The sequence below is a fragment of the Bufo bufo genome, chromosome 6 (genome assembly GCF_905171765.1).
Source record: "Bufo bufo chromosome 6, aBufBuf1.1, whole genome shotgun sequence".
Lineage (NCBI taxonomy): Eukaryota > Metazoa > Chordata > Amphibia > Anura > Bufonidae > Bufo > Bufo bufo.
The window spans coordinates 136,642,575-136,714,663 of record NC_053394.1 but is presented as its reverse complement, the minus strand read 5'-3'; positions in this window follow the sequence as shown (position 1 = coordinate 136,714,663).

Here is a 72,089-nt window from a genome sequence, read left to right as displayed (position 1 = left end):
TCCTATATGATATATTTAACTGACATTTTTTATCGTAACAACCAACGATTTATACAGGAAAATCATGACGATTAACAAGGTTGCCCAAACTTTCGCATCCCACTGTACATTTTGTAAATCTAGCTAAACATTTTAGACACTTTCCTGTAACTTTTCCCCTACCTATTGGTTGGCTTACTTTGGAATTTAGGTCCACACCCACTTTTTCCAAAACACACCTGCTTGTCTAGTGAGACGCAATAATGTCCCTCATACGACTGCTTATTAATGATGAACGATATTTCGCGAATATTCGATTGAATATTCGTCTTATATTCGTCGAAATCGAATATTCGTCATTATTCTATTTATCGCGAATAATATGCGATTTAATTATTTGCGTATTGCGATTCTTTTTTTTTAACTGTATAAGGCAACTTTCCTATTGGTTGGCTTTGGCTATTGGCTAATATGTGTATTTTGCGAATATTCGCTATATTGCTATATATTCTTGTTTTAGAATATGACGAATATTCTAAAAGACAAAGTTATAGCAATATAGCGAATATTCGTAAAATGCACATATAGACTGCAATTTAGCTAATATAGTGCTATAATCTTTTTTTTATAGTCTAATTTTTTTTGTCTTTTCTGAACCAGATTTGGAAAAAATGGACACTATTAAAAAGAAATACTATAGCACTATATTAGCTAAATTGAAGTCTATACGTGTATTTTACCAATATTCGCTATATTGCTATAACTTCTTTTTTTAGAATATGACTTCGTTTTTTAAAATATGACGAATATGACGAATATTCTAAAAAAATAAGTTATAGCAATATAGCGAATGTATTCGTTATTTAGAATATTCGTCTTTTTTTTTTCAATCTGTGGGTTAGAATATACCATCGGATCTGAGTTTTCACTATTTCAGGGAAAACTCAGATCCGATGGTATTTTCTAACCCACAGGCGTTCCCATGGTGACTGGGACGCTTGTCGGTGTAAGATACACCCTTTACATACTGTGGTTCTATTCTGTTATTAGCAAAACACCCATTTTGGGCAAAAATCTTTAATTGCGGCCTAGTCTACATCTGTACGTGTGAGATACACACTTTAAATACTGTGGTTCTATTCTGTTATTTGAAAAACAACCATTTTGGGCAAAGATCTTTAATTGCGGCCTAGTCTACATCTGTACGTGTGAGATACACGCTTTAGATACTGTGGTTCTATTCTGCTATTAATAAAACACCCACTTTTGGGCAAGATCCTAAATTTGAGAAATATGAGGAGAGTGTCAAATAAGGGACGTGGCCCAGGTCGTGGTGCTGCTGGTGGAGCTCCTGTTGCAGGGAGAGGACGCTGCCTCTCTATGCGCATCACTTCCTGTCAGCTGACCAGTGTGAAATTATCGCAGGTCCTGCAAGGTGAGAGCTGAAGGAGAAACCAAACATCGGGCTGTGTACTGCGCTTGGAGACAGGGCCGGGAGGTCAATGGTGTATGCTGGGGGGAGCGCTGCCTTTTCGCCAGGGGGTGGCGCTTTCTCCCGGTATGGAGACCCGGGCTACGGCCATCTGGCGCACTTTACCAGACAGCCAGGATGGAGATGTGAGGAGGGAGAGCGGTGGAGACCCGAAGCAAGAAACTCCGGGAGTATGGGAGGTGGAGGTGGAAGTAGAAGAATTGGAAAAGCCGCGTGTGCATTCAAGTGGACTGTCGCAGCCGGGAAGTAAGCGGCACGGAGTGCAAGCATGGCAGTCAAGTGCTCCAGCAAGGAGCAGTGTGGAGAAGCAGGGCCTCGGTGGCGGGAGTCTCAGGAAGATAAGCAGCCTGGACTCCTCGCTACACCGGGCTGGTTTGCGTTTGGGGAAGGCATGATTAAGGTATTGGTTGATACTCCGGGTCTTCACCAACACTTAGCCCCACCATTCCTATACCCGTCTACCCACCATTATCCCCCCGAAATAACCACACCACTCATCAAATGGATTTAATTGGCCACAGCAGTTATTTATTATTAATATAAATACATAACATATATATAACATAACCACAGACGAAGGAGGTCCTGGAAGCCCCAAATTGTCCACTTACAAACCACACGGCAAATCCACCTTGCCTCCAGCCGCAGTATACAAGCTCGGAGACACCCGGTGGTGGACGCCTCGCCAAACCGAACAGGTAAGCCCCACCATGAGAGTCCAGCCCCCACCATAAGGGGCCCTCTCAACCTCAAATCCCGATCCGTAGTCCCAGCTTCCAGTACCTCCTACCGCCTCGACTGCCATGACATACTTTTTTCCCCACCACAACAAACAACCCACATAACCGCCTCTTATTGCCTTATATCCACTCCAATTAATATCCCCGTTATCCAACCAACACGCCTCTTTCCATCCACGAACCTGGCTCGCTCACCTCCTTATCTCACCTCCTCACTACTTCCAAATATATGGGAGGGTGGGTGGGAGTTTTCTTTTTCCACAAAATGGCACCCCTCACCTCAGTACACCCCCATAAATAGCCCCCCAAACTCCTCCCACTATAGCAACGCCCCCCACCCCACCATTCAATTCAAATAACTTAACCCCTTAACCCACCAGACCCTACAACCAAACCTAATCATGCTGGCCTACCCTTAGCTGCGCCCTAGTCCGGCCAAACTTGATTAAGGTATTGGTTGATACTCCGGGTCTTCACCAACACTTAGCCCCACCATTCCTATACCCGTCTACCCACCATTATCTCCCCGAAATAACCACACCACTCATCAAATGGATTTAATTGGCCACAGCAGCCATTTATTATTAATATAAATACATAACATATATATAACATAACCACAGACGAAGGAGGTCCTGGAAGCCCCAAATTGTCCACTTACAAACCACACGGCAAATCCACCTTGCCTCCAGCCGCAGTATACAAGCTCGGAGACACCCGGTGGTGGACGCCTCGCCAAACCGAACAGGTAAGCCCCACCATGAGAGTCCAGCCCCCACCATAAGGGGCCCTCTCAACCTCAAATCCCGATCCGTAGTCCCAGCTTCCAGTACCTCCTACCGCCAACAACGCGCAACTTGACCCCCCGCACCCCTCAAGCTTGTGCATTCCGCCACACCCCCAACGCTCTCTCAATGCCATCCTGCAACCCTAGTGACCACAAATCAATGCCCACCGCATTTAAATGCACTCCATCCCTTCTCCAGAACTCCCCCACACCATCTTCCAACTCCCTATGCCTCACAGCCACTGCACCATGCTTCGCCACAAACTTCCCTATCGCTCTATTCACTTTAATCCTCGCCTTATTTATCCTCTCGACCGACCGTGCATCCCGCCATCTCTTACGAGGCACAATGTCAGACCATACAACCACTATCCCTGGAAATAACGACCAAATCCTCAACAAATCAAATTTTACATCCCGAATCAAGTTACGCACCGGCGTAACCCCCAAATCATTCCCCCCACAATGCACAACCAAGACATCTGGAACACGATCCAAACGCGCAAATTTATGCACCTCCCGTAACACCCCCCCCCATAACATGCCCCTAAACCCCAACCACCTCACTACCGCAACCTCCTCCGACAACCCCAACTGCCGACCCTGCTTCCTGACGTCCGCCCTAAGCGCTCCCCACCAAACAAAGGAGTGGCCCAGGATCCAGACGAGAGCCGTCGAGTAACCTGAAACAACAAAAAACACATTAAGCATCAAAAACCCCACCAACCCCACTCAAATCAAACTATCCAGCCTGACATACAACCTGAACCTAACCGATTCCCATCTCCCCAATCTCATAATCTGCTCGTCACTCAACCCCAGCCTAGCTGCCTCAGTAGCAGCCCCAATCCTAAATGAATGACCAGAATACCTTGCAGACTCCAAACCCAAAGCTGACAGACACTTTTTTAACACTGCCACAAATTGGTACCTCGACAAAAACGAGCCATCCTCATGCCTGAGCAACGGTCCCACCACAAAGTCTGCATACCTTCTAAAATCCCACAGGGTGGAGACCGGACACAACCCGCACCCAGGAACCGTAAATAAAGTAATCCTACAACCCCTGCCTTCCAAATCCGTCTTGGACCCCCGCAACCTGATCCAGACCCTGTCACCACTCAACTCTACGTCCTCCGCAGACAAACCCCCCGAACACCTCACACTCCTGCCTACCAATTCGCCCACCCTAAACGCACCAAAAAATGCGAACGAGAAGGCCAACTTAAACAAACGCCGTTCCCATGCCGAAGAACACACAACCTCCACCTGCCTCCCAATGCCCAGCAATAACTCGAACGATATTGGCTTCCTGCCGTCCTGGTACCGCCTACCCCGCCTCCAACCCCTCAAAACCCGCTTAACCAAAAAAGTCTTAGTCACATCCGCTAAACCTCGGAACTGGAACCCAAAAGCCAAACCTGCCATACACCTGTTAACCTGCGCAACCGACCACCCTTCCTCCTTCATCTGCCCCAAAAATAACAACAAAGGAACTTCACCCGCGTCGACTCCCAACCTCAAACCTGCACACCAACGCTCCCAACCAGCCCAAGCCCTCCCATAAGCCGCCCATGTTCCATCACTAAGAGATGCCCTAAACAGTCCCGCTACAGTACCTCCAAGATCTCCCACATTGACGCCGGACAAACCAAACCTTCCCGATCCGCCTCCGGTGCCAACTGCCGAAACCGCTCCCACTGCAAACGAGAAAGAGCATCAGCAATGGAATTAGACACCCCCGGGACATGACACGCAACCACCCAAACATTCCTAGACAAACATTGTAACACCATGTGCTGCAACAAACGCACTACAGGAGGGGATGAGGCGGTCAGGGAATTGATCGCCTGCACCACCCCCAAATTGTCACAATGAAAACGAATTTTCTTATCCCGAAAAACCTCACCCCACAACACCACTGCTAACACTATCGGGAAAAGCTCCAATAACGCCAAAATTCCGCACCCAGCCCCTGCTTATCCATGACTCAGGCCACCTACCCGCACACCAACTCCCCTGACAATACACCCCGAAACCCACCCCCCCAGCGGCATCCGAAAAAAGCTCAAAATCAAACGTATCAATCACCTCCTGCATGACTAGCGTCCTCCCATTAAAATGCTGCAAAAACCCATCCCACACCTCTAAATCCGTCTTCAGCTCTCTCCCTAACCTAATAAAATGATGCGGTGCCGTCACCCCCGCCGTCGCCGCTGCCAACCGTCTACAAAATATTCTGCCCATCGGCATAATGCGACAGGCAAAATTCAACTTCCCCAACAGCGATTGAAGGTCCCTCAACCTTATCTTCTTAGCCCTCCCCGCCCTAGCCACCGTCTCCCGCAAATCCTGAACTTTTTCCACAGGGAGTCTACACTCCATCCTAACCATATCGATGATGATCCCCAAAAAACTCAGTTCGGTCGTCGGACCAACCGTCTTCTCCTCCGCTAACGGAACCCCAAACGATGCAAAAACTGCCTGCAACGAACCTAACAACAACGCACACACCCGTGAGTTCGCCGGACCCAAACATAAAAAATCATCCAAATAGTGAATGATGGACGAACAACCCGCCACGTCCATCACTACCCATTCCAAAAATGAGCTAAACCTCTCAAAAAACGCGCAAGAAACCGAACACCCCATAGGTAAACACCGGTCCACGAAAAACTTCCCTTCCCAACAGCATCCCAACAAATGCAAGCTATCTGGATTAACAGGCATCAGGCGAAACGCAGCCTCAATGTCCGTTTTTGCCAATAGCGTCCCGGGCCCCAACTTCCTCACCCAACCCACAGCCGCATCAAATGACGTATATACCACCGAACAAATATCGGGGTCAATACCATCATTGACCGACGCCCCTTTCGGAAAGGAAAGATGGTGTATCAACCGAAATTTATTCGGCTCTTTTTTAGGCACCACCCCCAAGGGCGAAATTCTCAAATTCGCCCACGGGGGTGTATCAAACGGCCCATCCATCCTCCCCACCCGAACCTCACCTGCCAATTTCTCCGCCACCACCCGACTGTGCTCCAATGCCGATCGCAAATTCCTACCCCCCCCAAACCGCCGGCATAGGATCTGACGGAATCACAAACCCAACAGTAAAACCCTCCTTCAACCATTCCGCCACCTCCCTATAAGGATATCTATCTAGGAACGGGCCCATCTTTTCCACCCGCACCGTCGTCCGACCCTTTTCCAGCCCCATCTGCACCCCCCCTGTGCTTTGACCCCTTAAAACATCTGTTCGCCCCGTGATTCCCCCCGCAACTGGCACATTCATGTTTGAATCTGCACTTCGCGCCAAACTTACATCCCCCCTCATTAAACAAAAAACACTGTCCCTTTGCGGATGCGGACGCCAAGGTAAACTGCCCAGCTCCCCCTGCCTCACTCCGAAAGGGCTGCCCCTGTCTCCCTGGCGCCGTCACCCTCATCCATAAACCTATATCCTTATGGTCCCACCGCATATTAGGGCGGACCGCTTTTCTCTGCCTAAACTGTTCATCATACCTTAACCAACCAACACCCCCGTACACACGGTAAGCTTCCCCTATCGCATCCATGTAACAGAATAACGGCGAGCAACACTCCGGATTCTTCTCCCCTATAACACTCGCCAAGATTGCAAACGCCTGCAACCAATTCCCGAACGTACGCGGTATCAATCTGTACCGCCGTTTTTCATCCTCATCTTTCCTCTTCTCATCCTTCCTCTCCCTATCCAGATTAAAACGCTCCAGCGGGAGAAGCGAAAAAATCTCCACGTATTCACCTTTCCAAATCCTATCCCGCACCTCCTGCCTCAAGTGCGCCCCCAACGGCCCTTCAAAACAAACGTATACCTCCCCTTGAGCCCAGTGGCGGATTACAATAGGGACGTTCGGGTCGGCAGCCCCGGGCCCAGCACCGCTGGGGGGCCCAGCGCCGACCCGAACGCCCACATACTGCCGGCCGTGCCGACAGCGAGGAGGCTCCTTGGCTGGTGTAGTATTTTACACAGAGTGACTGACAGAGAGAGGAGCCCGGCCCCGCCCCCAACAGCAGGCTCCAGCACAGACATTGCCCGGAGCCTGACTCCTCCCACACATGTGACTGATCACATGATCATGACATCACGGAAGGTCCTTAAGCCTGCTTGTGCAGAGCTGTCATCCGGCTGTTCAGGGGCCAGGGCTGTGTGTCAGGTAGGAGGCTGAATACAGAGAGGCTGGTGATTTTCAATATCAATAGGAGAGGGATTGTTTCAGCAGTAAAGAAAGACTTTGCATACAAAGACAGTTATGTTCGTGGTTTAGGACACATGAGGGGACATTAATAAAGTAATGCTGTGAGTCTGTGACACATAGGGCCATGAGAGGGGCCAGCAAAACATGCTATATGTGTGTCATTCAGACATATAGCATCTTATGCAGGCCCCCCTCATGGCCCTATGTGTCATAGCACACATCCTCTATAACAGTGCATCATCCATAGGTCCCCCATAACAGTGCCATCCACAGATCCCCCATAACAGTGCCATCCACAGATCCCCCATAACAGTGCCATCCACAGATCCCCCATAACAGTGTCATCCACAGATCCCCTCCATAACAGTGCCATCCACAGATCCCCTCCATAACAGTGCCACCCACAGATCCTCCATAACAGTGTCATCCACAGATCCCCTCCATAACAGTGTCATCCACAGATCCCCTCCATAACAGTGTCATCCACAGATCCCCTCCATAACAGTGTCATCCACAGATCCCCTCGATAACAGTGTCATCCACAGATCCCCCATAACAGCGCCATCCACAGATCCCCCATAACACTGCAAATAGACCTCTACCACAATTCCCTTAAAATATCGCATCGCATATCGTTATCGCATCCTGTTTGGGAAAAGCTGGTCTGCTGTGATAATATAAACAATGGGGGTTCTACAAAAGAGCTATTGTGGGGCAAAATTCATATTCGTGTTTACACACGTGTTTTAAAATGAATGCTTTCGCCTTTTATAAACAAGTAAATAACGACGCAATGCTGTGGAGCTGGTATGCAACTTTTTCCAGGGCTGGTTTTTATCCCCAGTCCGGCCCTGCGCATAGCTCCCTGTCCCGTCGCCTATCACCGCCATAGGCTTCAGGCCTAGTAGGCCTGAGGCCTATGCGGTAGTGAAATCCCGGCGCAGGCGTGCGTGATGACGTCATCACGCGCCTGTGCCGGGACACAGCACATTGACATGTGCCTGCCTCATCCCGCCTTCGTCTGCGATCAAGTGCCTGGCCCTGGACGGTAAGTATTTAGCTTTTCATTTTGTTTTCCAATTTTAATTTTTTTATTTCATGTGCCTACTTTGGGAGACATGTGGGGGACGAGACACAGAGGAGGACATATTAGGGAAGGGACCTCGAGTACATGGGAGGGGGAATGTGGGGCTGTGTGGGGCTACATTTTTATGGGAGGGACTACTATGTGGGGGCAAATTATTATGGGAGCCGGACTACTATGTGGGGGCAAATTACTATATGGGGCAGTGTGGGGGCAAATTACTATGTGGGGGCAGTGTGGGGGCAAATTACTATGTGGGGGCAGTGTGGGGGCAAATTATTATGGGAGGGACTACTATGTGGGGGCAAATTACTATATGGGGGCAGTGTGGTGGAAACTATTGTGTGGGGTAATTACTATGTGGGGGCAGTGTGGGGCCAAATTATTATGGGAGGGACTACTATGTGGGGGAAACTATTGTGTGGGGACAGTGTGGGGGAAATTGCTATGTGGGGGGCAGTGTGGGGAAATTGCTATGTGGGGACAAATTACTATGTAGGGGAAACTATTGTGTGGGGGCAGTGTGGGGTAATTTCTATGTGGGGGCAGTGTAGTGGAAATTACTATGTGGGGGCAAATTACTATGTAGGTGTAAATTACTATGTGGGGGCAGTGTGGGGGGAAACTATTGTGTGGGGGTAATTTCTATGTGGGGGCAGTGTGGTGGAAATTACTATGTGGGGGCAGTGTGGGTGCAAATTACTATGTGGGGGCAAATTACTATGTGGGGGAAATTACTATGTAGGGGCAGTGTGGGGCAAATTACTGTGTGGGGGCAGTTTGGGGGAAATTACTGTGTGGGGGCAAATTACAATGGGGTAATTACTATGTGGGGGCAGTGTGGTGGAAATTACTATATGGGGGTGTTGCTATTGGGGAGGCACTGTAGGGACAATTCTATTATTTCTGGGGACACTATACAGGGATTATTACCTGGAGCACAATATAGGGTGTTATTATTACTGGGGGTCTCTAGGGGACATTATAATTGCTGTGGACACTATAGGAACATTTGGGGTAATCTATCAAACTGGTGTAAAGCAGAACTGGCTTAGTTGCCCATAGCAACCAATCAGATTCCACCTTTCATATTTGACAGCTCTTTTGGAAATCCAGTTCTACTTTACACCAGTTTGATAAATGACTCCAATTATGTCTATTAGGGTCACTATTTTTTCAGCAGTATAGTACCTTGGACATTGGGGGGCACAACGGGCACAGTATTGGGAGTGGCAGCAGGATGACACTGTGGGGACACCAGGATGAGGAGGAATTGAGAAATCTAACGTGTCTGTGTTACAAACTGTAGAGACGAGATGCGGCTGAAAGAATTTGCCATGGCGGTCTGGGTCAAATGGAGGAGAAGAGGAAAGAGAAGGTCTACATGACAGGAGATGTCACTGGATGTAAGAGGTATGTGGTGCTGTATTCTCCTCCATGTCTTTTTTATTATAATTATATGTATTTTAAATTTGGCGACCAGATTTTTCAGTTTAGGACCCAATTTGGGGTATTTTTTTTTTGTCTGAAGATGTCATATGGCCTAAGAAGAGACTGTGGTGCTCATGAAGCACCGCAGCCTCTTCATACAAAAAAAAAACACTAAACTAAAATGGGGGGGGGGGGGGGGCCCAAGTTGGTTAGACAGCCCCGGGCCTATCATGCACTTAATCCGCCCCTGCTTGAGCCGCATCACCCACCTTATCCCCTACCGCTTCCCCCCCCGCCTGCGTCTGCACAGAAACCGACCCGCCATCCTGCGTCACCGCCTCACCATTCCCCCCGACGTTCCCCGCCCGGACTCCCCCAGCCTGCACCAGAACCCTGCCCGCACTCCCCAACCCCGCTACCAATCCCGCCAAACTACTCAACAACTGGCCTCTAAACCCCCTGCTAACTCCCCCTGACCACCCCCCAGCCCGCTCCCCCCTTGGGCACTCAACATAGAATTAAGGGATCCCCACGGGTTCTCACCTTGCTGCCAGGGGGCTGTGAACCCTGCAGCGGAAAATCCTGCATCCTGACGAACATCCTCCCTCTGGACCACCACGCTCCTTCTTGGGACTTCATTGCTGCAACTCTGCACCCCAGCAGAATCCATGCTGGGTGCGCTTCTCTCAGAGGCCACCAGAGGGCGCTGAAGCGACACCGATCTTCCCGGCACATCTTCTTCCTGAGGCCTGCGCTCCCCACCATCTTGCAGCTGCGCAGCCTCGTGTGCCTCATTGCTCCTGCCGTTCCCACGCTGAGCAGGCCTCCCAACCAGCGTACCAGTAAGGGATCCCGCTGCACCTGTTCCCGCTCCACCGCCGCTTGCAGGAGAGGGCAGAGGGAGGGACCTCCTGCCCTGTGCTGGGTTCCGCCTTGTTCTCGGATTCCTCCCACGCCGGGAGGACACAGAAGCAGGCTGCCCTGATGACTCCCGGTGTGAAGGGTCCCCGGAGGGGCTCCTAACGCGACCCGGGGGGTCTCTGTGGGACTCAGGCGCGCCGGCGGCCGTACCCGCCGCGTCCGTCTGCCTTCCGGCGGTGAGCTGACAGTACTCACCGCCTCCCCCCTCAACATGCCAGCCATCTGCTCGCTCAGCCATTCGTGTCCCCGTTCTGCCGCCGCCTCCCGCAGCCTGGACAGCATGTCTTCCACGGTAAGTGTCTGTGACATCTTCAGTTTTCTTTTTCCACAAAATGGCACCCCTCACCTCAGTACACCCCCATAAATAGCCCCCCAAACTCCTCCCACTATAGCAACGCCCCCCACCCCACCATTCAATTCAAATAACTTAACCCCTTAACCCACCAGACCCTACAACCAAACCTAATCATGCTGGCCTACCCTTAGCTGCGCCCTAGTCCGGCCAAACTTATGTGGCTTTGGAGAAGAAACCTGTTGCTGAACAGGCAATGGATAAGGAGAACAAGGTTATTGCTGAAAAATCAGCACGCAGAAGTGTGGTTACTATTAAAGCTGCAAGTCAAGCGGTGGTGAAAGCGCCGCCAAAGGTATTCAGGGGGGAAATGTCTAGGACTGGAGCAGGGGCGGAGATACGTGACTCCAAACAGAGTAGGAGTGTATCTCTCCCAGATGTGTCTAGTTCTGGAGTGTCAGGCATATCTCGCCCTAATGCGTCTCAAACTACAAGCAAGGGGATTAAAGTGATGCCTAATTGGGGAATCCAGGGTCCCACAGATACTGCATCAGACCTGGCTTCCCGTGTAATGTACTATCTTTGACTTTATGATACTGTTAAAAAGGACTTAAGGAAAGCTAAATTGGAGTACAAAAATATCAAAATGCAGGAGGACTTATTACCTAAGCAAAGGAGAGGAACCCTCACTGCTAAGCTTGATAAGTTGGAGGAAGCGGTGTCAGTATTGGAAGAAAGGAAAGCTGCTATAGAAAGGAATGGCGACCCTTTTATGGAGAAGTTCAGAAATGATGAACTTTTTGAAAATATGTCCGGTTGTCAGTCTGGATCTTCTGACCTGTCAGGGCTGCAGGTCAGGAGCCAGAGAGAGGCGGCAGAAAGTGAATCTGAACAGGACTTCTTGCCGGATGGGCAGGGGGAAACCTCTTGGTGTCAGGGAATAGCCTCCGGGGAGGAAAGCGAGTCTGGTGGCAGCTAGAATCCCTGGTAGGTAAGCTCTATTTTGGTAATGAAGAGGTACCTGAAGAGGGAAAAGTAAAGGTGAAAAAAAGTTAAACCAAGGAATGGCTATATAAGTCACCCTATTAGCTCTTTCCACACACACACTTCCCCTGAAGAAGCTTGCGTGAAACGTACGTTGGGGTTGCTGGAGCATTACACAGGTATATTGTTTATGGCTTTATAGTGAACTATTCAGCTTTAGTTATCCATGTATTCTGCGATATTTGCACTATACACTTTATATTTATATCCTGTTTACAGTGTATGAGATCTCTACTTAGCTTTTATAGTTCTGCCTGATTATATGTATTTTTGACATCCTGTTTGACCCACATGCATATATATGCCATATTTATACATTCATTGTTTGAATTCATTTGCCATTTCAGATTTTAGTCGTGCTCCATGTCATCTTGTGTGCTCTTTTTTCACCATCCATTGTTTCCTATGTGTTTTTACTGTGATTTGTCTCGTATGGAGACACTAATAAAGTTTATATATATATAATACTATTGAGTGCTAGCCCTGTCTTTCTCCTTTGGTGTACTACTATACGTGCTGGCTTTGCACGGGTACTCACTTTTGTGAGTCATTTACTATTGGTGCTTATTAGACAAAGAAGATTATAGCACTATATTAGCTAAATTGCTCTAAATTCGTTTTTTTTTTGAATATTCACTATATTGCTATATATTCTTGTTTTAGAATATTACGAATATTCGAAAAAACGAAGTTATAGCAATATAGCAAATATTCGGAAAAAAAAATGAATATAGAGCAATTTAGCTAATATAGTGCTATAATAATCTTCTTTGTCTAATAGTTGTAAGTTGAAAAAAATCACAATAAAAATTCGAAAATTCGCAAACAACACTACTCCTAAAGTCAAATATACTGCAGCCTTCTCTTTGGCCCACAAGCTAGAAGCAGGGAGGGATCATGTGTACTGATTAAAAAAAAAATTGAATATTCGAAATTACGAATATATATCACTATATTTGAAATATTTGCGAATTTTCGAAGTACCTATATTCGCGATAAAAATTTGAAATTCGAATATTCGTGATCAACACTAATCTGGACTCACCCCACAGCCGGGGTGGGGGACCGTAGGAATGTGGCCCGTCTGTTTTGGAAAAGTAAGGAAGCAACACCTTCCAGGAAGACGTAACAATGGAAAAATGGGCGAGCACTCATACACTTGGCAACCAAATTGACATATGCAGAAAATATTTATTATTAAATCCCCATAAAATTCAAGTAATAAAAATAATAAAAACAGTGTATTATAGCAATGACATACAAAAACTACAATCACATAAACTATAGTAGATATAATAGTATAGTTGATATTGTATTAAATGCTAAAATATATGATAATAAAATATTCAATACTAGTCTATAGTCGATAAATTCACTGATATAAATCATACACCAAAAACTTCAAGTATTGTCCAGGTCTTATATATGCTGTTATTGTGAAGGGGGAGGTAATTCCTCTGTGAATCTATCTCAGATTGGGAAAATGAGTGTCACTTTAAATATTGTAGGTGTATTTCCCCTGGGAACGTAATGTATTCATAAAATGACCACAGGAATCCTGATAATGTTGGTATAAAAAGTCTCTTATGGTATTTCCTTTTAAAGTCGAGGTAAACTTTAAATCGGTATTTGGCTTACCGTCTGGTATCTGCTGTCTCCCTGTTGCTTGAGTGGAGCTTTAAATGTCTGCCGGCTTATTTGATCGCTCCTTCCAGCAAGCTGGTTCAAATTTCGCGGGAGTTCCAAAGATCGCGGGAGTTGACACTCTGTTCCGCAATTTCCTTCGGTACAGCTTTTCGACGATAAAAGTAGTTGTTCCTTTACTGTAAAAAAAATTTCTTTCTCTGTATGGCCATACAGTTTTATCGGAGGCTTCTCAATACAGGTACATCACTTGTTTCACCATACGCGTTTCGGGTAGATTCGCTCTCCCTTCCTCAGTGGTCAAGTGTCTGCCTGCCTGGCCTCCATTTTTATCCATTCCTTAATTACTTTCCAACTCTCAAACACCTGCTGTTCATGCTGTTCCCAATTGGTCAGGAAATCCTCCCACATAATCAGGGGATAATTCTATACAGCATTGAAATTTTTTTGAAAAAAATTTCTACTTGCAGTTTCCATGCGTTTTTTTGGGGACACATGCGTTTTTTTGCCCAGATGTCCCAATTGGTGTGATATACTGATGTATGAAATATAAACGTAATATCTAATTGCTAACACTTATAAAATCACATTTTAATTAGATTAAAATCCGGATATAAAACTATAAATACTCCCCAACATTTATAATGGATTTGAGGAATCTTGAAAGTTGGAGATTTATAGGATTCTTGGAATATGATAAAATTCTTGGAATTTAATAGAGAAGGAAGGGTGGGTATCTAGGAGCCAAGGACACGTCGCAGCGCCGATAAACGGCCTAGCATGCGACATGCCGTCGGCCACAAGCCCAACCTACATTAATCCAAAAATCTCCAACTCTGAATTAAGACCTTTTGGTTGTAGAGATCCAAATTCATAAATGCGTCTGGATTCTATCCTAGACATTTGTCTAATAAAATCACCGCCTCTCCAGTGTTTCTCCACCTTCTCCAGTGCCACAAACATCAGACTAGATGGATCCTGATTGTGTACATCTTTATAATGTTTTGATAGGGAATGTTTATCGTACCCCTTCCTGATGTTAGCAATATGCTCGGCCACTCTTTTTTTGAATGGCCTCTTGGTGCGTCCTATATATTGTCTATTGCAAGGACACTGGAAAAGGTAGATAACTCCACTGGAGTCACATGTAAGACAATCTTCTATCTCCTAATTAAAATCATTCTGAGTCGAGGGGACAGTCGTCGTCTGGCGGGGTTTCTTATTCATTCTACAACCCATGCACCTTCCACATTTATAAAAACCCTTCAGACTCAGCCAGGTTCCTGAAAGACTCAACTTGTTCTGTTTCCAAGGTTTTACAGTAGGGGCCACCTTAATACCTAGATTAGGTGCCCTAGTGAAGGTAATCGTCGGAACAGTCGGAAGTAGATGTCCCACAATTTTGTCATTCAGCACGTGGTGCCAATGGGTTTAAATAATTTTCTGAATCTTCCTATAGTTCTCATTAAATGGAAGAGCAACCCTAATGGCTTCTTCTTTGTTTTGTGTTTTATCTTACTCATTTTTATCTTTGTTGACTTCCTTCTCAAAAAACACTCTTCTATCTAGTTTCCTAATTTGATTAAGTGACTCCTCCACTAAGTTTTCAGGATATTGCTTTTCAATAAATTGTCTTTTCATCTCAATGGCCTCTATCTCAAATGTGTGTCCCTCTGTGCAGTTCCGCTTTATCCTACGGAACTGACCAGAGGGAACATTTGTCAGCCATTTTGGCAGGTGACAGCTAGAAAAATCAATATAGCTATTTCTAGCTGTGGATTTGCGAAACGTCTCACATATGTATTTATTACCAGATTTTGTGATTAGTAAATCCAAGAATTCGGTGCTCTCCTGTATGTTTGAGGTAAAGACCAAATTTAAGTTATTAATATTAATTATTTCTAGGAATTTTTCCAATTCTTCTTTACTTTGTTTCCAGATGAAGATCACATCATCTATGTAACGGCGCCACAGGGCCAGATCCGTCCCCAGTCTCGGCTTGATGTGGTTATATTCCCACTCGGCCAAGAATAAATTAGCATAGCTGGGGGGCGAATCTGGTCCCCATGGCGGTACCCCGTTTCTGCAAGAAGAATTCCCCCTCAAAGAAAAAGTAGTTGTGGCTCAGGATATACTCTATTCCTTTCGTTATAAACTATTTTTTTATTGCTCCATATGAGCCATCTCTTGTTAGTTGCATTTTTACAGCATCAATTCCTTGGTGATGATCAATCACAGTATAAAGTGATTGAATATCAAGTGTGCCCATAATCCATTCAGACTGGACATCTAGGTTTTCCAGAATCTGTATGATTTGGGTCGTATCCTTGATATAGGAATTGGTTTTCTTAACTGTTGGCTGTAACTGCACATCTATATATTTGGACAGGTTGGATGTAATGGATCCAATCCCTGAGATGATAGGACGTCCTGGGTGATCATTCTGATTTTTATGAACTTTAGGCAGGCAGTAGAAGCATGGTAGCCTCCTCTGCGTGCCCAAAATAAAATCCAGTTCCTGCTGTGATATTGTACCATTGTCCAATCCGTCCATACTGTATCTCCTGAGCTCCAACTCAAATCTCTCAAGGGGGTCTCCCCCCAATTTTTGATAGGTCTCCCCATCTGAAAGTTGTCGGAGGCATTCCCTATTGTAATTAATTGTGTCCATCACCACTACCGCACCTCCCTTGTCCGCGGGGCGTATGGTGATGGAATGGTTCTTTTGTAATTGTTTTAATGCCTCAAACTCTCCTCTGGTTAGATTGTTTGTGGCTCTTGGTCTGGCCTTTAATTTACATATATATTCCTCTACACACTTTTGAAAGGCTCCTATTTCTTTGCTGATTTCACTCCTTGGGAACATGTTTGACTTATTTTTTAGGAGGTTTTTGTTAGGATTTTTGATCTTTTTTGTAGTTTTCTCAGCTATCACTTTCTCATTCCTCATGATTGGGTTTTTGATATAAAAAAAATTTAAGGCAGGAAGACTGTTGTGGAGCTTTCCCTGCAGATGGGTTTTGAGGCGAAAGACACCTATGCCCTCATCCATCCCTACAGGACCAAGTTCTTTGACGTCAGCTTTGTCCGGCCAGAGGGGCTTGAGCTCTTCTGGTCTGGATATGAGCTGACAAAGAGCACCCCGGAGTGGCAGGGTTTTGCCGTCCAGGCAATCTCCCGCCAGAAAACCAACCAAAGATAATGGGTCACAGCAGTAAGATTTTAAATATAGATAATATTCTCTTCCATCTGATCTGAGGTCTGATGGGGTTCTGGATGGGTTAAAATTACAAGGAACGCCCCGGGGAGGGGGGGGGGGGGGAGGGTGGGTTGGGGTGGATGATGATTAATAACAAACATACATATCTAAATGGCGGGGGGGGGGGGGCGCACTTGGGCAGCTCAGCCTCTGTTGGTGGTGGACCTTGTCCCAGCCCTGGACCCACACCTAACTATATCATGAAAACCAACCAAAGATAATGGGTCAATTAAGTACAAAAACACATATAAGACTAAAGTAATCACAAAATAGCATAATTTTATTGAAAATCACATAAAGACATAATTAGCACAATTGGGCAGACTCGTCACACGCTCTATCTCTGCTGGGGCCTGGGCTGGGTCGTGACACAGTACTGTGCTGCTGCCTGCTGCTGCCCGCGCTGCTCCTGGTCTCCAGAGGGCGCACATGTGACCTGACTGCGTACAGCGCGTCAGGTCAAAGTGCGCGCTGTACGCAGCCAGTCAGGCAAGTGACTGAGCAGAGACCAGAGCAGCGGAGCGGCCGAGCCAGGAGGCAGAGCGGGAAGGGAGCACGTAAGTCAGTGCCAAGTGCTCACTACTCCCTCCGTCCTTCAGCGCGGCCGGCAGCCCGGCAGGCGCGGCAGCAGCAGCGACGTGGTCAGTGGCCTGCCTACCGCCCAGAGGCTGGGGAGCTGGCCTGCGCCCTGAGGCTGGAGCCTCCCCAGCCTCTGTGTCGGCCCGGCCCTGTGTGGGTCCTAAACTTTGATTTTGGGCTATATATAGGTTTCTCATCACCCGCCAGAACAAGGTGAAGAAAGTGACTGTGTTAACGTGTAATGAGTCTCTTTCTAGTGTAGATATAGCGACCTGGCTGAGTCGCTATGGTGAAGTGGGCTAGCCAGCCAAGGTCCTGGACGAGCATAGTATTTGGTCAGGGGCCTGAACCTTTAACATGATGTTGAGGGCCCAGGGAAATTCTGTTACCCATATCCCCTCCTCAGCCTTTATAGGGAGGGATCGGATAATGTTTTTTTACCAGGGGCAGCCAAAGGTCTGCCACAGGTGTGGCGACCCCACACACTTCAGTGCACAGTGTAAGACCCAGAGGTGCGTGAGGTGTGGAGGGAGTGACCATCTTGCCGCAACCTGTCGGAAGATCAGGTGTAACCTGTGTGGAGACCTGGGTCACCCGTTTAGTCGCTGTCAGCTTGCCTTTGCCAACCAGGCTCAGCGACAGGCTCAGAACCAGGCAGGTACTAGCCACAAGGGTGGGCCTGCAGTTGGTGAAGAGTCTGCTGCCGGGACTGGGCAGGCTGGTGAGGGGACAGCACTGGAGGAAGCAAAAGGGATTCTGATAAGGAAAAAAAATTACGGCAGCTAGGGTCAGGCGGCAGGAACAACGCCGTAAACAGAGGGAGCAGAAGGCAGCTAATCCCTCAACTGGTACCCTAGTTGAGAATCCGGCCAATAGTGGTCAAGATGACAGTGATGATGATGGGAACCCCGGAGTTCATCCCGAAGAGGCTGACCTCTCCTCTGTCTCTGTCTCCTCAGGTGAGGATAGTGTGGATGAGGAGGACAGTGAATGGTTGGTGAGGAGGAGGAACAAGCAGGGTAAGAAGAGAAACAGCAAGAGAGCGGGCAGGAAGGCCTCTCTTGAGTGGGATCCGTCCATCCCACTCTCCCTTGACCAGATACCAAGGGAGGTTTCGGCTGGTGCCCCTCTTGTGGAGGTCTCCAACCGGTATTGCATCCTAAGTGATACCTCCGAGGCTGGCTTGGCTGAGGTGGGGGGGAAGGGGGCGAAGGGGGGGCGAGGGATGCAGTGCCGGAGGGTGAGAAGGCCTCCTCGCGAGTTGTCCTCTGTCCTTCAGAGGGGAAACCTTCTGCAAGGAAGGCCAAGTCAGATCTCAGATCCTGTGGGCAAAGACAAATGTGATATTGATGTCTCACAATGCCTGAAAAGGGATAAAAAAAGTGAGGAGTCAGATGGTTGTGATGGTGAGGGTGGCGGTGGGGTTAAGAAGAAAGCTATCTAGTTCAATCACTTATTTTGGCGGAACTCACCCCGTTGACGCTAGCAAGCATTAATGTTGCTAGCATTAAGTCAGACATGGTTCGTTATGTGGCCTTTGATTTTTTCAGCCATCTTGATGCTGATGTTTTATTTTTGCAAGAGACCTGGTTGACTTCCACGGAGTTAATAGAGAAAGCGAAGAGAGAGTGGAGGCATGGTCCATCCTTCTGGTCTCTTGCGGGCGAGCCACGTAGCGGGGTAGCGGTACTTTTTAAAACCGCTGGAAGAGTGGAATGCAGGAAAGTAATTGAACTAGAAATGGGAAGGTGCCTGATCCTGGATGTGCTCATGGGAGGACAAGAGCTGAGGCTCATTAACATCTATGGTCCACAAACTGTGTGGGACTGTAAATGTCTTCTCATGAGGATTAAACCTTACCTTTTTTCCAGCCGTCAGGTGATCTTTGGTGGAGACTTCAACAATGTGACAAGAGTCTGTGATAGGGGAGGCTCCTGAGTCAGGCTGGATACTGATAGCGTCGTATTGAGTAAGATAGTTGAGGAAGCTAGTCTGGTGGATGCTCATTTAAAGCATAAGCCAGACCAGTGGACTTCATCTTTCATCAAGGTAGCCATAGGTCTAGGATAGATGGGTTTTATTTGAAGGGGTAAGCTGTTTTTTCAGTCTTAAAAACTGAGGAAGTGGTTTTCTTCGATCACTGTTTAATTTGTTTTTCTTTGAATGTTGCAGAGACCCCCTGTATGGGCAGAGGTTTGTGGAAGTTGAATTCATCTCTCCAGGAAGATGTGGCAATAAGACAATCCTTCGAGGAGTTATTTCAGGGCCAGCAACCGTTAGTGGACCTCTGCAACAGTAAGTCAGAGTGGTGGGAGATGTTTAAAACAAGGACGGTGAGGTTCTTCCGAGATCTCTCGTACCTCAGGTGCCAGGACAGAAATCATCTGTATCAGGAGCTGAGGAAGAAACTTGAAAATCTTGTCTCGATGGTAGGTAGCCGCGAGGATATCTCTTGTGTGAAGTCCTTGCTTAAGAGGTGTCAGTACGATAGGTACGCATCTTTGGTTGCTGAGAGGGATTTCGGGAAATACCGCTCGCAGGACCCTTATGGCAACTGTAAGATGTCAGTAAGAAGTAAGTTGGTGACAGGCCTGATTGATAGTACAGGATCCCTGAACAGGTCCAAATCTGGGATCCTGGAGGTTGTCAGGTCTTTCTACTCTCACCTCTTGGGTGGGAAAGAACTAGATCGGGACAAGTTTTCAGCTTTCTTGGCTGAAGCTGTTCCCAAGGCAGGAATGGATCCCTCTCTTGCCATTTTGTCTGATTCAATCAGGGAAGAGGAAGTGAGACTGGCCATTGAAGGGCTTAGGCCCAAGAAATCGCCAGGTCCAGATGGCTTAACATCTGAGTGGTACAGGACTTTCAAGGAACAGTTAGTTCCTCCATTGACTGAGGTCTTTAATGAGTGTCTTTCCTCGGGCACTTTACCAAAGTCAATGGATAAGTCAGCCCTGATTTTTTTGTCAAAGGGTAAAGATTCATCCTGTATTGAGAATTGGAGACCCATATCGCTTCTCAATACGGACAGAAAGATCCTGGCAAAAATTCTTTTTAATAGATTGGTGAAGTTTGCACCGAGACTTCTTTCGGGGGCTCAGTGCTGCACAGTTCCCGGTCGGAGCGCTTTTAGCACTGTTCTCAGTGTCTGAGAGGCCGTGGAGCGAGGCAGGGTGGGCCTTTGGAAAGGGTTTCTTCTGACTTTGGATCAGGCTAAAGCTTTTGACCGGGTGAACCACGAGTACCTGTGGTCCGTCCTTTTGTGGTACGGTCTGCTGGGGAGGAATTGGCTAAAGGTTTTGTACAAAGGGGCTGAGAGTTTCCAGTTGGTCAATGGTTGGTCAGGACAGCCTTTCGAGGTGGCTTCCGGTGTCCGTCAAGGATGTCCCATTAGCCCCTTGCTGTACATGTTTGTGATCGATCCCTTCATTAGAAGGGTAGATCGTGGACCGTTGGCAGGGGTGGGGATGGAACTGGCGGGGGCAAGGGGGCCGTCTTTGAGGGTGGTAGCGTATGAGGATGATGTCACCATTTTCGCCTCTTCTGGTGAGGAGGTGGGGTGGGTGATGTCGGAAGTGGACCGCTATTCAGAGGTTTCTGGGTTTCGGATCAACCGTGATAAATGTGAAACTCTCTGGTTGGGAGAAGGAGATCCTGCTTTTGATCTCCAGGGCACTCTCCCAGAGCCTCAGAAAACTGTCAAAGTTCTCTCGGCATCAATTTTGGCTAGGATGAGGACTATCATCAGAAAAATTGGGAAGTCAGACTGAAAGATGTCGGTCAAAAGGTGGACTGCTGGAAGGGTTGGTCTTTGACCCTCAGGGAAAGGGTTCACCTATGCAAGGCTTATCTGATCCCGGTACTATTGTACTTGGGCACTGTCTGTGTCCTGCCAGGCTCTCTCTGGGCAACGGTCTACAGCCTCTTTTTCCAGATGTTATGGGGAAACAGGCTGAACCTAGTCAAGAGAGATGTCACTTACTGACCAAGGAGACTAGATGGGTTGGATATGGTCAACCCAGTGGTATTCCTAACGAATACCTTCTTAAAAGCTAACATTGCAAACCTCTGGATGGAGAGGGCTCCTTGGTGGGTAAATTCCTGTAGGGAATGGTTTCGGCCCTTCTTCCAGGAATGGGAGACAGGAGGGCTTGTGAAAGACCTACGCTCGTCAAGGCAGAGATATCTCCCGGCTTATGTTGCCCGGTCCTGAGAATTATAAAGCGATGGGGACTTGGGAGGGGAGAGATAGAGACCAAGTCAAGGTTCTGTCTACCTTCTTCCAGCCTCTGTTGGCCTTGAGGGATTGCCCAAGTCGGGATCTAGAGGGCGGGTTGACTTTATTAAATTTGGTGAGGATCCCCTTGAAAGTTTGGGATGTGGCTTGGCGCTGCTTCCATGGTGAGCTATATGTAAGGGATAATGTGAAGTGTAGAAACACTGAGGAAAGGGGTTGTCCCCGGTAGGAGTGCGGTGCTGTGCTGGAAAGCATGGACCATTTCTTGCTTCACTGTCCTTTTAATATAGAGGTCTACAAAAGGGTGGGGACTTCCATCGGCTGGCCTAGGCTGGCTGTCCTATCCTATGCAAAGTGGGCCTATGGTGCATTCAAAGATCTGGGTGGACGGGACCGTTGCACTTTATTCCTAGTTAGCGCAGTGGTCAGGTATCACATTTGGTGCGCAAGGTGTCTAGTGTCGACGGGTTGTAAAGTCCTCCCAGTGGAGACGGTATATAGGAATATCACTGCCACCCTCCATTACACTCACCTCATTTGAAGTACACTCTGTTTGCATCTACTCTCCATCCAACCTTCAAGTAGCCGTCATTTACCGCCCCCCAGGCCCAGCCACCATCTTTCTTGACCACTTTAACACCTGGCTACTACACTTTCTTTCTGCCAACATCCCCACTATCATCATGGATGACTTCAACATCCCTATTGACACCTGCCACTCGGCCGCCTCGGGGTTATCCTCTTTGAACTTCTGTGGAAGACCGGTTTGGTTTGTTATGTGGAGACGGGTGATGGGTTAGAAGTTAGATTTAAGGTTAGCAGTTAAGGATAGGTCCTGTATATATTGTATATATTGTTGTCTTTTAATTTATTTATTCTTTTAGTTTTGTCCTACTTAGTTATGTAAATATGTTTATATGTAAATATGTAAATAGATTATGGATGTGCATGAATGGGTACTATGAATGTAGAAGGGGGTGTGGGGTGGGAGACTGGCCGGGTTAAGTCCTTTATTGGAAATGGTCCTTGTATTGTTTTGTTATGATTTAAAATAAAAAGTCCTTCCTCAGGTGCGAGTTGGCAACAGAACCTACAGCGGTTTTTGGTCAGGCCAAATGCGGCTCTACGAATGGTAAGGCCAGAACAAGTACAGGCGATAGTAGATTGGGTTGCTGACAGTGCCTCCAGTTCCTTCACATTGTCTCCCTCCCAGTCTCCTGCTGAAAGATCAGAGTTGGCACCTGCAGCCGATGTCCATCAGTCTTTCACCTCATCCCCTTGCAAATCAGCCAAGCAGTCTGAGCCCCAAGTCATGCAGCAGTCTCTTCTGCTTTTTGATGACTCTGTTAGCAGGGTTTCCCAGGGCCATCCACCTAGCCCTGCCCCAGAAATGGAAGAGATTGAGTGCACTGATGCCCAACCACTAATGTTTCAAGATGAGTACATGGGAGGACCATCGCAGCACGTCTCGAATGATGACGAAACACAGGTGCCAACTGCTGTGGCTTTCGAAGTGTGCAGACCGCCAAGGAGGGCAGGGGTGAAGACTGGGTGGAAGATGATGTGGAGGACGATGAGGTCCTTGACCCCACATGGAATCAAGGTCATGCGAGTGACCTGTGTAGTTCGGAGTAAGAGGCGGTGGTTGCACAGAGTCACCAGCACAGCAGAAGAGGGAGCAGGGTGCAAAAGCAGAGCGGCCGTTCCCTATACAGTACGCCTGCTACTGCCCACCACAGCAAGGGACCGAGCACACCAAAGCCAGCTCCAAGGAGTTCCCTGGTGTGGCAGTTCTTCAGACAATGTGCTGACGACAAGACACTAGTGGTTTGCACGCTGTGCAATCAGAGCCTGAAGCGAGGCATAAATGTTCTCAACCTGAGCACAACCTGCATGACCAGGCATTTAAGTGCATAGCACGAGCTGCAGTGGAGTAGACACCTCAAAAACCAAGAAAGGTCTCTGGCTCCTCCTGCTTCCTCTTCTGCTGCAGTCTCGGCCTCTTAATCCACTGCTGGAGTGACAGTGCCACCTGCCACCCCGCAAAAAGAGGATCTGCCAGCAACAACACCACCTGGGTCACCAAGCATCTCCACAATGTCCCACGGAAGCGTTCGGCTCTCCATCTCCCTAACACTGGAGTGGAAGAGGAAGTACCCCCCTACCCACCCGCGATCCCTGGCCCTGAATACCAGCATTTCTAAATTACTGGCCTTTGAAATGCTGTCATTCCGTCTGGTGGAGACAGAGAGTTTTAATGGCCTTATGGCGGTGGATGTCCCACAGTACGTCGTGCCCTGCCGCCACTACTTTTTCAGGTGAGCCATCCCTTCCCTGCACAACCAAGTGGGGGACAAAATCAGGTGTGCACTGCCAACACAATCTGTGGCAAGGTGCACCTCACTACGGATACGTGGACCAGTAAGCACGGTCAGATACGTTATATCTCCATAACAGCACACTGGGTAAATGCAGTGGCAGCTGGGCCTGAGGCAAATAGCAGTTTGTCGCATGTCCTTCCACCACCGAGGATTGCAGGGCGCTTCAGTTTGCCTCCTGTTGCTTCCTCCTCCTACTCCGCTTCCTCATCCTCTACCGACTCCTCATCCGGTCAGCGTAACACCTTCACCACCAACTTCAGCACAGCCAGGGGTAAACGACAGCAGGCAGTTTTAAAACTTATCTGTTTGGGGGACAAACCCCACACCACACAGGAGCTGTGGACGGGCCTTGAACAACAGACTGATGAGTGGTTGGTGCCAGTGAGCCCCAAGCCAGGCCTGGTAGTGTGCAATAATGGGCGAAATCTCGTAGCAGCTCTGGAACTAGTCGGTTTGACGCACATCCCTTGCTGGCGCATGTGCTGAATTTGGCGGTGCAGAGATTCCTTAAAACTTACCCCGATATGTCAGAGCTGCTGCATAAAGTGCGGGCCGTCTGTGCGCGCTTTCAACGTTCTTACCCTGCTGCTGCTCGCCTGTCAGCGCTGCAGCGTAACTTCGGCCTTCCCGCTCACCGCCTCATATGCGATGTGCCAACAAGGTGGAACTCCACCTTGCACATGCTGGCCAGACTGTGTGAGCAGCAGCAGGCGATAGTGGAGTTTCAGCTGCAGCACGCACGGGTGAGTCACTCTGCGGAACAGCACCACTTCACCACCAATGACTGGGCCTCCATGCGAGACCTGTGTTCTTTGTTGCGCTGTTTCGAGTACTCCACCAACATGGCCAGTGCTGATAACGAAGTTCTCAGCGTTACTATCCCACTTCTATGCCTCTTTGAAAAAACGCTGCTGGCGATGATGGAAGAGGATGTGGCACAGGAGGAGGAGGGGGAAGAGGGATCATTTTGTAGGGTTTCCGGCCAGTCATTCCCAAGTGGCTCCGAGGGTGGGTTTCTGCACCCACAAACACCAGGTACACAATTGTCCAGCCAGGGCACAGTTCTGGAGGATGAAGAGGTGGAGGATGAGGAGGAGGAGATAGAGGAACCTTGTTCACAGCAGGGTGGCACCCAGACAAGCTCATGGCCGTCACTGGTGCGTGGCTGGGGGGATACAGAGGACACATGCAGCGTACTCAAGTTAGGTGTAGAAATGTTCCTGGGTATTGTAGTGCAATTGTGACACTAACCTGAGACAGCTGACTCTCTGCAAGGGCAGGTGATGATGAGAATTGTTCGTGACGCCAGTGCCAATTAAACGGTGGCACGCCGTTTGCTGATAGCAGGAATAACTGAGGAACCACGTGATGTTAAAGCAGAACTCAAACTTTAGTAGTCATCATATAGGGACATTAACGGAAACGCAGTTCCTTTGCAGACAGTTGATTTCAGTACATTTGATGCATGCAATATATGTATAGCAAGGTGACTTCAGAGTGTTAAACACAGGACTTGCAGTACAGGCAGCTTGCACTCTATTCCTGACTGATCCTGGAACATAGAAAATCTTCTCCAAGGCCCAATACCCTAGCTCTGGCGTATATCCTTGGTTTTATCTTTATCAAGTACCTCCTCTGTTGTCTTGAGTACCTCTTGCTTTTCTAAGCTTTGCCTCTGTCTCTCTCTCAGCTTCCTCGGGCTCTTTAACTGAGGTGTTCCTGCTTCTGCATAGGTGAACTCAGGAGGGGAACCTTCTATTTACATCTGGAACCCGGTTACAGGGACTGCAATACCCTCTCCTGGTTTGCAGGCTTCAGGCCTGGACTTGACTCAGACATAGTCTGATCTCTAACTCAGTCTAAAGTCTCCCTTTCCTCTCCCTGACTGGGCCTTATATAGACTAGGGCTCCCTAGCTCCCTCTATTGACTCAGAGCTGGAATGACACCCCTAGCAGGCCTGTACATGCAAGTTTCACAGTAACAGGGAAATACATAGCATTACAGTTTATAAAGATGACTCATATCAACTTCCCCATAAATAAGGGGGACGACAGCACACAAGTGACCCTTCTGTAGTGACGGGCATTACAGTCCCCGTACACTACATACCCCACTGCTTTAAGCTGAGTACGACCTCGTACTCCATCAGGGTTCGCCCAACTGGAATCTCTACCTGAAACAGAAAAAGAGACATGCAGGCATACATACATGTAATTCATCTGCATTTACATTCGTATCAGGTCCAATTGGCAAAGGTGAAAGTTGGTGACAAGGGGCGTCGTTCTCTTCTTCTCAGGATAGTGAATGGAGCTGGGGCGCTGACCTGGCACAGCGTAACATTATAACCAGGATAGTCCATGACAATGAATAAGTCCATAATAGAACAGCAAAATAGATAAAACAGTATAAAAGTTCTTGGAGGCTCAAAGAACAAACATGAGTCCGTACCCAGGTTATTTTCCTATTAAATCACAGAGGCTCTCGTGCGGTGGAGTCCATCTCTGGGCACATTCACTTTAAAAAGAGTAAGAATCTCAGAGGCTCAGGTTCTTTTGAGTCTATCTCCGGGCACGGTTCCTTAGTATCAAGTTGCACAATATAAAACAAGTGCTGTAATATCCCTGATCAACCTGAAAAGGGGGGTAAAGGTAAAAGGTGCAACAAAGGAACAGGCACAACTTGGCGTGGGATAGCAAAAGCAGGCAGGAGATCCTGGAAACAAACTTGGCTTTGTTGACCTTGTGATTTCAGTGGTTAACACCTACCACTGAGCCGTGGATGAACTGGCAGCAGCAACAAAGAACCAGAAAACATAGGACTCCTGTCCTGGAAGGGTTAAGCTTTCAACAACATCATTTCTAACAAAATAAATCAAAGGCCTAGCAGGCTGATTCACAGTGGCATGTCATAATTACCCGGCTCTGCTGGCAAGTACGGCCTGTAGTAGTCCTCTACAGGAGGATGTGCCCACATAACGGTGTCAGGGGGCAGCTGCAAGGTAAAGGGGCCCCTAATAGGTATTGGCCCCATGGGCCTAGGGGTAAACCCTCGGGTGGACCGTACCGGTCCCGGCATACTGATTGTGGGTGGTGCTGCATTGGGTACCGCCGCCGCAAGCGGTCCGGTGGGCTCTGTGCAGCAGTTCACAGCAATAGCGGGTCCTCTTTGGGGCCGCAACGGAGCGGTGGTGACAGAAGGTGGTCTACGGGTGGTGACAGGCACCCTTACCTCGTCCTTCTTTGGCGGCGTCCGGATCCTGGCGGTCGCGATCTTGCGCAGCTCCCGCAACTTCTCTTCCAGCCGGACAATCTGGTGACCGATGCTCTCCGAGTCGGAGTCGCTGTCGTCTGCTGGCGCCGCCGGCGCAGGTACATTCAACGATGGCTCGGACTCGGCCTCTGCAGGTTCTGGTGGCGCATCGGGTCTCCGACCCTTCCGGATGTTCTCCAAGGTAACCCGAAGTCCTTTTAAGTTCTCTAGGTCCTGTATGGTCTTCTCCCGATGAGGCAGCTCGGGGGAAGGATAAGGGCTCACCCATTTTTCCAACACGGTTGGCTGCCAGAAGACATTAGGCCCAATGAAGGAGCTCCGCTCCTGGAAGGCGTGATGGACCGGCTCTGGAGAGCGTTCAGGTTCCCGCTCGCAGCCAGAGTAGTCTTCTTCTGCCTCCCAGTCCTCAGGTTCTCGCTTGGGACGGGTCACGGCAGTTGCATAAGGGCCTCTCAGGCTCTCGGCAGGGGTGAACTCCACTTCCTCTCCCTCGCGGAGGCTGTGCTGATAGGAAGGGAGGTAGTCTCTCTTGACAGATCTTCTGTTAACATACAAGTCTCTGCCAGTTAAATAATCTTGGATGAACCCGTAGCCACGGGTTTTGTCAAAGGACACCACCAACCCCTTTCTCCTTTCCAGGCGGGGCTGGGTGTCGGTGTGTCGTTCATGGATAGTCTTGGTCAATTCCTCATAATAGATTTTAGTCTTTGTATTCCGCTTTATAGCGGCCTCCCGGATCTCTGCCATTAGTGAGGACCACTTGAAAGAGGGCTGAAAGAAGTCTCTCCAAGAGCCATAGCAGGGCTCTGGTTCTTTCTCCCGTGGCAGGCACGCGGGTCTCTCCGGTCCCGGAGAGTAGGCTGGCGGAGCGTCCTCTGGCTCTACACCGGTATCAGTCATCTTTGGTATTTCAGGCGTGGACGTTGCAGCAAAGCGGTGCTCACTCTCCAACATGCTCGATCCTTCTCTGGAGAGCGATAGGGTGGCGCCAATAAGATCAGCCAGCTCCTCCCATTGCACTGGGAGGCCGCCCCCCAGGTATTCCAGTATATGGAAGGCGGAGTCCATGCTGGCCGACATGCAAATGTCCAGATAAGCAGTGGCGCCTGACCTTGAACTCCTTCCCGCAACTTCCTCAAAAAGGCGCCAATTTTTCCCGCCTTTTCGGGATGAAGATGACGCAGCAGCTATTTCAGTAGCCTCAGCGGCCATCTTTGGTAGAAGCGCTGTCTATTCACTGACAGCAAGCAGGATGATGAAAAGTCCACAAAACCACACTCCGATGTGGCGATTTCTTTCCTCTTGATAGCGCAACACTGCACAGCGCTTTTTGGAGGTTTTAGGCACACTTTTGATATGTTTTTCTGTCCACAAAGTCCACTTTAATAAAACAGGCAATTTGTCACTTTGGTCACAGGGCAACTGTATAAGGCACAAAGTTCACGCTTCTTGCACTAGAAAGCGTGCGAATCCTGTTCGTGACGCCAAAAGAGAAGTGCAGCGTACTCAAGTTAGGTGTAGAAATGTTCCTGGGTATTGTAGTGCAATTGTGACACTAACCTGAGACAGCTGACTCTCTGCAAGGGCAGGTGATGATGAGAATTGTTCGTGACGCCAGTGCCAATTAAATGGTGGCACGCAGTTTGCTGATAGCAGGAATAACTGAGGAACCACGTGATGTTAAAGCAGAACTCAAACTTTAGTAGTCATCATATAGGGACATTAACGGAAACGCAGTTCCTTTGCAGACAGTTGATTTCAGTACATTTGATGCAGGCAATATATGTATAGCAAGGTGACTTCAGAGTGTTAAACACAGGACTTGCAGTACAGGCAGCTTGCACTCTATTCCTGACTGATCCTGGAACATAGAAAATCTTCTCCAAGGCCCAATACCCTAGCTCTGGCGTATATCCTTGGTTTTATCTTTATCAAGTACCTCCTCTGTTGTCTTGAGTACCTCTTGCTTTTCTAAGCTTTGCCTCTGTCTCTCTCTCAGCTTCCTCGGGCTCTTTAACTGAGGTGTTCCTGCTTCTGCATAGGTGAACTCAGGAGGGGAACCTTCTATTTACATCTGGAACCCGGTTACAGGGACTGCAATACCCTCTCCTGGTTTGCAGGCTTCAGGCCTGGACTTGACTCAGACATAGTCTGATCTCTAACTCAGTCTAAAGTCTCCCTTTCCTCTCCCTGACTGGGCCTTATATAGACTAGGGCTCCCTAGCTCCCTCTATTGACTCAGAGCTGGAATGACACCCCTAGCAGGCCTATACATGCAAGTTTCACAGTAACAGGGAAATACATAGCATTACAGTTTATAAAGATGACTCATATCAACTTCCCCATAAATAAGGGGGACGACAGCACACAAGTGACCCTTCTGTAGTGACGGGCATTACAGTCCCCGTACACTACACACAGACGATACACCTCCCACAGAGGACAGCTTTTCGTTGCCTCTGGGCAGCCTGGCACACATAAGCGATTACATGCTGCAGTGTCTCCGTAACGACCGCTGAATTGCCCACATTCTAACTTGTGCTGATTACTGGGTGGCCACACTGCTGGATCCCTGTTACAAGGACAATGTACTGTCCTTAATTCCCTCACAGAGGCGTGATCATAAGATGCGAGAGTACAAGCGCACGCTGGTAGACGCGCTGCTGGTGGCATTCCCACCTGACAGCGGGGGCACAGTGGTAGCACAAGGCGAAGGCAGAGGAGGAAGAGGTCGCCAACGCAGCTGGGGCACCGCCAGCACCTCAGAAGGCAGGGTTAGCATGGCCGAAATGTGGAAAAGCTTTGTCAGCACGCCACAACAACCAGCACCACCAGCTGATATGGAACGTCTTAGCAGGAGGCAGCATTTCACCAACATGGTGGAGCAGTATGTGAGCACACGCCTACACGTACTGAATGACAGGTCTGCCCCCTTCAACTTCTGGGTCTCCAAATTGGGCACAGGGCCTGAGCTTGCCCTTTACGCCTTGGAGGTGCTGGCCTGCCCTGCAGCCAGTGTATTATCTGAACATGTGTTTAGCATGGCAGGGGGCGTTATCACAGACAAGCGCAGCCGCCTGTCCACAGCCAATGTGGACAAGATCACGTTCATTAAAATGAACCAGGCATGGATCCCACAGGACTTGTCCGTACCTTGTGCAGAATAGACATGTATACCGGCCTTAGCCAGCCATTGTTATACTACAGCGCAATTGCTCATTCTTGTATTTTGGATATTTCACACTCTTTTGGAGTGTACACCCTAATAAAAAAAAAAAAAATTTAAAACCAAAAACCAGTGTTGGCTACCTCGTCCTCCTCCACCGCTGCTTCCACCTACACCGCTACGTCCACCGCCTCCTCAAACTCCTACTCCATATGGACCTCCACCTCATAAATCAAGTTGTTTTTTTTTTTGATTTGTACGTATTTTATTTTATGTAATTTCACAAATTTGTCTGTTACATTTTCGGGTGAAATTCACCAATTTTTGGGTGTGATATACCACTGCTATACCTAGTAGACAGGTAAAACAAAAAATCACTAATTTGTCTGTTACATTTTCGGGTGAAATTCACCAATTTTTATACCCAGGGGCGTAACTAGATGTGCCTGGGCCCCACAGCAAATTTTTGTATGGGCCCCACCAGCCCCCACCCAATTTTTTATATACTATTTTTACCCCCACCTGTCCTTTTTTATTTTTGCTAAAAATCTTTTTTATTTATATGCAAATTACCCTCCTAACGTGCCCGAAGGGCTGTCCCTCCGGCCGTTTGTGCCCAGCTGCGTCCATTATCGCCAAGCCCAGCGCCGTCCCGCTATTAATTATTCACTGCTGTCCTCGTCTTTTTTTAATTTTTATAAGTGTGCCGTAGTGTCGCGCATGCGCTGATCTTACTCACGTGCGGGCCCGCGCGGTGTCCTGGCAGCAGCCTCAAGTAATGTAATTGCGCATGCGCGAGAAAGCAGAGAAAGCTGGCGCATGCGTGATTACACTACTTGAAGCTGCTGCCAGGACACCGCATGGGCCCGGACGTGAGTAACATCAGCGCATGCGCGAGACTACGGCGCACTTAGAAAAAAAAAAAGACGAGGACAGCAGTGAATAATTAACAGCGGGGCGGTGGTGGGCTTGGCGATAATGGGTGCGGCTGGGCACAAACGGCCGGAGGGACAACCTCTTGGGCACGTTAGGAAGGTAATTTGCATTTAAATAAAAAAGATTAAACTTTACTGACACGCTGTCGGGGGCGCCAGGCCCCGAAGCAGCCCGGGCCCCAAAGCAGCCGCTTCCCCTGCTTCCCCGGTAGTTACGCCACTGGATATACCACTGCTATACCTAGTAGACAGGTTAAAAAAAATCACTAATTTGCCTGTTACATTTTCGGGTGAAATTCACCAAGTTTTGGCTGTAATATACCCCTCCTCTACCTAGTTGAATAGCTTAAAAAATTTCACTAATTTTTCTTTTACATTTTTGGGTGACATTAAAAAAAAAATTCTGTCATAGACCCCTGCTCTACGTAGTAGACAGTTTAATAAATTTCACAAATTTTTCTGTTACATTCTTGGGTTGACATTTTACAATTATGGATGTGAATAAACCCCTGCTCTGCATAGGTGACAGGGACAGAAATTTTAAAAAATAATCTGTTCCATTGGTGGGTGACATTAACCCATTTCTGGCGATGAAAAACCCCTACTCTGCATAGGTGACAGTAACATAAATTTCAAAAATTCGTCTGTTACATTGTCAGGTGACATTTTACAAATTTTGCCGGATAGAAACCCCTGCTCTGCATAGGTGACAGGGAATACAATTTCAGAAACTCTTCTTTAATTGATGTGCGCCACCTCCTTTCATTCAATGCTTAAATTTTAACAAGTTGTCCCACATTTGTGCTTCAATAATTTGTCCCACATTTGCGCTTCAATAATTTGTCCCACATTTGCACTTCAATAATTTGCCCCACTTTTCCACTCTATCATATTTAATTTGAAACAATTAACCTCCCTTGGATGTGGTCTCTCTTTCTCACGCTTCCTCTCCGGCGTGGAACCCTGATTCGCCGATAACCGTGATAACATGGTAAGCTCAGAAAAGAACATCGAAAATTGATAGAGAAGATATCCAAATGGATGGTGGAAGTCACAGGGACGTGCGATCAGGCAGAAGTTATCTAGAGTCAACAAAGCGGCAGCAGGGCCTCTCCTGGCTAACGTTTCAAAATCCAAAATACCCCAGTGATTCCCTATAATTTTTTATTAATCATTCTAATAACATGGCATCTTAAGAGTCCTGTATTGTTATTTATCGTCATTACCTCCCGGAGTCGGGATTGGGTAATTGCCATGCGCCCCCTACTTTCCTCAAAATTCTTCCGTTTTACGGTGTAGGAATTACAACTGTTTGCATATGTGCCTCCTACATTTTAAGGGACCAAAAGTAATGGGACAATTGTCTTCTCAGCTGTTCCATGGCCAGGGTTGTGTTATTCCCTCATTATCCCAATTACAATGAGCAGATAAAAGGTCCAGAGTTCATTTCAAGTGTGCTATTTGCATTTGGAATTTGTTGCTGTCAACTCTCAAGATGAGATCCAAAGAGCTGTCACTATCAGTGAAGCAAGCCATCATTAGGCTGAAAAAACACAACAAACCCATCAGAGAGATAGCAAAAACATTAGGCATTGCCAAAACAACAGTTTGGAACATCCTTAAAAGGAAGGAACGCATCGGTGAGCTCAGCAACACCAAAAGACCCGAAAGACCACGGAAAACAACTGTGGTGGATAACAGTTGGCCAGATCAAGAACACTTTCCAGAAGGTAAGGTGTATGTGTGTCAAAGTCAACAATCAAGAGAAGACTTCACCAGAGTGAATACAGAGGGTTCACCACAAGATGTAAACCATTGGTGAGCCTCAAAAACACAGGAAGGCCGATTGAGCACGCATTTCACTTACTGAAGACAAAACTGAAGGGAAAATGCCCCAGGAACAAGCAGGAACTGAAGACAGTTGAAGTAGAGGCCTGGCAGAGCATCACCAGGGATGAAACCCAGCGTCTGGTGATGTCTATGCGTTCCAGACTTCAGGCTGTAATTGACTGCAAAGGATTTGCAACCAAGTATTAAAAAGTGAAAGTTTGATTTATGATTATTATTCTGTCCCATTACTTTTGGTTCCTTAACAAGTGGGAGGCACATATGCAAACTGTTGTAATTAATACACTATTCACCTGATTTGGATGTAAATGCCCTCAAATTAAAGCTGACAGTCTGCAGTGTACATTTCAAATCCATTGTGGTGGTGTATAGAGCCAAAAATGTTACAGTTGTGTTGATGTCCCAATATTTATGGACCTGACTGTATGTATTATTTAGAGGGTACTACAATAAAATTTAGACTAGCACGTTCATATACAGTACATAGTCACAGGTGCATAGCCATCAAGCAAACATGGTTGATAAAAAAATGGCTACACAACTTTACATATACAAACAATAGAGCTGAGAAATGGGGATCATTCTAAATGGTATTATACCTACTATAAATGGAAAAATGGAAGCTTTTAGCACATATTTTTGATCAAACGTATGTCGGGCCCATCTACCAGGCGTCAAGGTAGCTTCCGCAGACAGGTACCTAACACTAATATACCGCTTCTCTTGGACTTACCTAAGCCTATATTTTCAGGGCAGTGTAGGAACCAGCTACATTGGTACTCTGCTCAGAAGCCCCAGGCAGATGGGAGTTGCTCAGTCTAAAAGAGGTGCTACCCTCAATATATACTACAAGAAAATTTAGACTAGCACATTCATATACATAGTCACAGGTGCATAGCCATCAAGCAAACATGGTTGATAAAAAAAAATGGCTGCACAACTTTACACATGCAAACAATAGAGCTGAGAAATGGGGATCATTCTAAATGGTATTATACCTACTATAACAGTGACAGCCATAGAACTCCCATAACAGTGATAGCCATAGATCCCCATAACAGTGACATTCACACTGTCCCATAAGAGTGACAACCACAGCATCCCATAACAGCGAGACCCCAGCACCCCTCCTCCCCCCAGCAGTGACAACCACAGTGCTCTATAAAGTGACAGTAAGGATAGCTATGTCATTGTAGGAGTAGGAAAATTTTATTTCCATGCCTGTTCACTATTATTACAGTGGAAACTTGTCAGGCCACCATGATGGATACCTGCGCTCGCCTGGCAACATTTACTTAGCTAATGACATTTTAACGCACAGAGGCATATTTGCATACTAATTACATTTTCCTTTAAAAACATCTCGACTTCCGACCTTACCACTTCCCGTTGGTGACATAGATTAAAACATTTTTATTATTATGATCTGACCGCGCAAAACACAATTATACGAACGCCACAGGGCGAAGGATAAACTGTCCAGTGTGGGTTTTGTCTGTTTTGATGATATCGGAGGAAGGGAGGGGATTTTTGCCTCCTGTCAAAATGACGTGTGGCCTCTGTAAAGGGGTTAAATGCATCGGACATTTCAGAGAGGCTCACAAAAAGTGTGTCATGGAAGGGGACATGGTGAATGAGGAAATTAATAGGATTTCAGGAGAGAGACAAGTGCATAGTGCAGCCCAAGACACAAATTAAAAAGTACAGACGTATGAAATGGCCAATATAAGAGCAGCGAGAGGAAAGAAGTTTAATGAGGAAAAGACCCCCCTAAAATACAGGAGACTGGTTTATCAGCGTTATTACTAGCAGGATGGGGTTGTTCAATTTATCAAGCAAGGTAAATTAGTTTGTTCCCTTTCTGCCATAGAATGCTTTACCCAGGGTAAAAATTGACCTTCACCAAATACCAGGGTCCTGGCTTGTTGGCACCTTCATATATACTAGAGAGATGGCCTTTCCATTATATATATATATATATATATATATATATATACAGTGTGTACAGAGCCCCCCAGTTCACCATTCAGCTCAGCCGCCAGTGCTCCCCAGCAGGATACTGTTATACATTGCACTACTGATCTGTGTAGGAGGAGCGGTGAAATCAGGACTCCTCCTCCTACACAAAGTATAAGGGTACTTTCACAATTGCGGCAGGATGGATCCGACAGGCTGTTCACCATGTCGCATCCGTCCTTCCGCTATTTCGCCGGACCGCCGGTGGAGTTCCGGCGCAGCACGGCAGTGCACGGCGAAAGCCGCCGGACTAAAAAGTCCTGCATGTCCGACTTTTTAGTCCGTGCACTGCCGTGCTGCGCCGGAGCTCCGCCCCCGTCCCCATTATAGTCAATGGGGACGGAGCGGCGGTCCGGCAGCACGGCGAAATAGCGGAAGGACGGATCCGACATGGTGAACAGCCTGTCGGATCCGTCCTGCCGCAAGTGTGAAAGTAGCCTAACAGTATGCTTTTGGAGAGCACCAGCAGATGAGCTGTTATCATCGGAGGAACTAGGTGAGTAATGTATTTTTTTTTTACTTCCTGTGACTGGGACACATTTGGGCGTAACTACTATTAAGTTATCTGAGCATAGCTATTATAAAGGGGAACATCTGGGCATAGCTACCTAAAAGGGGCACACCTGGAGTTAACTACTGTGAAGGGGGCACATGTGAGCATTACTACTGTGACAGGGTCACATAGAGGGCATAACTACTGTGAGGGGACACAATGTGGGCATTACCATATAGCAAGGGTGTAGTGAGGGGGATCAGCCAGGGCACGTGTCAGGCAATTCCTTTACATAGTGAAGCAGGGAGCTGTCCACTCCCTGCTTCATCGCTCAGCTAATCTCCATCGCTACCATACAGGATGCACATCGTGCTGCTGGCTGTGGGAGGAGCTGTGAAAGCCTGGGAATCAGGCTGCTGCTCAGCCAGCAGGACAAGGTCTGTGTGGGAGCGCATTGGTCATGCTGCTGCTGGGAATGGCTGGATGAATGTGTCGATCATCAGAAAAACAGGTATTTGTGTTTGTTTTTTTGTTATGGAGCTGGAGAGAGTACTAGGGGCCAAGGGGGGGCACAGGGAGGACATAACTACAGTGAGGGGCCATACAAATGTGCATAACTACTGTGAAGGGGCACAAAGGTAGGCATAACTACTGTTAGGTGGCACAAAGGTGGGCATAACTATTGTGAAGGGGCGCAAAGGTGGCATAACTACTGTGTAGGGGTACAAAGATTGGCATAGCTACTGTGAATGGGGCACAAAAGTGGGCAGCTACTGTGAATGGGCACAAATGTGGACATAACTACTGTGAGGGGGCACAAAGGTGAGCATAACTACTGTGAGGGGCACAAAAGTGGGCATAACTACAGTGAAGGGGCACAAAGGTGGACATAACTACTGTGAGGGGACACAAAGGTGGGCATAACTATTGTGAAGGGACACAAAGGAGGGCATAACTACCATGAGAGGGCACAATGTGGGTATTAGTACGGTGAGGAGACACAATGTAGGCATTACTACTGTGTGGTAGCTCTAAGGGGAAATGCGCTAGATTACCCTGTTGGGATGGCTCAGTCTTACAAAGCCAGCACAGCACCCCCTGCTGGGGATTTCACAGGGGCAGTTACTATCCCTTCCTTATGAGATTATTCCTTTTTGCCCTATCACCACAGAGACCTTGTTCTGGATCCAGTGGGCATCACACTGACGCCAGCAACACCCTGGATGAGGATGGACCAGTTGGTACTTTCATTTATTGCAAGGTGTATTGTGTGCAGGGGGAGGCGTGATGCTGAATCCTTGCCCCGGGTGCAGGAAAGCCTAGCTACACCCCTGACATATGGGCATAACCACTGTGAAGGGGGCACATGTGAGCATTACTACTGTGAAGTGAGCACAATATGGGCATAACTACTGTGAAGAGGGCACAGTGTGGGCATTTCTACAGTGTGGTGGCACAAAAGGGGAATTATTACTATGTGGGGATATTAACGGGACTGGTTGTGTATAGTTATGCTTCGGGCGGCATTAAAGGCATGGCCTAGTAAAAAAAGAAATTGCAGCGGGACGCTACACGCCCTGTACATATTGTCCCTCTTTGCAATTTTCAAAAGTTGGGAAGTATGCTGTAGGGGACTTTATTACTACTATAGGCTCTATAGGCACTCCTTTTAGAGGGACCTTGTTATTGCTGGTGCACTATAGGGTTTTTATATCTACTAGGGGTCCTAATGCAGCATTATTAATATTGGGGATATTTGAGGGCATTACTACTAATGGGGCTCCTATTAGGGGTAGTGTAGGCCGCACTATTGGATGTTCCTCACAGTATTTCAATTATGAGGGAAGCATAATGTGCGGCAGAGCTGCTCTTCTTATTGTAACAGGAAGCTACAACCATTGTCAGCCATTTTGGATGCTAAGAGAAGCTGTTTTTAGTCACCTATTCTGTTTATATAAATTATTCCCTGCTCTCTCTGCGTCAGTATTGCCAGGAATGTTACTCCCATAATCACATAGACATCTGGACTTAAAGCTGTATTATACAGACCAATGCAGACAATTGTAGGGAGGGAAGCATTCTCTCCCAGCAATCGCCTGCTCATTAGTGGAGGACACCACTGCTGTTGCAGCGGGCACCTCCCCCCAGGGCCCTTTAAGAGGAAAAAGTACTAGTTTAGACAGTGCACCCTCCCAACAGCAGCTAGGTCCTCCTGCCATGTCTCCGGTGCCATCAGCGGTACCAGGAGCTTCTCAAATAGCATCACAGCCGTGGCCACTGGAGGGACTCCATAGGGGTGTACTGCACTCTGTATCCTTGGTAAAGACTGTCCCGCTTGTATTCCCACATATTGGCAGCATGGGCCGTCACCTCCTTGGGCACGATAGGGTTGAAGCCTTTAAAGGTGCCTCTCTTCCTGGGCAGTGGAATAGTACTTCTGCCACCTCCACTGCGCCAGCCGGCTCACACCGCTATCTCTGGCACGGTACCATGCGATTCCGGCAGTTCATCGCCGCAGCGCATATTGCCCCAGTCTGGCTTCAGAGGACGTGCCATGTTGCTTTCTTGACAAGCAATACCAACTGGTGAAGGAGGAGGGACTTTAGGGGCGGAGTCTCCACTTCCTCTATCTGGACTAAGATGTCGCTCCCTGTAGGCAGCTTTAGATTTTCCAGCTTTAGATAGGGATGTTCCTTTACTTTCCCGCTCCGACAGTACAAGAAGATGATGCGCCATCGCTGATAAAAATGGCGGATTAACCCTCCGGATGCCGACACGCACAGTTTTGCGCCTGTCGCTCCGCAGCAAATTCAATTAAGTCAATTTGAAAGTTTTTTTTTTGTAAATCCTATAGGCAGTGTAATCCAAGGGCACACAGATTTATCCTGTTTGGATCCTGTTCGTGATGCCAAAACTGCAGCGGGTGCCACTTCCCAGGGCCCTTTAATCACTTCCCAATCGCCCATAGAATATAAGCGTCCTAAGGGTGATTGTTTATCTCTAAATGGACGTTCTAAAATGTTCATTCAGAGATGGCAACTGCACGATTAGCGGGGGGCCCACTGTCAATGACAGCAGGGCAACCCAGAGGGAAGGCAGGGACAGTTCCCAGGTGTCCCTGCCTTCTATATCGCTGTATACACATCGCTCAGTGAGTGCTGTGTATACAGATCAGGAAGCACTATGTGCTTCCTGTCCCAGCCCAGTGGTCATGTGACCGCCGGGGCCAGGAGAGTGCAGGAGCTGTCGGGTCTTCCACAGACCTCGATCAACCCTGCACTGAGGCTGTACAGCACTGTATAGTGGGCTACTATGTCAGCCCCAGTTACAGGAGAAATCAATAGTGAAAAAAAAAGTGAAGTTAAATGTCCCCAGATGTCTTGTATGACCTTATGGGGGATGCAAAGTGTAAAATACAAAATAAAAAAAATAAAAAAATAAAGTGTTTTATAAAAAAAATAAAAAAAAGGTTTCACAATTAATAAAAAAAAAGTTAAAAATAGAAAAAAAAATATAAAATAGACATATTTGGTATTGCCGCGTCCGTGACGGCCGACTCTATAAATATATCACATGATCCACCCTGTCCGATAAACACCATTAAAAAAAAACTGTGTAAAAAAAAAGCAATTTTTGTCACCTTACATCACAAAAAGGCGTATGTCCCACAAAATGGTACCAATAAAACAGCCATCTCATCCCGCAAAAAATGAGCCCCTACATAAGAAATTGACAAAAAAAAAAAAAACTATAGCTCTCAGAACATGGAGACATTAAAACATTTTTTGTTTAAAAAATGCTATTATTGTGTTAAAGTGAAAAAATAAAATAAAGTATACATATGAGGTATCTCTGTGTCCGTAACAACCAGCTCTATAAAAATATTACATGACCTAACCCCTCACGTGAACACCGTAATAAAAATGAAATAAAAACAGTGCCAAAAAAGCAATTTTTTGTCACCTAGCATCACATAAAGTGCAACACCAAGCGATCAAAAGGGTGTATGCCACCCAAAATAGTACCAATCAAACCTTCACCTCATCCCACAAAAAATTAGACTGTGGAGACACTAAAACATCATTTTTTTTGTTTCAAAAAATGCTATTGTTGTGTAAAACTTAAATAAATAAGAAAAAGTATACATATTAGGTATTTCCACATCCATAACGATCTGGTCTATAAAAATGTCACATGACTTAACCCCTCAGGTGAACGCTTTAAAAATAAATAAATAAAAACTGTGCTAAAAAACAATTTTTTGGTTACCTTGCCTCATAAAGTGTAATAATGAATGATCAAAAATCACATGTACCCAGAAATGGTACCAATAAAAACATCAATTCTTCCTGCAAAAAACAAGCAAATTATGGCATTCAGAAAATAGAGACACAAAAACATAATTTTTTTTTCAAAAATGCTTCATTATGTAAAACTAAAACAAACAAAAAAAGGAGACACATTTGATATCATTGCATCCGTAACAACATGCTCTATAAAAATAGCACATGATCTACCCTGTCAGATGAATCTTGTAAAAAATAAAAACAGTGCCTGAACAGCAATTTTTTAGTTACCCTGCTCAAAAAAATGTAATATAGAGCAATTAAAAATCATATGTACCCCAAAATAGTACCAATAAAACTGGCACCTTATCCCCTAGTTTCCAAAATGGGGTAAATTTTTGGGAGTTTCTACTGTAAGGGTGCATCAGGGGGGCTTCAATGGGACATGGCATCTAAAAACCAGTTCAATAAAATCTGCCTTCCAAAAACCATATAGCGCTCCATTTCTTCTGCGCCCTGCCGTGTGCCCTTACATTAGTTTACGACCACATGTGGGGTGTTTATGTAAACCGTAGAATCAGGGTAATAAATATTTTTTCGTTTTGTTTGGCTGTTAACCCTCGATGTGTTAAAGAAAAAAATGGATTAAAATGGAAAATCTGCCAAAAAAGTGAAATTTTTAAATTTCATCTCAATTTTCCTTCAATTCTTGTGGAACACCTAAAGGGTTAACAAAGTTTGTAAAATCAGTTTTGAGTAACTTGAGGGGTGTAGTTTCTATAATGGGGTCATTTATAGGGGGTTTCCACTGTGTAAGCCCCACAAAAATTTTAAGAATTGGTTCTAAAATTCTAAGCCTTCTAAGGTCTTAAAAAATTAAAATGACATTTGCAAAATAATGCCAACATAAAGTAGACATTTGGGGAATGTTAAGTAATAAATATTTTATGAGGTATCACTTTCTGTTTCAAAAGCAGAGAGATTCAAATTTAGAAAACAATGAATTTTTTCAAATTTTCACTAACTTTTGGATTTTTTTATTTTTTTTTAAATAAAAGGTAAAACATATTGACTGAAAATTACCATTAATATGAAGTACAATGTGTCATGAGAAAACATTCTCTGAATTGCTTGGATAAGTAAAAGTGTTCCAAAGTTATTACCACATAAAATGACACGTCAGATTTGCAAAATTAGGCCTGGTCAGGAAGGGTGTAAATGGCCCAGTCTGGAAGTGGTGAAGAGGAAAAAGTACTCATTTTTGTGACGCCAGTTGCAGTGAAGCAACAAGGGCACAGGGCCCCTTTTTGCAATACTGTGGATGGTACCTAGGTGTAGGAATGCCAGAGTGGTGTAGGGCGGCCTAAATGTTCCTTAATGTTGGTGCACGTGTCACGGTGCTCCTACATGGATATGCTGGTCCCCAGGTGTTGGCTCCGAAGCAATGAAAAGGGGGGTTGTTGATAAAGGGGATGATGAAGTTCAATAACAGCTTTACTTTTAATAAACTTTTTTCGCAACGATTTACAGACTTTGTCTTGATACCGAGCAGGCTTTAGCATTAACTGTGGCAGGCAAACTCCTCTCTGCTACATCTGTCGCTCTCTGGCTCTGCTTTACTGACAGGCTGGCTATAGAACTCAGCTTCTTCTTTATGCTGTACTTCACTTTGTAGTCTGGTCTCTTTCTAGGTTTGTCCAGGGAAAACTATACTCCTGGCTTCTGAGCCTTAGAGCGGTGGCCTCCACATCCAGCAGAGCTGAAGGTGCACTAGCTGGCTTAGACATGGTACGTCCAACAGGGACGTGCACCTGCTGCACACCCTTCCTCTAGCTGGGGGTGAACTACACCGCTCTAGAAACTGGTCCCCACACTTTCTGCAGGAAGTGGGACTCGCCTACTCCTCCAGAGAGGGGAATGTTAGAATTGAATGGAAAGCTCCATTCTACCTAACTGTAGCTCTGCCATATTTGCTGCCACCTTCTGGTGAACCAGACATATTACACGTGAACATTAACAGTTACATAGAAAGAGATGTGCACATTCTACAGGACCTGGTAATAAATAGACAGAATGACATTAGGTTAACCATAGGAGACAATAGCGAGGTGCAGAAGTGGTAATGCCACTCTGGGTCATTACACTATTACAGTCAGGTCCATAAATATTGGGACATCGACACAATTCTCACATTTTTGGCTCTATACACCACCACAATAGATTTGAAATGAAACAAACAAGATGTGTTTTAACTGCAGACTGTCATCTTTAACTGCTTCCCGACCGCCTAACGCAGGGATGCGTCCTGGCGGCGGTCGATTCATTCCTCCTAGACGTATATACGCGTCATCTCGCGAGCCGCGAGATTTCCTGTGAACGCGTGCACAAAGGCGCGCGCGTTCACAGGAACTGCAGGTAAGCAAGTGGATCTACAGCCTGCCAGCAGCGATCGTTCGCTGGCAGGCTGTAGATGCGATTTTTTTAACCCCTAACAGGTATATTAGACGCTGTTTTGATAACCTGGTCCTCTGGTGGTCCCTTTTGCTTGGATCGACCACCAGAGGACACAGGCAGCTCTGTAATAAGTAGCACCAAGCACCACACTACACTAAACCCCCCGTCACTTATTAACCCCTTAGTAACCCCTGATCACCCCATATAGACTCCCTGATCATCCCCCTGTCATTGATCACCCCCCTGTCATTGATCACCCCCCTGTAAGGCTCCATTCAGACGTCCGTATTTGTTTTTAGGATCCACGGATGCATGGATCGTATCCGCAAAACACATACGGACGTCTGAATGGAGCCTGACAGGGGGGTGATCAATGACAGGGGGGTGATCACCCCATATAGACTCCCTGATCACCCCCCTGTCATTGATCACCCCCCTGTAAGGCTCCATTCAGACGTCCGTATGTGTTTTACGGATCCACGGATCCATGGATCGGATCCGCAAAACACATACGGACGTCTGAATTGAGCCTTACAGGGGGGTGATCAATGACAGGGGGGTGATCACCCCATATAGACTCCCTGATCACCCCCCTGTCATTGATCACCCCCCTGTCATTGATCACCCCCCTGTAAGGCTCCATTCAGACGTCCGTATGTGTTTTACGGATCCACGGATCCATGGATCGGATCCGCAAAACACATACAGACATCTGAATGGAGCCTGACAGGAGGGTGATCAATGACAGGGGGGTGATCACCCCATATAGACTCCCTGATCACCCCCCTGTCATTGATCACCCCCTGTCATTGATCACCCCCCTGTAAGGCTCCATTCAGACGTCCGTATGTGTTTTACGGATCCACGGATCCATGGATCGGATCCGCAAAACACATACGGACGTCTGAATGGAGCCTTACAGGGGGGTGATCAATGACGGGGGGGTGATCAACCCACATAGACTCCCTGATTACCCCCCTGTCATTGATCACCCACCTGTAAGGCTCCATTCAGATGTCCGCATGTGTTTTGCGGATCCGCGGTGTCCGTGTTTTGCGGATCAACGGATCCGCGGATCCGCAAAACACATACGGATGTCTGAATGGAGCCTTACAGGGGGGTGATCAATGATGGGGGGGTGATCACCCCACATAGACTCCCTGATTACCCCCCTGTCATTGATCACCCACCTGTAAGGCTCCATTCAGACGTCCGTATGTGTTTTGCGGATCCGATCCATGGATCCGTGGATCCGCCAAACACATACAGACCTCTGAATGGAGCCTTACAGGGGGGTGATCAATGACAGGGGGGTGATCAGGGAGTCTATGTGGGGTGATCACCCCCTGTCATTGATCACCCCCCTGTAAGGCTCCATTCAGACGTCCGTATGTGTTTTGCGGATCCGTGGATCCGCAAAACGCGGACACTGCGGATCCGCAAAACACATACGGACATCTGAATGGAGCCTTACAGGGGGGTGATCAATGATGGGGGGGGGGGTGATCACCCCATATAGACTCCCTGATCACCCCCCTGTCATTGATCACCCACCTGTAAGGCTCCATTCAGGTATTCCGTGAGGGGTATGGTTAGTTCATGTAAAATTTTATTTTTTGTCACAAGTTAGTGGAATATGAGACTTTGTAAGAAAAAACATAAAAATAAAAATAAATAAATCATTTTCCGCTAACTTGTGACAAAAAATAAAAACTTCCATGAACTCATTATGCCGATCAGCGAATACCTTAGGGTGTCTACTTTCCGAAATGGGGTCATTTGTGGGGTGTTTCTACTGTCTGGGCATTGTAGAACCTCAGGAAACATGACAGTTGCTCAGAAAGTCAGAGTTGCTTCAAAATGCGGAAATTCACATTTTTGTACCATAGTTTGTAAACGCTATAACTTTTGCACAAACCAATAAATATACACTTATTGGATTTTTTTTTTATCAAAGACATGTAGAACAATAAATTCAGAGAAAAATTTATATAGAAATGTAGTTTTGTTTGAAAATTTTTACAACAGAAAGGGAAAAATGACATTTTTTTGAAAAGATTTCGGTCAATTTCGATTAATAACAAAAAAAGTAAAAATGTCAGCAGCAATGAAATACCACCAAATGAAAGCTCTATTAGTGGGAAGAAAAGGAGGTGAAATTCATTTGGGTGGTAAGTTGTATGACCGAGCAATAAACCGTGAAAGTAGTGTAGTGCAGAATTGTAAAAAGTGGTCTGGTCATTAAGGGGGTTTAAGCTAGGGGAGCTGAGGTGGTTAATTTGAGAGTATTTACATACAAATCAGGCGAACGGTGTAGGAATTACAACAGTTTGCATATGTGCCTCCCACTTGTTGAGGAACCAAAAGTAATGGGACATAATACTAATTGCAGCCAGCCAGTCGCAGGGGCAACACGTGAGGTGCACGGTGGATATAACACACAGTTCATCAGTTTACTCACGGTTAGCAGATAGCCTCCCTGGGCTGGCAGAACAGTGTTGAGGTGGACAGCACGAAATCCTCCGGGGCATGCTCTGTGGTAGGAAGCATCAGCCAAGATGGTGGTTGAGGTGCCCTTGATGTTAGGGGTGCTTAGGGTACTTGTTGCGGCTGAGTCCCTTGATGGTTTTTGTCGTGACGCCAGTACCGTTAATGGTGGTATAACCATAGGTAGTAATAATGAGGTAGACAGTGGTAAGATGCAACTCGCAACTTTTACTTTGGATGTCTTTTGGTTGCAGCAGTACAATTATGCAGTCTTTAGATGGTACAGAGTTAATTCTACAAATCCACTGTTTTAGGCTTTTTTGGTTTCTTAGTTTTGGAGCAGTGGGTTAGGTGTACCTGGTTCCTTTAGATGTGTGGATCCTATTCCTTGTCTTTCCCTACAAGCTGAATATTTTAGACAGGAAAACTCAACTGTCTCTTAGAAGTTTGGTGTGGCTGCCTGAAGATATAAAACCTCCACCATGCAAAGGTGTCTGTGGCCCTCAATAATGGCTCTTATCACCGATGAATTTCTAGGAATGCTTGTTTCTTTTCCAGGGAGGCAAACTCTTCTCCTACTGGTCAGGGATGCAAGTCTACAGTCCGGCTACAGAAGGAAAACGCTCTTCTGCGCTTCACATCTGAGTATCACCTACTAGCGAAGTTGGCTCCACTCACTAATCTGTGTTGTGAAGTCTTCACTCTATCTTTCCTCCCACTAATTTGATCTGACTACCTCAGATCTGCTCTCTTCTGAACTACATTTTCCTAGCTATCCTGATCCTCAACTCCCTCCTGGTCTCAGGTTGCAAATCCTTTGGTTGCAAATCCTTTGCAGTCAATTACAGCCTGAAGTTTGGAACGCATAGACATCACAAGACGCTGGGTTTCATCCCTGGTGATATCTCTGCCAGGCCTCTACTGCAACTGTCTTCAGTTCCTGCTTGTTCTTGGGGCATTTTCCGTTCAGTTTTGTCTTCAGCAAGTGAAATGCATGCTCAATCGGATTCAGGTCCGGTGATTGACTTGGCTATTGCATAAGATTCCACTTCTTTCCCTTAAAAAACTCTTTGGAACTTTTGCAGTATGCTTTGAGTCATTGTCCATCTGCACTGTGAAGCGCCGTCCAATGAGTTCTGAAGCATTTGGCTAAATATAAGCAGACAATATTGCCCGAAACACTTCAGAATTCATCCTGCTGCTTTTGTCAGCAGTCACATCATTAATAAATACAAGAGAACCAGTTCAATTGGCAGCCATGCATGCCAACGCCATGACACTACCACCACCATGCTTCACTGATGAGGTGGTATGCTTAGGATCATGAGCAGTTCCTTTCCTTCTCCATACTCTTCTCTTCTCATCACTCTGGTACAAGTTGATCTTGGTCTCATCTATCCATAGGATGTTGTTCCAGAACCGTGAAGGCTTTTTTAGATGTTGTTTGGGAAACTCTAATCTGGCCCTCCTGTTTTTGAGGCTCGCCAATGGTTTACATATTGTGGTGAACCCTCTGTATTCACTCTGGCGAAGTCTTCTCTTGATTGTTGACTTTGACACACATACACCTACCTCCTGGAGAGTGCTCTTGATCTGGCCAACTGTTGTGAAGGGTGTTTTCTTCACTAGGGAAAGAATTATTTGGTCATCCACCACAGTTGTTTTCCATGGTCTTCCGGGTCTTTTGGAGTTGCTGAGCTTACCGGTGCATTCCATCTTTTCAAGAATGTTCCAAACAGTTGTTTTGGCCACGCCTATCTCTCTGATGGGTTTGATTTGTTTTTTCAGCCTAATGATGGCTTGCTTCACTGATAGTGACAGATCTTTGGATCTCATCTTGAGACTTGACAGCAACAGATTCCAAATGCAAATAGCACACTTGAAATGAACTCTGGACCTTTTATCTGCTCATTGTAATTGGGATAATGAGGGAATAACACACACCTGGCCATGGAACAGCTGAGAAGAAAATTGTCCCATTACTTTTGGTCCCTTAGCAAGTGGGAGGCACATATGCAGACTGTTGTAATTCCTACACTGTTCACCTGATTTGGATGTAAATTCCCCTTAAATTAAAGCTGACAGTCTGCAGTCTACATTTCAAATCCATTGTGGTGGTGTATAGAGCCAAAAATGTTAGAATTGTGTCGGTGTCCCAATATTTATGGACCTGTCTGTATGTGCATTGATCTCCTCTGCAGCATAGGGAAGAGCAATTGCTATGCCATCGCTTGTCCCCATGCTGTATAGTGGTTTGCCGGTGGCAGATCTTTATTAGACACCACAACCTGCTGTCAGAGAGATAATTTTTGAACATGTCAAAAGATTTGGATTGCCCGATTATATTTTACTCATTTATTGGGCAACCAGTGGCAGCAGGGGTGTAGCTATAGGGGGTGTAGAAGTAGCAATTGCTACCGGGCCCAGGAATCTAAGGGGGCCCAAAGACCCTTGTACTACATAAGAAGCCCCGCTTAAATAACAGATATCTTTGAAATAAGCCTGTAATGCTTCCCTCTGCCATGTCATCTGAGGACACACTGACAGTTTAGTTTTTTTTTTTTATTCATTTTTTAGAGCACCCACAGACTCCTATGTTAAATCTTTTCTATGAATCGCCATCTCCTCTGATGCTGAGTGCTAGTCACAGACATGACATTTTACAGCACTGGCTCTGGGGGAGTTGATTTTCAGCAAAAAAAAAATTGTTTTTCCTTTTTACACATTATGGGGGGAGTATATTTCGACAGATTGGAGGAACGGGAGACTAGAGGGACTGCGCATAACACGCTAATTAATGGGGATTAGACGACTCGGTGGCTTCGGGCCTGGAAACTGCTCGGAAATAAAAGCAGTACACATTTTTTTCATGAATATAATGGAGCTTTCCTTGATATGTGTCCAAGACCAGGCGACAGATTCTTACAATGAGATGAAGGAATTACAGTACTGTAGAGCCAGATGGCTACGTTAAAAAAAAAAGAAAAAAAAGAAAGGGCCGAAATTCCAAATGGGCCCCCTCTCTGCCCTGATATAGGTACACCATTAACTGCTACATTACAAGATGTGAAGGCTAAAAGTGCCAGGGGCAATGGTAGGATGGCTAAACTCTTGACTCATCCACCAGCTGACCAGAAGCATACCTCCCAACTTTTGAAAAGATGCACTAGGCCACGCCTCTTACTCCACCCAAGACTAAAAACGTAAATCACACCCAGTCCCCTAAATGCCCCCACATAGTAATTATTCCCCCTATGTGCAACCCCACAGTAGTTATGCCCAGATATGTGCCCTCTCATAATAGTTATGACAGATATGTGCCCCCTCACAGTAGCAATGCCCAGATATGTGCCCCTCACAGTAGTTATACCAGCATTGTGCTTACCTTACTGTAGTTATGCCCAGATATGTGCCCCCTCAAAGAAGTTATGCCCAGATATGTGCCCCCTCATAGTAGCGATGCCCAGATGTGCTCCCTCACAGTAGCGATGCCCAGATGTGCCCCCTCACAGTAGCAATTCCCAGATATGTCCCCCCTCACAGTAGCGATGCCCAGATATGTACCCCTCACAGTAGTTATACCAGCATTGTGCCTCCCTTACTGTAGTTATGCCCAGATATGTGGCCACTCATAGTAGTTATGCCCAGATATGTGCCCCTCACAGTAGCGATGCCCAGATGTGCCCCCTTTACAGTAGCGATGCCCAGATATGTGTCCCCTCGCAGTAGCAATGCTCAGATATGTGCCCCCTCACCGTAGTTATGCCCAGATATGTGCCCCCTCACAGTAGTATACCCAGCTGTGCCCCCGTACGGTAATATGCCCAGTTATGTGCCCCCTCACAATAATATGCCCAGTTATGTGCCCCCTCACAATAATATGCCCAGTTATGTGCCCCCTCACAGTAATATGCCCAGCTGTGCCCCCTCACAGTAAAGTAATATGCTCAGCTGTGCCCTCTTCACAGGCAGTAAAAATAAATAAATAATAAACTCCACATACTCACCCATACCTCCCAACTGTCCTAGATCTGGCAGGACAGTTCCGGATGTCAGTGGCTGTCCCACGGTCCCGGTATGGGAGAGGTATGTCCCGCTTTCTGGCAGCTGTCCCTGCTTCCATGAAGCAGAGAGCCGTCCGTCCGCTCTCTGCTCCATCATTCCTCCTCCTGTCTGCGCTCCACACTGCAGGTCTGGGCAGAGGGCGGGGCCAGCCAGGAGCTCCATTTATCCTGCTGCTGGGGAACAAGGTGAGTACATACTTCCCAACTTTTGAAAAACACAAAGAGGGACAATATTTGTGGCATGCATAGCACGCAGAATAAGTTATTTCATACTAGGAAATACCTCTAACTCCACCCAAAACAAAACTATACACACCCAGTCCCCTTTAAGGGGTATTCCATCTGAGCCAATGGGAGCATATCGCTAGGATATGTCCCCATTGTCTTAAAGGTGCGGGTCCCACTTCTGGGACCTGTACCTATTTCGAGAATGGAGCAGAGAAGGTGGTAGCTGGAGGACCCTGGGTTCTGCTACCACCAAGTGCTCTCCCTTAGAAGTGAATGGTAGCACACCACCGCTCCCGTTCATTCCTATGGGGCCGATGGGTGGCCCCATAGAAATTAATGAAGAGGCGGCGGCGCATGCACAGTGTGCCCTCCACCACTTTCATGGCTCCATTCTCGATGTTCTTGAGGTGGGACCTGCACCTATCAGACAATAGGGACATATCCTAGCGATATGCCCCTATTGTCTGAGATGGGAAAACCCCTTTAATGCCCCCAAATAGTAATTATTCCTCCTTTGTGCCAGCATACAGTAGTAATGCCCACACTATGCCTCCTTCACCGTATTTATGCCCACATTGTTCCCCCTTCACACTAGTAATGTCCACACTGTGCCCCCTTAACAGTAGTTATGTCCAGATGTGCTCTCTTCACAGTCGCTATGCCCAGATGTGCCCCCTTTAAATCGCGGGACTGTGAGACAGCCACTGAAATCCAGGACTGCTCTGCCAGATCCGGAGCAGTCAGGAGGTATGGTGTAATGACTGGCACAGGGTGGAGGCATCAGAGTAGCAGGTAGACAGATAGATGATCCTGGCTGCTGCTTTAAGGGTGGATTTGAGAGGGGAACGTTTAGTGCAAGGAGATAGTTACAGTAATTAAGGTGAGAATGGATCAGGGTTACAATCTGAGTTTTTGTTGTTACTATAGTAAGAAAAGGGTGAATTCTAGAGATGTTTTTGAAGTATAGGTGTAGAGCTTGCTACAGGATTCAATAATTTCATGTATATTGATGTAACTTCAGATTCTTACTCTTTTAGTTATATAGTTACATAGTATGATTGAAAAAAGACTTAAAGGGAGTCTGTCACCAACCCTTTAATATCCATCGCCAACCATTCCTTGGTTGAACTTGAAGGACTTAAAGTGAGTCTGTCACCAGCATTTCACTTTTTTAACCCTTCCCACAGCTCCCTAGCATGCTTACAGTTAATAAAAACGTTACCTCTGGCATCAATCCTGGACTTATAGAACCCTCAAAAACGATCTTTATAAGATAAGCAAATGAGGGCTCGCAAGTGCCCAGGGCGGCGTTACTCTCTTAGGTGCCCTGCTTGCTCAGCCTTCTCATTGCGTCCCCCCGCCCCTATCCTTTCCCTCTGACCGCCTTTGTACTAACTTGTTATGCTGCCGATATCCCGCGCCGGCGCACTCATTCCTTTGGCCGGCGCATGCGCACTGCGATGCCCATTCCTTGTACGGCATCACAGTAACTATTGCGCATGCGCCAGCTAACGACGCGAAAATCAGCGTTTTTGAGGGTTCTATAAGTCCAGGATTGATGCCAGAGGTAACGTTTTTATTAACTGTAAGCATGCTAGGGAGCTGTGGGAAGGGTTAAAAAAGTGAAATGCTGGTGGCAGACTCCCTTTAAGTCCTTCAAGTTCAACCAAGGAATGGTTGGCGATGGATATTAAAGGGTTTCTACCACCAGAAATACTGTTATGTAGCTGACTGACATTAGCGATTCGCTAATGTCAGCACTACATAACAGTATGTTTCTAACATTAGTCCCTGCAGCCGTTTTTGTTAAAAAAGCACTTTTATAGATATGCTAATGAGCCTCTAGGTGCTATGTGGGCGTCATTAGCACCTAGAGGGCTCCGTCCACTAACCATTTCAGCCGCCCATCGCGTCCCTCCAGCCCGCCGCGCTCCTGTTGATTGACGTGAAACTTCTCAGTATCTCGTACCAATTCCCGCGCCTGCGCCGTGCGCTTCTGTATTCTCCCGGCGCCGGCTTCCTCACTGCGCCTGCGCCAACTACGTTACAATGAGGAAGCCGGCACCAGGAGCGCGGCATTCACTCACTGCGCCTGCGCCGAATACAGAAGCGCAGGCGCGGGAATTGGTACGAGATACTGAGAAGTTTCACGTCAATCAACAGGAGCGGGGCGGGCTGGAGGGACGCGATGGGCGGCTGAAATGGTTAGTGGACGGAGCCCTCTAGGTGCTAATGACGCCGACATAGCACCTAAAGGCTCATTAGCATATCTATAAAAGTGCTTTTTTAACAAAAACGGCTGCAGGGACTAATGTTAGAAACATACTGTTATGTAGTGCTGACATTAGCGAATCGCTAATGTCAGTCAGCTACATAACAGTATTTCTGGTGGCAGAAACCCTTTAAGGGAAGGGGAACAAGAATCTGATATCTACAAATTTAATTGGTGTTAATATTAATGCTAAGAATTCATCTATGCCTTTTTAAAACCATCCATTGTTCCTGCCGTTACCACATCCTTAGGTAGACTGGTCTGTAGATGCACAGCTGTTATGTGTTATGACCAGCCGGTGAGAACCCACTGTCCCATGTGACCAACTCCCTCTGAGGGTGATGTCTGAGCACAACCCTCGTTCTTCACATGATACCTCTGATGGTGAGGCGATACTTTTCCGAGTTTGTACCAAGTGCTACCTCAGAGGGGAATTGGAACACAAGGGAATCGGACCTGAGTGTGAACCCACTGGACTGACCTTCAGGTGAGACAATACATCCAGTGGATTCTGGGAGGCCAGAGGCTGATCAGATGGAAGCATAGTCAGGGTACAAAGGCAGAAGTCAGGACAGGTGGCAATCAGGTGAAGTCCGTAAACGTAGACCAGGATCAGGGCAGGCTGCAATCAGACTAGCTAGGAACCTAATTTCTCAGGCACCTCCCAGTTGAAGGAGGAGCCTTTAAATAAACATTGCAGATCAGCCAGGCTGGGGAAGATAGAGGGTGTGTGCATGCTGCCTCACAAAAGGAGGAGAGAAACGCCCACATATGCTCTAACAAACAGTACAGGACTCTGAGCCAGAGTGCAAGGTCCACTCAGAGCTGGAAGGAGGATGCCAGAGACTACATAGCTGCACCCATGCCAGCAAGGAAGGAAGCTCCGGCATGGGCCATTATTCAACAGTTAAAGGGATTCTGTCACCAGTTTTCAACCCTGTCAGCTAAACATATGCTGATGTTCAGGGCGTCTTCACGATTCCTAATGTGTGCTTATAAATGTCATCTGTGGGCTTATTTAGCTAAAAAACTGCTTTTACTGACCTGTCAGTCAAACAAATAAGGTGCCCAAGGGGATGTGAAGCGATGCCAGGTGCCGGCTGCACACTCCGCCTTTCGTGCCCAGCGCCGCCTTTCTGGACTTCTGCGCCGCCTCCTAATCCTCTGTGCCGCCTCCTAATCCTCTGTGCCGCTTCTCGCTCTCCCTCCCTCCCTCCCCCCTCCTCCTGCTGTAAGATCTCGCGCTTGCGCACAGGGCTCTGCCTGATGCACCCGTGCGGACTTCTCCATTTGGCTTCTTCCAGCGAAGTGCGCATGCGCCGGCACTTCGCTCAACCCCTGTATGCGCGAGATCTTACAGCAGGAGGAGGGGGGAAGGAGGGAGAGCGAGAGGCGGCACAGAGGATTAGGAGGCGGCGCAGAAGTCCGGAAAGGCGGCGCTGGGCACGAACGGCAGCGGGTGCGGCCGGCACCTGGCATCGCTTCACATCCCCTTGGGCACCTTATTTGTTTGACTGACAGGTTAGTAAAAGCTGTTTTTTAGCTAAATAAGCCCACAGATGACATTTATAAGCACACATTAGGAATCGTGAAGACGCCCTGAACATCAGCATATGTTTAGCTGACAGGGGAGAAAACTGGTGACAGAATACCTTTAAGCTACCCTTTGCCTGCGCTTGTTAGCACTGCGCACTGCAGCAGGATGAAGTGAAGGGGCCCGTGTCTGCGTGTAGGACAGCAGCGCAGGCACACAGCACAGGGCTAACATTATGATAAAGAAGCTTTGTCACCTCTTGAGACTGAACTTTTTCTTCTCCAGTTGGAGACCGTTTATCCTTGTCTTTTGAGGGTATTTTACATGGAACAGCTTTTCACCATATTATGTACGGCCCATTTATATATTTGTATAAGTTAATCATCTTGCCCCCTAGACGCGTCTTCTCAAGACTCAATAAATTTAATTCTTTAAATTTTTCATTATAACTAAGACCCTCCATGTCCTTTATCAGTTTAGTCTCCCTCCTCTGTACTTTTTCCAGCTGCAGAGCATCCTTTCTTTGGACTGGTACCCAGAACTGAACTGCATATTCCAGATGAGACCGCACTAAACCTTACTCGTCTATAATTTTCTGGGGAAGATCTAGTACCCTTTTGAATATAGTTGTTCTCTAGGGAACAAGTGTTAGGTTGCCCCATAACCAGTCAGAGATTGTGATGCGAACATATGCCCCTGTGCCATGATTAATTTGGATTGATACTGTACTTAGAATCAGTAGAGTGTGAGAATACACAAGTGTGGGAGATGCCAATTTACTCATGTGGGCACAGTAAAAACCTGGTTTTGAGAGAGAAGTGTCTCAGCAGAATAGAGGCCATAAGGGTGGAGAGTGGGTTCCCTGTGTGATCGTGGCTGTGGATGGAGAGAGAATCTCTCCACAGATACAGTATAGGAAGTGAGTAATGTAGGAACTAGGAAACATCCAGCGAATGGTACAAGAATGCTACGGGTGAGACCCAGAGCTGACAGAGTCCTGTGGGGATGCTGGACCAACCACGTCAAAAGCATAGTCCTGCATCAAGCATGACAATGGTACTGGTTACCGGTCCACTAACTCTCCAACCCAAAGTCCCAGAATCGTTTCTCCCTTTTTCCCCAATAACGACTCAGACACAGGTGTGGATTTTAATCGGGCACAGCAGCCGTTTTATTATTTACATCCATAATGAACATTACCAACGAAGGAAGGTCCTCGAAGCCTCAAATAATTAAAATCCCATACGGGGAACTCCACCTTGCCTCCAGCTGTTAAGCACCAACTTGGAGGCACCAACCAATGGACCCCTTAAATTCGCCACCAACCAAGGGAGTCCAGCCCCAACAGTAGGGCCCTCCTCTCCTCAGCCATTTGGCAACTTCAAGGACCTCCCACCGCCACAGTTGCCGTGACAAAACCAATCCCAAAGAACATCTTACTGACTTTTCGTCACCTCATACGAAACGGATCAGGAACGTGAACCACCAAAACAAGGGAGGGTGGGCGGGGGTTCGCTGCCTTCTCCTATAAAAATGGTGCTCTTTCTTCCCCCCACAGCCACCTTTTTAAGCAGAGACCCCCCCATTTACTAACCCCCACCCCCGTAACTTAAACTGCCCAATCACCATTCCTGCTTCCCTGAACCACCCCCACCCCCCGTCATGCCGGCCTCCCCCTTAGGCTATGCCTCCAGTCTGACCTCACTTGACGATGGTACTGGTTATAGGTCCGCTAACTCTCCAACCCAAATTCCCAGAATCGTTTCTCCCTTTTTCCCCAATAACAACTCAGACACAGCGGTGGATTTTAATCGGCCACAGCAGCCGTTTAATTTTTTACATCCATACCGACGAAGGAAGGTCCTCGAAGCCTCAAATAATAAAAATCCCATACGGGGAACTCCACCTTGTCTCCAGCCGTTAAGCACCAACCCCTTAAATCCGCCACCAACCAAGGGAGTCCAGCCCCAACCATAGGGCCCTCCCCTCCTCAGCCACCTGGCAACTTCGAGCACCTCCCACCGCCACCAACACGCAGTCTTGAAACCTTAAGCCTGAATGTCCCTCCACATAAATAAGGCCGTCTCAATACCCCCTTGCAACCCCAAACACCATAGGTCAATACCCACAGCATTAAAATGCACCCCATCGCCCCTCCAAAACTCACCCACACCTTGTTCCAATTCTCGATGCCGAACCGCCACAGAACCGTTCCGAGCCACGAACCTACCCACCCCCTGATTCACCTTGATTCTGGCCTTGTTAATCCGATCCACCGACCAAGCCTCTCTCCACACCTTCCGAGGCACTATGCCTGACCAAACCGTCAACATCCCTGGAAATAAAGCTCACAAACGCAACAAGTTACACTTTATATCCCTTATTAACTCGCGGCACAGTCGCGAACCCAGATCATTCCCCCCAACATGATGAACTAATATATCCGGGGGGTGATCAAGCCGCACAAAGCGATGGACTTCTGGTAAAACCCCACTCCACAGCATACCTCTCCGACCAAGCCATTGCCGCCCCCCCCCCCCCCCCCGCGAAAAACCCAATTGGCGTCCCTCTGGGCAAACCGCTGCCATTAAAGCTCCCCAAATACAAATGTACCAAGATCCATGTGAGATGAGGAACCTGAAAGAAACAATAAAAAAGGAACACACTAGTGCCAACAACAGAAATACCCACCATAAAATAACCTAAGCAGAGCCCCCAACCCACCACCCGCCCAGCCGGACGTACGGGCAGAATCTCCTCAATTCCCAACGGCCAATCTTCCAAATGACCTCTGCTCCCAAACCTTGACGAGCTGCCTCAGTAGCCGCCCCTATCCGAAAATAATGGCCTGTATAATCCCTAGGATCCTCCACCCTCAACAACGACAACGCTCGATGAAAAACGGCCACAAACTGAAAACGAGACAAACGTCCCGTCCGCTTGAACCAACAACGGCGAACTCACCTAACACCCAACAACACCATAGTCCGCTAAACACTTCACCGGACACATATCACAACCCGGAACATAAAAAAGAACCATACGACAACCTCTACCTTTCACATCAGTTTTCTACCTCCTAATCTGAAATTCCATCCAATCCCCATAAAGGTCGACATCTTCCACAAACAACCCACCCGGACGATTAATACTCCCACTAACTAATTCCCCAAGCCGAAGAGCCCCGAAAAAAGCCAACACAAATGCTAACCGAAATAGCTTAACCTCAAAGTCTGAATGACACACTTCCCGTAAACGAGCCCCCAACTCCATAAACAGCTGAAACGAAACCGGTCTACGGCGGTCCTCACCCGAATGCAAATGCCGCCATCCTTTTAATGCCTGAGCCACTAAAAACGATTTTGTGACATCAGGCAACCCATGCAACTTAAAACCGAACGCCAGACCCGCCACACACCTATTTAACTTTACCACCAACCACCCCTCCTCCTTACGATTTCCCAAAATCAGCAACAATAGTACTTCCAAATCCTCCTTTGACACCCCCAACTCATCACACCAAACCTCCCAACGATGCCATGCTGAAGCATACGCCGCCCATGTACCCGATGCCAAAGATGACTTAATAAACTTAGCTACTGTTCTTCCAGAAGGTCCCAAAGAAAACTCGGGCACGCCAAACCCTTGTCGTCTGCCCCAGGGGTCAGTTGCCTGAACCGCTCCCACTGCAAATGAGAAAGGTCATCAGCAATGCAATTTTGAACGCCCGGTACATGCACTGCCACCACCCAGGCATTCAAAGACAAACAATCGGCGGGGACAAAGCAGACAAACTATTAATCGCTTGCACCACACCCAAATTGTCACAGTGAAAACGCACTTTTTTGTCCCTGAAAAATTCCCCTCAAAAGAGCCACTGCCACCACAATTGGGAATAATTCCAATAATGCCAAATTCCTCACCCAACCCTTAGAAACTAGTGATGGACGAGCATGCTAGGCAGAACACCAGTTCGGCTTGAGCATGGCTATGCTCGGCACATCGCAGTGTTTGGCCAAATATTACGTGTGCTTGAGTCAGTGTATTTAATTTAGCCTCTATTTCTGAAAAGTTTCTGGCAGGATTAGAACTCACAACCTTCTACATTACAGCCAAGAATGTTAACCACTACACTATAGAGCTGCATGGCCAGTTACTTTAAAATAAATTAATAAATTATGAATTAATTCATTGTGACTTCTGCTGCATAGGAATACTTACTAGTAGTAAAAATTCCTATAAAGCAGAAGTCTCATATTTTATTTTTGTTAGTAAATGACCATGCAGCTCTATAGTGTAGCGGTTAACATTCTGGGCTGTAATGTTGTAGGTTGTGAGTTTGAATCCTGTCAGAAACTTTTCTGAAATAGAGGCTAAATTAAATTTACATATTTTATATATTTTTTTAGTAATTGTAAAAAATGTGTAATTACAAATATATATATATATATATATATATATATATAGATAGATAGATAGAATCATACTTCTGATATATATGAATGCATACTATGTGGGAAACTACTACTGATGTTTTAGCCATAATATATTTACATATATTATAATATATTATATATTCTAAATATATAATAATATATGTAAATATATTATGGCTAAAAACTTATATATACATGTTTAAATTAAATTTAGCCTCTATTACTGAATAGTTTCTGACAGGATTTGAACTCCCATCCTTCTACATTATAGCCCAGAATGTTAACCACTACACTATGAAGAGGGGCCTGGATGTAATTCTGGAGCATAATAATAGACTTCTGCTGTATAGGAATACTTACTACTAGCGGGTATATATATGATTGAAAAAACCATTGGCAGCACCACCCAAAACAATAGTATAAAGGAGAAAACGGGTGCAATGTCCAAGTATGGTAACTGGTGCTTACCCACTTATAAAAAGCAAGAAAATCAGACTGCATCCAAACGGTTCTTCAGTAATACAGTGTGTTTTTATTTACCCATGTGGTGGCAAATCTTTGCCACCACCTGGGTGAATGGGTGAATAAGAACCGTTTGGAGTGCAGTCCAATTTTCTTGCTCTTTATAATAAATAAATATATATATATATATATATATATATATATATATATATATATATAAATATATATATATATATATATATATATATATAAATTTTATTTTATTTTTTTTAAAGTAACAGGCCATGCAGCTCTATAGTGTAGTGGTTAAGATTCTTGGCTGTAATGTAGAAGGTTGTGAGTTTGAATCCTGCCAGAAACTTTTCAGAAATAGAGGCTAAATTAGATTTAAATACATTGGGTGTCCCAAGCACTGACTCCATATATAGACATAGCTATATATGGAGTCAGAGCAGGGACTCCTAAGCCAAACTAGAGTCCTGACACCCTCCCCTCTTCAGCATCCATTGTGCTCGGGTGCAGTCAGAGCAGGGACTCCTAAGCCAAACTAGAGTCCTGACACCCTCCCCTCTTCAGCATCCATTGTGCTCGGGTGCTCGGTAGAGCACCCAAGCATCAGGAAGTATTCAACTCAAGTACTAGAGTACACAAGCACTTTGGTGCTCGACCAACACTACTAGAAACCCATTGCTCAGGCCAACATTCTGCACACCACTGACCCTGACAATACACCCCAAACCCCACTCCTGCATTCAAATATAGCTCGAAGTCAAAAGAATCCACTACTCCTGCCATAACCAATGTGCAACCCTTAAACGAATCCAAAATTGAAGCCCAAACCTTTAACTCCCGGCTCAACCGAAGAAAGTGATAGGGGGAAGCCACACCCGCAGTAGCCGCTGCCAGTCTTCTGCAAAAAATTCTACCCATCGGCATAATGCGACTGGCAGAATTAAGCTTACCCAAGAGAGACTGCAACTCCTGCAGCCGAATCTTCCTCTTCTGACCCACCCTAGCTACTTCCCGCCGCAACCCCAACAGCTTGTCCTCCGCCAAACGATGCTCCATCTTAACCGTATCAATGACAATGCCTAAAAAACTAAGTTCATTGACTGGGCCAACCGTTTTTTCCACCGCCAAAGGAACCCCGAAACCTGCCAATACTGACTCCAAAGTGTGCAACAATAACGAACAAACCCCCAGACATGAGGGCCCAGACACAAAAAATCAATAGATGATGGACCGGCAACCTGAAACGTCAATTACCACTCACTCCAGAAACATACTAAAAGTTTCAAAGCACGGGTCCACAAAAGGCACGGGTCCACAAAATAACTCCCATTCCAGTAAGAACCTAACAAATGCATACTCTCCGGATGCACTAGAAGCAAGCGAAACGCCGCTTCCACATCTACCTTTGCCAGCAAAGCCCCAGCCCCCAATCGCCAAATCCATTCCACTGCCGCATCAAATGAAGTATAGACCACAGAACAAAGCTCTGGGTCGCAAAAAAAAATATTGTCCAGCTTCACCTCGCAGTGCGTGTTTTATTAGGAAACGTGCTTAAAAACCAAACATCAGGCTCATATCATCAACATGTTTCGGATCAACATATATTACAGATCCTTCCTCATGAAGCTACCGTCATTGACCGACATGCCTCGCAGGAATGATAAACAGTGAATGAGCCGAAATTTATTTGGCTCGTTTTTAGGCACGACACCGAGTGGTGATACCCTTAAATTTAAAAAGGGGGGCACCGCAAACAGACCTGCCATCCTACCCAACTGCACCTACCTTTTCAGCTTATCAGCAACCAACCCCGGATATTCCCTCGCTGACGGCATATTCTTGACTCCTGAAACTGCACCCGACGGAACAAACGGGATGCGAAAACCAAACTGAAAACCCTTCTGTAACAACAACGCCGCCTCCTGATCAGGATATCTATTTAGAAACGGTTCCATCCTTCCCAGCCGCACTGGCGTCACCCCCTTTTGTAGAGGCATCTCCCCATCTTTGCTCTGCCCCTCTAAAACACTGACTCGCTCCATGATTTTCCCCACAGGAGGAGCATTCGTGCTTGAATTTTCACTTAGCTCCGAACTTGCATCCCTTTCATTAAACAAGAGGCACAATCCTTTTGCTGACGCTGCAGCAAAGCTAAATTGGCGCGACCCTCCAGCCTGCCTTGACCCCAGCGTCCTTCGAAAGGACTGCCCATATTTAACAGGTGCCATCATTTTGAGCCATAAAGCGTCCCACCTGATATTCGGGCGCACTGCCTTCCGTTGCCTAAATTGCTCGTCATAACGCAACCAGGCTTGCCCCTCATAAACCCTATATGCCTCCCCAATAGCGTCCAAATAACAAAACAGAGCAGAACAATTTTCCGGTGCCTTCTCCCCCACCACGCTAGCAAAAATAGCAAACGCCTGAAGCCAATTAGAAAAAGTCCGGGGAATCAAACGATACTGCCTCCTTTCTTCCTCCTCTTTCTTACCCTCATCTTTCTCTGCCCTATCCAAATTAAAACGCTCAAGGGGAAAAAATATCCACGTACTCACCTTTCCAAACCTGCTTCCTCACCTCCTGCCTTAGATGCCCCCCTAATGGACCATCAAAACAAACACACACCTTACCTCTCGCCGCGTCATCCACCCGAGGACACTCCTCCACAGAACTTCCCGCTTGCGTCTGTACCGACACAGATTCCCTTACTGCCAAAACGCTAGAACTCCCTGACCCTGCCACAACAGACCCCCCAACACTCCCAGGCACCAAACCGGACACTGCCCCAGCACCCCCACTGAACCCTCCGGCGCCCCAGGCCTGTGCCTGCTAACAAACTGACTAAGCCTCCCAACAGCTGGCCTAAACCTCTACCCAACTCCCCACACCAGATACCAACCCTTCCCCCTCGAACCCGCCATCCACGGTGACAATTGACCCAGTGAGTACTCACCAAGCTGCCTGTGAACCCAGCAGCCATAATGCCTGAATCCGGCCGCATCGTTCTGCCATCTTCTCCACTCACCGCTGTCGAATTCTCAGGGGATCCGGTGACCTCTCTTGATGGACGCTGGGCAGACCTCACATGGGACGAAGATCCACTGCTGGAAACTGCCACTCCATGTGTAAGAGGCAGCCCTGAATCAACCAGCAGCATTTCCAGCACTTATATCTATGCAGACTGTCATGTTTCCCTCTGGCCACCAGAGGCCACTGTGACTGAACAGGAACCTGAGTGGTTCTAAGTGGGACCGAGTGTCAGAGACCAGTACAAGCCGGATCCTTCCTTGTAGATCTGAAACTAGGTGAAGATCTGCATCTGCTGTGACCAGACAGAGAAAGACAGACAAGCAAGCGACCGGACCTGGAGCCAGATTGCATCTTATTGGATCCAGGAGAATCTGCAGAACTGTGAGTGGCACCGATGCTTTTCTGTGATACGTTATAGAGAAAGGGACTGTAGAAGCGGACCCTGAGTAGCAGGGGTATATAGGAGTATATTAGCTGAGTGTAGCCTGGACTCTGATGTGTTTGCTGCAGAACGCATTTATTCTAACTCTTGTTCATGTATTCTGTGTAAACCTGTTTATACGGTTAATCTGATTTTCCGGCAGTTACATCTTGTTCTTTAATAAAGCCGGTTTATCTTCAGTCTCCTTGTCTGCTCTACTGTACTTGAATTCTGCTATGCGGTCTCTCCCTCCTCTGACCGCTACATGTGGCACTGCGAGCAGGGTACAGTCACAGAGGTGGAGGCGGCTGAAGGCAATGTGCATAACTCTAATGCGAGCACCTCAGGCAATGGTGGAACCCCTGCAAGGGCCCTCCCTATTGGCACGTTGTTTAACTTGCTACCCAAATTTGATGGCCAGAACATGTCATTGTCGGACTGGGTGTCAAGATTACAGAGCGCTGCTAGGATTTACAATGTCAGCCCAAAACTACAAGTAGAAATCGCTTTGGCCACTCTAGAGGGTGAGGCCCGACAAAATGTTCTACTACAACCGGAAGCCATGCGCAATACATTGAAAGAGATTCCTGGAAGAAATATATGGTGAAATGGCAGCGCAGGCACCTCAGGGCGAAATTCTTTTACCGAATTCAGCGGGAAGACCAGTGGTGCAGAAAAAAGAGGCGGACGGAGTAACCGCCATGGGAACTTCAGATCGGATCCTGCGGGAACAATTCATTCTGGGACTCTACAGCACTCTGCTGAAACGGGCCCTGCAGGAACAAGTTAGGGTGGACCCTACACTAACCTTTAGACAAATATTAGCAAAGGCAGTGGCACGGAGCAAAGAAGAAAGTTATGTGTCCGGAGTGATACAGACCCAGACCGTCACCTCCCTTGGGGTTTCAAAGAGCGAAGAGGTCCTAGTCAGAGTAGTACAAGACTCACAGAGTTCTCTGAGTGCTATGCACGAAAAGTTGACACACCTGGAAAAACGGATGGAGTCGCGCTATACCCCTGAAACTGCCTACCCGGCCCGACAACAAATTTATCAGGCGCCCCCATGGGTTCCTATACCAGAATATCCTCACCCTAATTTACCTTCTCACCAAGCTCCTCAATATCCTCCAAGGAGGCCCGTCAATCAAGTCCTAAGGGCACCCCTCATACGCAGAGAAGGAGAAGGCCGACAAGGGGCACAGTGTTGGCGGTGTGGAAATTATGGACATTATGCCAGAGAGTGTCAGAGTGATGTGGCTGGACACCCAGAGCCACCGTTAAACTTCCTGCCCCCGCAGTAGTGGGGCGTACTGCTCGGGGAGGTGGAGAGCCAAGATACCCAGTATAGCTCCGAACACCTGGTCGCAGGGTGTCCCACCATTCGAGTTGAATTTGAAGGCATTCCGGTTGACTGATTAGTGGATACCGGGTCACAAGTAACGACTATGCCTGAGTCACTCTTCTACCGTTACTTCCAAGCGCTGGCCAAGCCAGAGCAAGAGACGCTGGTCTGGGTTACAGCGGCCAATCAACAACAGATCCCTGTCACAGGAGTCGTGTGGATGAATGTACGGCTATGTGGGCAAGAAGTGGGACGGAAAGGTATCCTGTTGGTCCCTGAGATGTTCAAAGACGATGTGCCTGTGATAATGGGCATGAATATTCTGCGAGAATTAGATCAGATAATGTTTACCAAACGGGGGCCGGGCTATTGGAAGCAAGCCACTCCGCACAAACCTACTCAGAAAGCGTTTCAAAGGCTGTTCCGATTCTGTGGGACACAGAAAAGTGTCCCTGCACACCAGTCTGTGGGAACGATCCGAGCGCCAGGAAAGGCTACCCTCACCCTCCCCCCTGGACGGGAGACCGTGTTGACGTTACCCGTGGGAACCTTCTGCAATCTTGAAGGTATGGAGGTGTTCATCGAACCGACAGCCCTAGGAAAGTTGGGTCAGGATGTCCTGGTGGCCCGAACACTGGGAGTGGTCCAGAATGGACGAGTACCCATAAGAGCTGTGAATATGGGACATCTAGAAGTTTCCTTGACGCCAGGAGTGGAACTGGCTCGTGTGTACCTACATCAGAGAGAAGTACTGAGTCGGAGAGAAGTGACTCTAGCTCCGGTAGGTGATGCTGTTTGGACCCTGGCAGTTACTGCCAGTGTAGAAGAGGTGTCGACCCCAGAATGGAATGGGAGAACCATCTTGGATCAAATGGAAATAGATGTGAAGGCTCTCAGTTCGGACCAACGGCAAGCAGTTGAAAACATGCTGTGAGAGAATTAGGCTGCATTCTCCCGTCACGCCGATGACTTTGGCTGCACGGATGCTATCACACATGAGATACCGACGGGGGACACTCCTCCAATTCGGGAGAGATATCGGCAGATTCCGCCCAAGTTGTACAAGGAAGTGAAAACGTTGAAACAGATGATAGATTCCGGAGTGGTGCGGGTCAGCCAGAGCCCTTGGGCGGCCCCAGTGGTGCTTGTTAAGAAGAAGGATGGCACTATTCGGTTTTGTGTGGATTACCGGCGGTTGAATGCATGCACTGCGCAAGACTCATATCCTCTGCCACGTATCGAGGAGTCTCTGACTGCTCTAGGACGAGCCAAATACTTCTCTACCTTGGACCTGGCGAGCGGGTACTGGCAAGTACCAGTGGCCGAGCAAGACAAGGCAAAGACAACGTTCATACTCCCCATGGGACTATTCGAATTCAACAGGATGCCATTTGGGCTGACTAATGCCCTGGGGACCTTCCAGCGGCTAATGGAGAGATGCCTGGGAGACCAGAATTTTGAGGCCACTCTGATATACCTGGACGATATCATCGTATACTCTGCTACTTTTCAAGAACACCTGAATCGGCTAGGGCAGGTACTCGAGCGACTGCGATCCCATGGCCTGAAGGTAAAGCCAAAGAAGTGTCATCTCTTCAAGAGGGAGATCGAGTACTTGGGCCATAGGGTGTCTCGAGACGGAGTATTGCCGTCCCAAGACAAAGTGGCTGCAATACGACAATGGCTAGTGCCCAGAACGCTGCGGGAGTTGAAGGCCTTCCTTGGACTGACCGGGTACTACCGGCGGTTCATCAAAGACTATGCCAAGATAGCGGGCCCTCTGAATGAGTTGTTGAGAGGAACGGCTGGGCAACCCAAGGGCCAAAGTATTCCCTGGGGGCAGAAGCAGGAAGAGGCCTTCCAGGCCCTGAAAGAAGCTCTGACATCGGCCCCCATATTGGCTTATGCCGACTTTGATAAACCATTTCTCTTATCTACTGATGGCAGTCTCTACGGACTCGGGGCAGTCCTGTCGCAGGTACAAGATGGACATGAGAGAGTGATCGCCTACGCCAGTGGATCCTTGCGAGAGACAGAGCGAAACCCCCACAACTACAGTTCCTTCCGGCTAGAACTTCTTGCCCTGGTGTGGGCTATGACGGAGAAGTTTGCAGGATATTTGACAGGAGCTAAGATCTTTGTACGGACTGATAATCCCCTGGCCCATCTGGATACTGCCAAGTTGGGAGCCCTGGAGCAATGCTGGGCAGCTCGCCTTGCAAAATATGACTTCTCAATTCGCTACCGTTCCGCTATGGAGAACACTAATGCTGATGGCCTGTCGAGGGTTACTTTTGAGACTCCAGCAGGGGGTGTCGAGGAACAAAAGGAAGAAGAAGAAACTCCGGACTTCCGCAAGTTCGTTCTGCCCACAGTTGTGGCCCAGACAAGTGGGGAGGCCTGTAAGCTACCCAAGGCATTGGGGAGAACTAATGAGGACTGGGGCCGATTACAGGATGAAGATGTCTCTCCCTCCTCTGACCGCTACACATGAACTTGGGAAATTGCAGACTGCACTCCCACAAATGAACAGCAAGGGGCGCTGAAGAGCATCTGCCACACATCCCTCAGTGCAGGCTTAGCAGGGCCAGCAACGTGCTGCCCGTTCACAGAGGATTTTTCAAGATGGACCCTGTCTTCACCACTGCCTCCTGCCTTAACACAAGCAACAGCAGCGCTGGAAACACCACTCTAATGCTGGGCCAGCTCATCAGTAGAGAAGCCTGCCACCCCTGGACCTGACTCCCCACTGACTGCAGCTATGGAGGGGGAAGATGATACCTGCCCCCTCCCCGGGTCCCGCCCAGTGGCGTAACTATAGGGGTCGCAGTGGTCGCACTTGCGACCAGGCCCCTAAGCCAGGGGGGCCCAGAGGGCCCCCCTTGCAAGTCCTAATGATCGTGGTCTCCACAGCCCCGCACGCAAGTGATTAAAAATTTTTTAATCTTACTTTAATAATGGCCAGTCAGGTCATGCCTGACCGGCAGCACAGCACTGCGCTCTCACAGTGAATTACATCCCGCCCCACCCCCGGCCCCGCCTCCACCAATCCGGGACTGTTTTCTTGCTGTGATCTCACGGGATCACTCGGGCCTGCGGCGCACGCCGGATGACGGGAGTGGAGCAGTCTCCTCCTCACACCGCTGGCTTCATAACTCACATTGGGGCACCTGGCAGTGTGGCACAGTGGTAATACACAGGGGACTGACATGGCAGCAAATCCTTCATAGGGGCCCAGCCTGGGGGACAAAATAATGACATATATAGGGGCAAAGTGAAAAAAAAATGAAATATATACAGAGCGGGCAAAAAATTTAATATATACACAGGGGACAAATGTAATATATACAGAGGGGGCAAAATGGATTTATCGAAAGGCAGGGGCGTAACGATCGCAGGCGCAGAGGGTATATATATATATATTTTGCCCCCTCTGTATATATTACATTTGTCTCCTGTGTATATATTACATTTTTTGCCCGCTCTGTATATATTTCATGATTTTGCCCCCGAGGCCGGGCCTCTATGAAGGATTTGATGCCATGCCAGTCCCCTGTTTATGACTGGTGGGGGGTCGGGCCCGGTGGGGGGGGCCCAATTCAAAGTTTGCCCCGGGGCCCATAGAACTCTAGTTACGCCTCTGGTCCCGCCGCACTAAAGGATTCCTCCCACGCCGGGGAGGCCGTGGAGGATGCTGTCTCCCAGCGCCCTGTGGAGGGTCCCTGGAGGGGCTCCTGATCCAACGCCGGATCCTGGGGGTAATCTCTGGGCTTAAGGGCGCTGGAGGCCGGGACCTCCGCGGCCGTCGCACTGTGGTGTGGCATTCACCTCGGCACCCCCCAACAAGATCTGCACCTGCCCCTGGAGCCACTCAGGACCCCTGGACTCAACTGCTGCCCTCAATTGCTGGATTATTGCTTCTACTTCCGCCATGGAGAAGGTAAGCGGCTAGATGTAGCAGAGGTAAATATGTTCACTGCCCGTTCGCTGCCTTCTCCTATAAAAATGGTGCTCTTTCTTCTCCAACAGCCCCCTTTTAAAGCAGAAACCCCCCAATTACTAACCCCCATCCCCCATAACTTAAACTGCCCAATTACCATTCCTGCTTCCCTGAACCACCCCCCGTCATGCCGGCCTCCCCCTAAGGCTACTCCTCCAGTCCGGCCTCACTAGATTTACAGGCAAGCCTGGAAGGAGAGTGTAACAGTACAGCCTGTTTCGCAGCGGCTCCCTGTGACTCCGCCCACTTACCTCCGGGCCTTAAATAGAAGACAGGTGCTAAGCAGGGTGTTCCACTAATGGAGTGCGCACCCTGCTAGCTCCATTGCATCTAAGGACTCTGTCCACATATCCAGACCTGGATCCCTAACAACATTGTGAAGGACTGCCTACCTTCTTGCCACTGGCTTCCCCACTGCTGGCTTCCTAGCCAGGACCAACTAACCGCAAGTATATGCCTGTTACCTGCTCTTATTAAGGTCCTGGAACTCAGAGTGGGGTGGTTCCTGCTGGTGTGAGGCGATATTCCCAAACCAACTCTGAACTCAGGACATGCTATACAAACTCTGAACCTACTGCATATTATATACTAAACTGAGGACATGCTATACTAACTCTGAACCTGATGCATATTATGTACTAAACTGAGGACATGCTATACTAACTCTGAACCTGCTGTATATTATATAGTAAACTGAGGACATGCTATACTAACTCTGAACCTGCTGCATATTATATACTAAACTGAGGACATGCTATACTAACTCTGAACCTGCTGCATATTATATACTAAACTGAGGACATGCTATACTCACTCTGAACCTACTGCATATTATATACTAAAACTGAGGACATGCTATACTAACTCTGAACCTACTGCATACTACATACTAAACTGAGGACATGCTATATACTAACCCTGAACCTATGGCATACTATATACTAAACTGAGGGCATACTATATACTAACTCGGAACTGTGCACAAGCTTATACTAACTTGTGACTCCTGTAATACTGGGGGACCTTCCTTTCCAGCAGTAACTAATTAGATGGATAGCGGTAAATGATTTTGTTACTCCAAACTCTCCGCCCAAGACTGAGAGAGACGCCTGGGGTACATACTGAGTAACCGCGAATCCCACAGCCAAAAACAAGGGCGGTGGGATAATAGTGGATGTCCATTGCTTCCGCAGTTGAGATCCTAACTGATCAACTAGGTGCGTTACATATTAGTGGAACCCACATGGATCCAGCGGAGGTTGCAGGTCACCTCGTCACCCTCACTAAGAGGGTGGAGACCCTCAACGTGACTGTACAACATCTCCAGCTAGAAAACCAGGCACTACGGCAACTTGTCACTCAGGGGCCAGGACACCCCCGTGATGGACCAGAACCCAAAGTCAGCCCACCTGAGATATTCTCGGGTGACCGAAGGCAGTTCAGGGATTTCCTGAACGCGTGCAAACTAATGTTTGAGCTGCAGCCCCGGACTTACCCAACTGACAGAACAAAAGTACTTACCATGATCTCTTACCTCAGGGGGGAGCCCAGAGCATGGGCCAATACTTATTTAGAAAAGGATGACCCAGTCCTGGATTCCTTCCCTCTGTTCCTTGAAAAAATGGCCCTTCTCTACGAGGACCATAGTAAACAGCTGACCGCTGAGACTGCTATACGCAGCCTTAAACAAGGGAGACGACCTGTAGAGGACTTTATTGCGGAATACACTCGCTGGGCCCGGGAGACTGAATGGAATGACCTCACCCTTAGGAATCAGTTCCGCTTAGGTCTTTCCGAGGCCCTAAAGGACGAATTAGCCCGAGGAGAATTACCACTTACACTTAATGCCTTGATGCAGAAGGCCACCACCATTGACAGACGGCTGAGGGAACGCAGAGCCGAGAGAGTCTCAGGCTTCACACCCAACCCAAGACCGTCCAGCCAGGGTCCTGCTGTAGAGATGATGGAGATTGGGGCGATCCGAGGACCTCTGACCGAGAGAGAGAAAGCAAGGAGACGTAACCTCAACCTCTGTTTATACTGTGCGTCTGCTGACCATACCGTTGACGGATGCCCCGCGATACGTAAGAAGTGCGAAGTTAAGAGCGGCACGTTTTGTACCTTAGGCAGTACAAAAAATAGTACTGGTGGTTACATATACACGTCTCTCACCTTACAGTGGGACCAAAACCGGATTATCGTTGAAGCCATGGTGGACACGGGAGCTTCGGGGAATTTTATCGACATGCATCTGGTTGAGCGAAATAAAATTCCCCACATGAGAAAAAACGTTCCGATATCCGTGAGTTTCATTGATGGTACCACTTCTAGTCCTATCCACAGTCAGACTCAACCCCTCATGGTGACATGTGAAAATAACCACACAGAATTCTTATTCCTTGATATCATACACTCTCCATTGTTTCCCGTGATTCTTGGGTTGCCATGGTTGCAAATACACCAGCCAACCCTCCTATGGAAACAGGGGAGAGTTCAGTTTACGTCACCTTATTGTATGGAGACCTGCTTTCCTCTCAAATCTCTCATGCACGTGGGAGTGAACCAGGTTCCCAGCCAATACGTAGACTTTGCTGAGGTATTCAGCGCAAAGAAGGCGGAATCTCTTCCGCCCTATAGATCTTACGATTGCCCCATAGACTTGCTGCCGGGTAGTGAGATACCCACGGGTAGAATTTATCCATTGGCACAACCAGAACTTGTTCACCTCAAACAGTACCTAGAAGAGAATTTACGAAAAGGTTTATTTCAGCCTTCAACCTCCCCGGCAGCAGCAGGGATGTTCTTTGTGAGAAACAAAGACTCAAGCCTAAGGCCCATCATAGATTACAGAGCCTTGAACAAAGTAACAATCAAAAATCGGTACCCCTTGCCGCTAATATCCGAACTCATAGAAAGATTACAAACAGCAACAATCTACACCAAGCTGGATTTGAGAGGCGCATACAACTTAATTAGGATCAGAAAAGGTGATGAATGGAAGACAGCCTTCCGCACTCGGTATGGACTCTTTGAGTATACAGTGATGCCCTTCGGGTTGTGCAACGCCCCTGCCACATTCCAAAATTTTATTAACGACATCTTTAGGGATCTACTGGACGTATGTGTAATCATCTATCTTGATGATATACTAGTGTATTCCGATAACTTACACGATCACAGGAAACATGTCCGTTGGGTTCTTGCACGGTTAAGTGTTCATCGCTTATACGTCAAACAGGAAAAATGTGTGTTCGAGACTACTTCTCTTCCCTTCCCCGGATACATAATTTCACCCAAGGGTATCCAGATGGATCACTCAAAAATCACTTGCATCCAAAATTGGCCGATCCCGGATTCCAGGAAAGCTCTTCAACGGTTCCTGGGGTTCTCAAACTTCTATAGGAAATTTATTAAAGATTTCTCCGCTACCACTAAACCACTAACCCGCTTAACTAGTGTCAACACAAAGTTCGTTTGGTCCAAGGACGCCCAATCAGCGTTTGAGTTATTAAAGAACAGGTTCACTACGGCACCGATACTGACTCTCCCAAATCCGAACCATCACTACGTGCTGGAAGTAGACGCATCCCAGGCAGCCATAGGAGCCGTTCTGTCCCAGTGAAGCTCTTTTTCAACTCCGTTACATCCTATCGGGTTCTACTCCCGGACGCTAAATACCGCCGAATTCAATTACCCCATAGGCGAAAAGGAACTCCTCGCCATAAAATGCTCCCTGGAAAATTGGAGGCATTTACTTGAAGGATCAATACACCCCATCACAATTTATACGGATCACCGTAATCTACAATACCTGAAAACCAATAAAACACTATCAGGCCGCCAAGTACGGTGGAGTTTTTTTTCCGACAGGTTTAACTTCCAAATTACATACCGACCAGGCTCAAAAAATGGGAAGGCCGACGCCTTGTCACGACTGGCTGAAATTCGCACCTCAGACACGGCCCCCTTATGGATCATTCCACCGAAGAAACTCGTCCTTGCCACCATAACGTTGGAAACCCAGCTCAAGGATGCTCTAATTAATGACCATGCTAATACCCCCCCTGGTCTTTCGCAGAACCAACAGGGTCTCCTTTACAAGGACAGCCAACTGTATATACCACCCTCCCTCACCAATCAGGTGATCAAACTTTGCCATGATTTACCCCTCGCGGGACATCCCGGCATTGCTAAAACCACAACCCTGATACTCAGGAACTTCTGGTGGCCAAAGATGACCAAACAAATTGAGGAATACGTTTCCACGTGCGAGACCTGTGCCTCATGTAAAACTGACAGGAACCGACCTTATGGTCTCCTAATGAGTCTTCCCATCGCCAACAGACCCTGGGAATGGGTCTCGATGGATTTCATAGTTGAACTTCCCCTTTCCAGAGGAAACAATACCATCATGGTGGTAGTGGATTTGCTGACTAAGATGACACACTTCGTGCCCCTCAAGAAGTTACCCTCCTCCAAGGAAACGGCCGTGGTATTCCTGTCTAATATTATTAAGTTACATGGAATTCCTAGCCAGGTCATATCAGACAGGGGTTCGCAATTCGTATCCAAATTCTGGAGAGCACTTTGTTCCAGACTTCAAATCGACCACAGAATGTCTACCGCCTATCACCCCCAAACTAATGGGCAGACTGAAAGGGTGAATCAGTGTCTGGAACAGTTTCTCAGATGTCACTGCTCATTTCTCCAGGATGACTGGGAGGGCCTACTTCCTCTCGCAGAATTCGCCTGTAATAATTCTACGAATTCCTCCACATTACATACTCCATTCATTGCTAATTACGGATTTCACCCTAGGTCTCTTCCTCAAACCAGCCTTCCCACAAACGTTCCAGCCACAGACGATTATCTGACCACTTTGCAAACTACCCTTAAGACGCTAAAAGACAACCTTCAACGGGCAAAGGAAAGACAGAAGTTTTACTACGACCGTCGTAGGAGAGAAAATCCTCCCTACCAGGTCGGAGACTCGGTTTGGTTATCAACAAGAAACCTTCGGTTGGGGGTACCTTTCAAGAAATTGGGAAGACAATTCCTGGGTCCTTTTCCGATAGATAGAATTATTAACCCCAACACGGTGAGACTCACCCTTCCTCCTCGATTACAGGTACATCCCACATTCCACGTGTCACTACTGAAGCCGTTTAGACCTAGGCCGTTCCCATCAAATGATCCTCGACCCTTGCCGCCGATAGAGGTC